The 72,089-nt window shown below is 43.5% G+C and overlaps 2 long non-coding RNA genes across 2 annotated transcripts; both read right to left on the bottom strand.

Annotated features, from left to right (window-relative positions):
• Positions 1–16,676: 16,676 nt before the first annotated feature.
• On the bottom strand, positions 16,677–17,955 carry LOC117417528 (uncharacterized). The gene is made up of 2 exons (XR_004546742.2): positions 17,619–17,955; positions 16,677–17,491 (listed from the first exon to the last, which is right to left on the bottom strand). It is a non-coding gene; the product is annotated as an uncharacterized LOC117417528 (long non-coding RNA).
• Positions 17,956–21,643: 3,688 nt separating this feature from the next.
• Positions 21,644–29,736, bottom strand: LOC117417529 (uncharacterized). The gene is made up of 3 exons (XR_004546743.2): positions 29,664–29,736; positions 24,889–25,442; positions 21,644–24,209 (listed from the first exon to the last, which is right to left on the bottom strand). It is a non-coding gene; the product is annotated as an uncharacterized LOC117417529 (long non-coding RNA).
• Between the last annotated feature and the right edge of the window lie 42,353 nt (positions 29,737–72,089).

Genomic DNA, 72,089 nt, shown 5'->3' on the forward strand with positions numbered 1-72,089 from the left:
ATCTATATGTACTCATGATCATTTATGAACAAAGGGAAACTCAAGTTTCATTATTGAATACATTCAGTTAGATCCACACAAGCCCATAGTTAATGTCATCAATATCCACTTCTCCATAACTGTTAAACAAGTGAAACGCTGAGCAGTCACTCAGTACACAGTGACATGTTACAGGAGCCCAGAGTTGCTGGGCTTTGCCAATGAAACAGAAACACATTCCCACATGCTCGGGCAATCACAAACAATTAGGCTCCACTTGGCTGCATTACTGTGCTGGTACCAGTGAGATCTGTCTGTGAAACAGGCCCTCTGTCTATCTGCTGGAATGAAATGCGGCTGACCTATAAGAAACTGCTGGGGGTCTGGAGTCCTGAAGGATGTGAATTACAGAGCTGGCAGCAAAAGGACATCTGTCACTGTAGCCCAGACAGCACTCAAACTGGGGAGCCAAAGATATTCAACACTGCAGCCCAGACCAGCACTCAGACTGGGGTGCCAAAGATATCCCATCACTGCAGCCCAGAGCAGCATTCAGACTGGGGAGCCAAAGATATCCCATCACTGCAGTCCAGAGCAGCACTCAGACTGGGGAGCCAAAGATATTCAACACTGCAGCCCAGAGCAGCACTCAGACTGGGGAGCCAAAGATATCCTGTCACTGCAGCCCAGAGCAGCACTCAGACTGGGGAGCCAAAGATATCCCATCACTGCAGCCCAGAGCAGCACTCAGACTGGGGAGCCAAAGATATCCAGTCACTGCAGCCCAGAGCAGGACTCAGACTAAGGAGCCAAAGATATTCAACACTGCAGCCCAGAGCAGCACTCAGACTGGGGAGCCAAAGATATCCTGTCACTGCAGCCCAGACAGCACTCAGACTGGGGAGCCAAAGATATTCAACACTGCAGCCCAGAGCAGCACTCAGACTGGGGAGCCAAAGATATCCCGTCACTGCAGCCCAGAGCAGCACTCAGACTGGGGAGCCAAAGATATCCCGTCACTGCAGCCCAGAGCAGCACTCAGACTGGGGAGCCAAAGATATCCCGTCACTGCAGCCCAGAGCAGGACTCAGACTAAGGAGCCAAAGATATTCAACACTGCAGCCCAGACAGCACTCAGACTGGGGAGCCAAAGATATCCAACACTCCCAGAAATCAATGACATGCTGTGGCAAAATGGGTTGCAGTGCGCAGGTGTAGAGGTGATGCAAAGCGTAAACAGATGACAAACAACAAAGTTCACGGTGCAAACAATTCTTTATTTGTTTTTATAATCCAGGTCGTTTGGCGACCGTACTAATCCCTGGCAATACACAGCAATGTGTATTGCACAGTTTAAAACATGGGACTCAATCCCGAAATAATAAACATGGTATAAACACACACAGAACACAAACACGATCACAAGTCCATAGTGAGTGCTAACATACAAGTGGTGAAATACAATTTATTACTGAACAGTAGTGCAGTGCTGTCCGGGTTAGTGCTGGCCTCTGTTTCTCTGTTTTACTTATTCTGTCTATCCTATGTGTTCTGTAGGATTCTGTAGTGTTAGTTTTTCTTAGACTTATATTTCCATTGTTTTCTAAAAAGATTCTTCAAGGATGATTGAAGTGGTGTGAAGATCCAAAATGGAAAATTACCTATATGATAACAGTATCCTGGGAGACAGTCAGCATGGTTTTAGAAAGGAAGATCATGTCTAACTAACCTGCTTGATTTTTTTGAGGAGCAACATCGATAATGGATAATTGCAAAGCATATGACATGGTTTATTTAGATTTCCAGAAAGCTTTTGACAAAGTCCTGCATAAAAGATTAATCCTCAAACTGAACGCAGGAGGGATTCAAGGAAATGGTTAACATGTAGAAAACAAAGTACTGATTAGAGGAGAAACCTCAAAATGGAGCGAGGTAACCAGTGGAGGACCACATGGATCAGTATTAGGTCCTCTACTATTCCTAATTGACATTGACACCCTTTAATGTCAACCACATTATCAGCTTCTTACGAACACCAGTTAATCATCCTCAACAACTATACCAACTTTCAGCACTCTGCAATAAGGCGTTTTCGAAAGACGAATTTTTACATTTAGGCAAAATGTTTTTTTTCAATCCAATATGGCGGCCAAACCATGTGACCTATGACATAAGTTCTTTAGCATTTTCCATCTTCCCATAAGCATCTACCAACCTACCGAAACTGGTGAATTTGAGCAACTATTGGCGAAAATAATAATAATAATAATCATATTAATATACACTGCAATAACAATAGGAAGCCTAATGATGAATGCCTATTTTTAAGATTCACATTTCAACTTTTAAAAATTATTTTTTATTAATAACTCGATTGAGAACCACTGGGTTAGAGAATGGGTTAGAGAATATTACCCCTCATCAATACGGGCTCTGTAACTTCCATATGCCCCAAGCAAACATAAAAACATAAGAACATAAGAAAGTTTACAAACGAGAGGAGGCCATTCAGCCCATCTTGCTCGTCAGCTTCCCCACATTGTCTAGATGAAGACATTTCTGAGTCAACATAAACTCCTAGGTCTTTTTGATAGATCCCTTCTTCAATTTCAGTATCTCCCATATGATATTTATAATGCACATTTTTATTGCCTGCGTGCAATACTTTACACTTTTCTCTATTAAATGTCATTTGCCATGTGTCTGCCCAGTTCTGAATGCTGTCTAGACCATTTTGAATGACCTTTGCTGCTGCAACAGTGTTTGCCACTCCTCCTATTTTTGTGTCGTCTGCAAATTTAACAAGTTTGCTTACTATACCAGAATAACATGGTGGCGAATCGAAAAAACATCAGAGAAATAAAATGTAAGTTTTTAATCAGTAAAACAGCAACGTATAACTGGTTTAAACAGAACACATCCCCCCCCCCCCCCCCCACTCAGGTAAGTACAAACATTTTTGTACTTACCTTAGTGGGTGGGGGGGGGTGTATATATATATATATATATATATATATATATTGTAAACCTATATTAAATACAATATATTAAACCTATGTACATTGTTTTCAATCACAGTTAAACACAGGATTAACAGTCTTTTTTAATTTTTTTATATTTACTTTTTTAAACAATATTGCTTCAGTTTGTTATTGGAAAGGATGGGCTTGCTCCATCACAGAGCCAATGAGTGTGTTGCTGGTAAACAAACACTTTTTAAAAATCATCTAAAGTAGTTGGACTAAGTATAAAACAAAAGGGGGATGGGTACAGAGACCAGTGTTAATTCACAAGCATGACACCCCTACTACGCATTCGATTTTAAAATAGACCACATGTTTGTATTGTATTTTTAATAGTGGGGGGACCTTGCTTTGTGGTGTGAAGCAAAGCTATAGTGCAGGGGTACTCAACTTAGGAAGCAGAGCGGACCACGTGAGACACTGCAATGGAAGCAGAGCGGACCACGTGAGACACTGCAATGGAAGCAGAGCGGACCACGTGAGACACTGCAATGGAAGCAGAGCGGACCACGTGAGACGCTGCAATGGAAGCAGGGCTGACCACGTGAGACACTGGAATGGAAGCAGAGGGGACCACGTGAGACGCTGCAATGGAAGCAGAGCGGACCACGTGAGATGCTGCAATGGAAGCAGAGCGGACCACGTGAGACGCTGCAATGGAAGCAGAGCGGACCACGTGAGACGCTGCAATGGAAGCAGAGCGGACCACGTGAGACGCTGCAATGGAAGCAGAGGGGACCACGTGAGACGCTGCAATGGAAGCAGAGCGGACCACGTGAGACGCTGCAATGGAAGCAGAGCGGACCACTTGAGACGCTGCAATGAAAGCCGAGGACTGCAATTTACACACACACACACTGACACACACACACACACAAACTGACACACACACACACACAAACTGACACACACAATCACACTCTCGTATAGATACATTTTCACACAGACCATTTCCATGGATACAAATTCAATACCTTATCATTTTCATTGTGACAATGCTGTATGGGTCATGTGTTGACAAGAAAATGTAACCGTGTGAATGACTCAAGTTCATCAGTTGTTTGTTTTTGCTTTTTGGTCACCATTCTTAAACAATTTCAGTGTTGAAAAATGCAGTCAAAATCGAAACCCACTGTCATTTTACTCGGGCTCACTGCCTCTACTTTCTTGCGATATCTTTTTTTTCCTTACAGAACAGAAGTTTTGGAAGAGACTTAAAACTGCTATTTCAAAGAGCACTTTGCCACCTTTAGATTACTAATTTAAGGGATAAGTATTCTTACCTTTTATTATCTTCATCAGTTTTCTATCTGTGCTTGTATTTTATTCATATTTGGAACAGTGTTTTATGTTGTGGTTTATGGTTTCATATTGAAAGTGTTATACAGCCTTCTGATACCTTTGGGTAAGTAGCACTCTAGAAGACTTTTAAATAAATAAGAACGATAGCTAAGACGGGGTTAGTGCAAATGTAACAAACACTTGTCAGAATTTCACACACACAGGTATTAACCAGCATCATAAGAAAGTTACACAATAAAAGTGGATTAATACTATTGTCACGTTTGTTCAGACGGACAATCAGAATAGAACATGTATTTATTAACTTTTACTTATTAGAACTTTTATTCATCAGAACATTTATTTATCTGAGCATTTTCTTTATTCAAGCTGTGGGTTTAGACTGACTATACACTTTGGAAACTTGACTAGCTATATATTAAAGTATCATAAAAATGTCTTACCTTCTGCTCAGACACGCGTAGCACTCTTTCTCGTGAAGAACAAAACTGGATACAAAGTTTGCTGGTAATAATCATTTCGTTAAGAACAAATTATTAATGCCCGGACTTATTTAAAAGTTTAAAATTCTCTTTCAAGGAGATGGTTTATTAAAAAGGTTAGTATTTTCCCCTTGTACAATCTCAGAACAAACACCTACCACAGTAGGTAGTTAAAATTGTATTTCCAGAAATGTGAGAATAAGAAGAAAATACTATTTATCACACGTACATTTAAAAGAAAATCACATGCAGACAAAAAAGGTAAATATTATAATAATTAACGGTGGTCCATCTTTCAACCCCTCTAAATCACTTACTGATCTCTGCTTGATTACCCCGTATGATCCAATGTGATCAAGCCGAAATGAACTCCCCTAGGAACCAAATCACTATTATTGAATCAGGATAAAGCAAGACCAGACAATTCAGTTGTGGTGAACAAAATACCCATTTCCCAATGTATGTACTGGCAAAATGCATTCCTAATTTAGATCCTAGTGCTGTACCATCGTTTTGTTTGTAATTCTTATCAACAAATGTAAAATAACTGTTTTCTAAAACTACGTTGATCATGTTCAGCACCTCTGCTGTTGGTATTGATTTCTAGTCTATTATCTAGTGCCTTTTGACAAGCTTCTAAAGTTTCTTTATGAGGGAGACTTGGGTACAAGGATTTTACATCCATGCAAAATAAAACTGTATTCTCTGGAAGGTTGAGCTTTAGTGATTCAAGTCTTTTTAATATTGTTTTTCCCCTGTTTTGTTTTCAAATTTAACATCACTTACAAAGCTGTCTGCTAGCATCTGAAACACCATGTTAACCTACACTTACTCCTAGAATGCCAAATCGGTGAAATGTATTATTTTAATCAGTCTTAGTTTTATTCATGTATGTCATATAAAACATCTGCACAACCGAAATATTGTAATTAAAAAAGCAAATGAACTGAAATTGTTTTAATAGAGACATATTGTATAAAGCGCAATTGTGAAAAGTATGATTACTAAAACATCAACTTTTAATCGATTATAATCCCCCCACCAGAGAAATCCCCCACCAACCTAAAAGTCCACTGTAAACATGACAGCGCAAATATGCAAAAACTACTACTAATAATAAACCAATAGCCATACCCTATACGCTAAAAAAAACCAACAACAACAAAGAAACACATAAGGACATTAACAGGTTTATATACAGAGAAATTATAACGGAAAATATGTTTATAAATAAGCATTTGAACAAAATGGAGTTTACATAGGCTACAATAAAAACAGTACTACATGTTATAAGAACATAAGAAGAAGAACATAAGAAAGTTTACAAACGAGAGGAGGCCATTCAGCCCATCTTGCTCGTTTGGTTGTTAGTAGCTTATTGATCCCAGAATCTCATCAAGCAGCTTCTTGAAGGATCCCAGGGTGTCAGCTTCAACAACATTACTGGGGAGTTGGTTCCAGACCCTCACAATTCTCTGTGTAAAAAAATGCCTCCTATTTTCTGTTCTGAATGCCCCTTTATCTAATCTCCATTTATGACCCCTGGTCCTTTTTTCTTTTTTCAAGTCAAAGAAGTCCCCCGGGTTATCCAGGAAGCTTTCGTTACTCAAACAATTACTCATTACGAGCTACCTTGAATCTGATGTTACTGGAATGACGGCGCTTCTGTGGAGAAGGGGGGCTCTCTCGGGCGCATGCAGGGGCAGAAAGATGACAAGCTGTTGTCTTGAGTGCTGGGGGATACATGTGAAGTATGCTAGCTACGATTGTCACAAGAGTGCATCCTTTTCACATACTTCTCTGCTCCTTTGCAAGTCCGGTTCTGAGTCCAGTTGTTGTTAAGAGATGTCTGTGGTCTCACCTAATGTTAAATTCCAGGTAATAGGTTATTACCTCTTCTGATGTGATTTACCATTTCAAATAGTAGCCCTTAGTTAAAAAACAAAACAAACAAACAAACAAACAAAAAAACGCTATGATACTTAAAATAAGTACTTTAAAGTTCATAGACTTTAAGAAAACATTTTTCAACTATGATTAAAATAATTCTGCATCCAACGTATTTTTATTTTTGCATTTGTAGCCTAGCAGATAGTTTTACTTGCTTGATGTTAAATTTGAAAATAAAACAAAGGGAAAAAACTTTTTTTTTTTATTCTTGTGCACAGAATATAAACAACAATATTTTATTTAGCAAACTGCTTTAGTTACACATTGGTTTTTTTTCACATTTGTGAAAACACTTGAATACCTTGCTGAACAAACCCAACAAAAGTAGGCTATGTATTCACCCAAAGCAACATTTTCTGTAAGTAGGGAGACCAGATATCCTGATAAAATCGGGATCGTCCCGATATTAGGGGCTTTGTCCCACGTCCCGATCGAGGTACACCTAATATTTCAGAGCACTATAAAAGCCTAAAAATAGTGGTACTTGCTTCCTTACTAAAAGTGTCCTGTCATTTGTTAAAAGGCATACAACATCTCCCAAAAGTTCCTGCCGACATTGTCTGTCTGGTGTGGACTTGCCCATACATTGAGACTGCACGTCTGCATCCACTGAATTGGTTGGAAATGTAAGGCAAAGCTTTGCCAAGTTATACAGATGTGGAAATCGATTAGAAACAGTCCCAAAACTTGGCTACCCAAAGGTATCTGGCATTCTTTAATGAAGGCAATATATGAAGCACGTTCGTTGTCATGTTATTTGTTCCATCCAGGAATTTATTTTATCAGTACCGAGTCAAAACAAAAAAAAGTGCCAATTCGGGTCTAAAATTCTAACTGCGTTTAAAAAGTAAACAGCAGGTTGTTTGAACCGAGGCAGCTGTGCTTGATTGTACCTGTAGTGCTGATTTAACTTGGGTACAACCAACACATACTTTTTGCCTGCACTGACTTTCCAGTTTGTTTTCTGAAAGCTGTTGTTTGTTTCAGTAGGAGTTAGAACATTTTGAGTGCTGAGTGCCGGCTCTCTGCTACAGGAAGTGCCGCGAGTGCCGGCTCTCTGCTACCGGAAGTGCCGTGAGTGCCGGCTCTCTGCTACAGGAAGTGCCGTGAGTGCCGGCTCTCTGCTACAGGAAGTGCCGTGAGTGCCAGCACTCTGCTACCGGAAGTACCTGGGTGGCCTGCGGTGTCCTGGGACACTGCCGTGAGTGTCCTGCATAGGATTGTATTATACTTTGTGAGGGGCCTGCATAGGATTGTATTATACTTTGTGAGTGGCCTGCAGTGTCCTGTACTACGTTGAACTCACGGTATTAATTATTATTGTTGTTGTTATGATTAATATTAATAATTATGTATGGAATTCTTTGGGGTGGTATGCCTATATTGTTGGACTTTAACGTGATAATTATAATTTGCTTCTGGCTTGTAGTACTGTGCTGCCTGGGACATTCCCCTGAGTGTCCTGCATAGGATGCTGTTTAATTATAATTCAAGAACAATCCCTAATGCCTTTTAAAATACTGAAATATAAAACCATTAAAAACATACACACATGCTTTATAAATGTGTTAAAATAATAACAAACTAACAGTAAATCAAATGTGAATAAACCCTGTTACATTAGCAACATATACATGTGTTGCGTGCATTGTATTAGAAATCCAATCAGTGCAACCTGAAATTACCATTAAGATACTTATGTCATTTATGTCATGTCTAACTTTGAAAGCTAAATAATACAGTTTAACTATGTTGTGTAAGTATGCCTTTTCCTGAAATTTGTCTAGTTAATTATTTTCTTTATTTCTCTGTCTACAGAAAATTTAATAATTCCATGTAATTGTGGTTTACTAAAAAGTTCATCAAAAATGCAGAGATTGCACTGGCATTGCCAGAAGTGTCAATCTACACTTCCGCGCACAAGCAACTTCAGGAGCCACTTAGTGAAGCATGGTAAGTCATTGTATTCCTTTGAATATAATAATACATTGAAAATATAGCTGCCAATAAGTGTGATTTTGTGTTTGAACTTTTTTCTTCTAATTTTACAGGGTACAACATTATATACAAAACAACACCTAAAGGTAAATTATTTTTGTTGTTGTTTTTCATATGGGCTAATTTAGTTTTTTGAAAAGTATTATTATTATTATTATTATTATTATTATTATTATTATTATTATTATTATTATTATTATTATTATTATTATTATTTATTTCTTAGCAGACACCCTTATTCAGGGCGACTTACAATCATAAGCAAATACATTTCAAGTGTTACAGTACAAGTAATACAATAAGAGCAAGATAAATACAATAACTTTGGTTCAAGCAAGTACAAGTGTGACAAAATACAATTCAATACTACAGCAGATAACAGTGACAGTGTGTCACAAGGCTGGCTGAGTGGTGACACGTCAGACCCGGAAGAAACAGACAGACAGAGACAGCGAGGTTGGTGAAGCTGAGCACTTGGTTGTGCTCAGCATTTAATAAACAAAACAAGAGAACACAAAAAACAGGACACGGCACTGTCACAAAGACGGCCAGAGTGGGTTGCGTCAGACCAGAAAGGAATTCAAACACAGACAGACGGTGGTTGTGATGAGCTGAGTGCAATGGCTGCACTCAGCGTTTATTAACAAATAAAAGGGTTGAAACAGCACAAAAACAGGACACGGCACTTGACGCCAAAATAAACAGACATACAAAACGACTAAACACTAAACAGACGGTGCAGGACAGACGAACAAACACGGTGAGTACAAACAAAACACTTATTATATTTACTATCACTTATTTTAACTCCTTTCTCTCTCCCGTTCTCCACTCTCTGAACACCTAACCCCGAGTGACTAAAAATGTGCCTATTTATACTGTTGTGCTGGGATTCAATTACTAATTAATTATTCACTTGAATCCCAGCACGTGAATTAATTCCGTGCAACCCCGTGCCACACATTACACATTTTATCTGCACGTGAAGTGATGTGCCATCCTCGTGCCTAAATATAAATCTACACTTTTACACACACGTGAAACACAGACCCGTTTATATCCCGTGTACCAATCTATACACCAACATTTAACACACGCACGCAACATACAACACATAACACACAAAATACACACAGGGGCGGGCACTTTGCCACATATACCCCCCCCTGTGCAAAGCACACATGGCCTCAACGGCCACCTCCCCCCTTAAATACCCAGCAGTCCAGGCCAAAGTCTCGGGCTGGGAAGGGAGGCTTCAGTGGGCCCATGGCTGGAAATGCTGTCAGCTCCCCTGCCGGTAGTGGCACGGCTGACAGCATGCTGGTCCCGTCCTGCAGCGAAAAAGCTGCGGGGGCAGGTGGTCCCCCGACCTCCCCCTTCTTCGTAGCCGGCAGCTCCCTCCTGTGGGGCTCCGGCCACAAGAACTCCTGCAGCAAAACTGCTGCTGGGGAAAGTGGTCTCCAGACCTCGTCCCCCTTCTTCGTGGCCGGCAGCTCCCCTTTCTGGGGCTCCGGCCACCGTACTCCCTGTGGAGGTACGGGCAGCAGAGGCAGCTCCTGCTCCTCTGCTCCGGGCGGTGGCGGAAGCAGAGGCAGCTCCAGCTCCTCTGCTCCTGGTGGTGGTGGAGGCAGAGGCAGCTCCAGCTCCTCTGCTCCTGGCGGTGGTGGAGGCAGAGGTAGCTCCAGCTCCTCTGCTCCTGGCGGTGGTGGAGGCAGAGGCAGCTCCAGCTCCTCTGCTCCTGGCGGTGGTGGAGGCAGAGGCAGCTCCAGCTCCTCTGCTCCTGGCGGTGGTGGAGGCAGAGGCAGCTCCTGCTCCTCTGCTCCTAGCGGAGGAAGCGGTGGAGGTGGCGGAGGCAGAGGCAGCTCCTGCTCCTCTGCTCCTTCCGGTGGAGGTGGCGGAGACAGAGGCAGCTCCTGCTGCTCTGTTCCTGCCGGTGGAGGTGGCGGAGGCAGAGGCAGCTCCTCTGCTCCTGGCGGCGCTGGCTCCCTCCGCTGTGGCGGCTGGGCTGGTGCGCCCCGTGCTGCCTTCAGCAGCATGAATAGAGGCTGCTGGGGGACACCAGCCTCCTGCCCCTCTCCCCCCCAAAAATTTTCAGGGGGTTGAGCCTGTAACTCCTCCCCTTCCGGCTCTTGGGGCTGAACCAGCAGGCATTTTCCCTCTGCTGGTGGCTTGGGTCCCAGGGCTGTGGAAGCCCCGACTTGCCTCCCTTTGGGCTGTGGACGCACCGACTCCTCCCTTTTGGGCTGTGGACGCACCGACTCCTCCCTTTTGGGCTGTGGACGCACCGACTCCTCCCTTTTGGGCTGTGGACGCACCGACTCCTCCCTCTTGGGCTGTGGACGCACCGACTCCTCCCTCTTGAGCGTAGGACGTTCGGGCTCCCCCCACTCGGGCGTAGGACGTTCGGGCTCCCCCCACTCGGGCGTAGGACGTTCGGGCTCCTCCCACTCAGGCGTAGGACGTTCGGGCTCCTCCCACTCAGGCGTAGGACGTTCGGGCTCCTCCCACTCAGGCGTAGGACGTTCGGGCTCCTCCCACTCAGGCGTAGGACGTTCGGGCTCCTCCCACTCAGGCGTAGGACGTTCGGGCTCCTCCCACTCAGGCTGTGGAGGCAAAACCAGCAGGCATTCACCCTCTGCTGGTGGAGATGGGGACAGCAGGTACTCACCCTCTGCTGGTGGAGATGGGGACAGCAGGCATTCACCCTCTGCTGGTGGGCCTGCTACCTGGGCTGTTGTTCCTTTTATCGTTGCCTCCAGGTATCTGAGGAGAAACTCCACACCTTCCTCCAAGGTGTTTGGGGTGTGTTCCTCCTGATATGCCTCCCATCTCTCACTGTCCATCATCCACAGGGCCCGGACGACTATGGGTAGAGCCTGGGCCTCCAGCCCAGCATTCTCCAGGAACCAGCCCCGCAGTTTGATGGTGTCTTCTGCCATTGACTTTTTTTTTTTTTTTTTTTTTTTTTTTTTTTATCCAAACCCCTCCTGGTCTGACGCTTGGAGGCGCGGCTATCCCACGATGACACCACGTGTCACAAAGACGGCCAGAGTGGGTTGCGTCAGACCAGAAAGGAATTCAAACACAGACAGACGGTGGTTGTGATGAGCTGAGTGCAATGGCTGCACTCAGCGTTTATTAACAAATAAAAGGGTTGAAACAGCACAAAAACAGGACACGGCACTTGACGCCAAAATAAACAGACATACAAAACGACTAAACACTAAACAGACGGTGCAGGACAGACGAACAAACACGGTGAGTACAAACAAAACACTTATTATATTTACTATCACTTATTTTAACTCCTTTCTCTCTCCCGTTCTCCACTCTCTGAACACCTAACCCCGAGTGACTAAAAATGTGCCTATTTATACTGTTGTGCTGGGATTCAATTACTAATTAATTATTCACTTGAATCCCAGCACGTGAATTAATTCCGTGCAACCCCGTGCCACACATTACACATTTTATCTGCACGTGAAGTGATGTGCCATCCTCGTGCCTAAATATAAATCTACACTTTTACACACACGTGAAACACAGACCCGTTTATATCCCGTGTACCAATCTATACACCAACATTTAACACACGCACGCAACATACAACACATAACACACAAAATACACACAGGGGCGGGCACTTTGCCACAGGCACTTACGCCAAAATAAATATATAAACAAAACGTACTAACACACAAAACAAGCGGACGAACGTTTAAACAAGTACCGTGCTGGCACTTCCAGCACGCTGTAGCAATTGTTATTCTTTAGATTTTAATTCTTTCTCCTTTCTCCTTTCTCTCTCCCATTCTCCACTCACGAACACCCAACCCCGAGTGAGTGAAAACATGCTGCTTTCATGCAGTTGTACCAAGACTCGATTGCTAGTCAATCATTCAATTGGAATCTTGATACAACTGCACGTGAATTAATTAAGTGTACTCCCGTGACCACACATTACATTTTAACCAGCACGTGAAGTGATCTGTGTCATCCTCGTGCCTAAATACAAATCTACATTTTTAAATCATTTGTGTTACACAGACCCATTTATATCCCGTGTACCAATGACTATACACCAACATTTACACATGCAACATACAACATATAACACAAACTACGCACAAGGGCGTGGCCACATTGCCACATATACCCCCCCTTGTGCGCAGCACACATGGCCTCAACGGCCACCTCCCCCCTTAAAAACCCAGCAGTCCAGGACAAAGTCTCGGGCTGGGAAGGGAGGCTTCAGTGGGCCCATGGCTGGCAATGCTGTCAGCACCCCTGCCGGTAGTGGCACGGTTGACAGCATGCTGGTCCACTCCTGCAGCGAAATTGCTGCGGGGGATGCTGGTCTCCTGACCTCTCCCCCTGTCTTTGTAGCCGGTAGCTCCCCTTTCTGGAGCTCCGGCCACCGTACTCCCTGTGATGGAGGTGCGGGAAGCAGAGACAGCTCCTGTTGTTCTGCTCCTGGCAGTGGCGGAGGCAGAGGCAGCTCCTGCTGCTCTCCTCCTGGCGGTGGTGGAGGCAGAGGCAGCTCCTGCTCCTCTGCTTCTGGTGGTGTCGGAACCAGCAGGTATTCACCCTCTGCTGGTGGAGGTGGGAGGGGCCAGCAGTCCTCCCACAGCGGTGAAGGCGGAACCAGCAGGTATTCACCCTCTGCTGGTGGAGGTGGGAAGGGCAAGCAGTCCTCCCACAACAATGAAGGTGGAACCAGCAGGTATTCACCCTCTGCTGGTGTAGGTGGCGGAGGCAGAGGCAGCTCCTGCTGCTCTGCTCCTGGAAGTGGCGGAGGCAGAGGCAGAGGCAGCTCCTGCGCCTCTGCTCCTGGAGGTGGTGGAGGCAGAGGCAGCTCCTGCTCCTCTGCTCCGGGCGGTGGCGGAGGTAGAGGCAGCTCCTGCTCCTCTGCTCCTGGAGGTGGGAGCAGCATGTAGTCTCCTGACGATGGAGGTGGGAGCAGCGTGTAGTCTCATGACGTTGCAGGGGACTGGTGCGGCTCTGCCTCTCTTGCAGGGGACTGGTGTGGCTCTGCCTCTCTTGCAGGGGACTGGTGCAGCTCTGCCTCACTTGCAGGGGACTGTGGTGGAGGCAGTGGCGATGGGGCTGATGCTGGCCACTCAGAGGGAGGCTGTGGCGGTGCTGGCTCCCTCTGCTGTGGCGGCTGGGCTGGTGTGTGCCGTGCTCCCTTCACCAGCATAAATAGAGGCTGCTGGGGGACACCAGCATCCTGCCCTTCTCCCCCCCAGAAAAATTCAGGGGGTTGAGCCTGTAACTCCTCCCCTTCTGGCTCTCGGGATGGCAGCGATGGCTCCTCCCCCTCTAGCTCTTGGGACGGCAGCAGCAGGTGAACCAACAGGCATGCTTCCTCTGCTGGTGGACACGGGGACAGCAGGCATTCTTCTTCTGCTGGTGGAGGTGGAACCAGCAGGCATTCTCCCTCTGCTGGCAGCTTGGGTCCTAGGGCTGTGGAAGCCCCAACTTCCCTCTCTTTGGGCTGTGGACGCACCGACTCCTCCCTTTTTGGCTGTGGACGCACTGACTCCTCCCTTTTGGGCTGTGGACGCACCGACTCCTTCCTTTTGGGCTGTGGACGCACCGACTCCCCCCTCTTGGGCTGTGGACGTTCGGGCTCCTCCCATCGCTCCCTGTCTATCAGCCACAGGATCCGGGTGGCTATGGGCATAGACTGGGCCTCCAGCCCAGCATTGTCCAGGATCCAGTCCCGTAGTTTCCTGGCGTCTTCTGCCATTGTCATTTTTTTCTTCCAAAGAAACTGCGGTACTCTTTCCGACCTGAGTCTGGGGGGCGCTGTTATCCCACTCTGACACCATATGTCACAAGGCTGACTGAGTGGTGACACCTCAAACCCGGAAGAAACAGACAGACAGAGACAGCGAGGTTGGTGAAGCTGAGCACTTGGTTGTGCTCAGCATTTAATAAACAAAACAAGAGAACACAAAAAACAGGACACGGCACTTACGCCAAAATAAATATATAAACAAAACGTACTAACACACAAAACAAGCGGACGAACGTTTAAACAAGTACCGTGCTGGCACTTCCAGCACGCTGTAGCAATTGTTATTCTTTAGATTTTAATTCTTTCTCCTTTCTCCTTTCTCTCTCTCCTGTTCTCCACTCACGAACACCCAACCCCTAGTGAGTGAAAACATGCTGCTTTTATGCAGTTGTACCAAGATTCGATTGCTAGTCAATCATTCAATTGGAATCTCGGTACAAATGCACGTGAATTAATTAAGTGTACTCCCGTGACCACACATTACATTTTAACCAGCACGTGAAGTGATCTGTGCCATCCTCGTGCCTAAATACAAATCTATATTTTTAAATCACTTGTGTTACACAGACCCATTTATATCCCGTGTACCAATGACTATACACCAACATTTACACATGCAACATGCAACATATAACACAAACTACACACAAGGGCGTGGCCACATTGCCACACAGTGATAGTTACATCAAGATATGATTAACTACAAAATACTACAGATTAAACACTTGGCAGATTACAGTACTCTGAAGTACAAGATTAAATGCAGTAAAATAGGGGGCAGATAAGAGCAAATAAAGCGCAATTAAGGAAGGGTGGTAGTGTCCCAGGGGAAAAACAGAGGAGTTCTACAGGTGCTGTCTGAAGAGGTGAGTCTTAAGGAGGCGCCGGAATGTGGTCAGGGACTGGGCGGTCCTGACATCTGTAGGTAGGTCATTCCACCACTGCGGAGCGAGGGTGGAGAAGGAGCGGGCTCTGGAGGCAGGGGAGCGTAGGAGGTAGAGCCAGTCTTCTAGTGCAGGAGCAGAGAGGTCGAGTGGGAGTGTAGGGAGAGATGAGGGTCTGGAGGTAGCTGGGTGCAGTCTGGTCAAGGCATCTGTAGGCTAGTACAAGAGTCTTGAACTGGATGCGAGCGGTGATCGAGAGCCAGCCAGGAGGGAGTTGCAGTAGTCTAGGCGGGAGAGTACCAAGGCCTGGACCAGGAGCTGGGTGGCGTAGTTGGTGAGGAAGGGTCGGATTCTTTGGATGTTGCTCAAGAAGAATCGGCAAGTGTGTGCCAGAGTGGAGATGTGCTGGGAATAAGAGAGGCAGGGGTCCAGGATGACTCTGAGGTTCTTAGCGGAGGAAGAGGGAGAGAGTGTGGTAGATTCCAGAGGAACAGAGATAGAGAGAGATCAGAGGAGGGGGAGGAGGAGGGAAAGAAAAGGAGGTCAGATTTAGAGAGGTTGAGTTTGAGGTGATGCGAGTGCATCCAGGAGGAAATAGCAGACAGACAGGTAGAGATACAGGAGGAGATGGTGGAGTCAGAGGTGGGGAAGGAGAGGAAAATCTGAGCATCATCAGCATAGAAATGGTATGAGAAACCATAGGATGCGATGAGGGGGCCCAGGGAGCGGGTGTAGAGAGAGAACAGGAGAGGACCAAAGTGCTAATTTAAAAAAATGTGTTATAAAAAAACAAGCCCCTAAAATTAATTCCTACTTACAGTTTTTCTCGATTGCTTGAGCACATTTGTCCAAACAGAATTCACTTTTTCAAAACAATTAACACGCAGCCCCAAACTGAAACACGTTGGCCAAAATGACACATTTCATTTGCAAAATGCACTAAGACTCTCAAAACATTAAATACATGACACAAAATCAACTACCTCCATCAAAACATATAACTTGTAACCTAATGAAAAGTTATTTCAATCAGTCGTTACACAATGGCCCAATAAATACTAACTACAACTATCAATATACCCTAACATGGTTAACCCTCTTTTATATGTTTGTGCCATTTGTTGATACTATAATTATAGTATGTACCATAAAAGGAAAGTAAAGATATTATCACAGCATGGGCTGTATTCTTTTTTCCTAAAATGATTTTACCAAAGATGACCAATGCAGAAAGAATGTCACTCAAGAGCATGAATATCCAGAAACAAAAGGCTTTATTTTACCTTTTTCCATTTTGTCCTTTACAAATTCAATGATGCTGTATATACAGAGAATAAAAATAAAATACACCAAGCTAACAAATCACTGCAAAAGCAAAGCAATGTCAAAAAAGCAACACAAATACAGTATACACCACATTCAGTGCATTCGTTTTTGTCGATCAGGCCACATGTTTTCATCAACATCACACTGGATGTTTTCCCTCGCAATGCAGCGAGGAAAAAATCTCCTTGCATGGTGCATCCACGCTTGGCAGTCCTCTGCAGTGATTGCCAGACAACCGGCATTCATTGCATCTAGGAGGGACATCTGGTCATGTGAACGGTAATCATAAACTTTCCACCTCCAAGAATTCCTCAATTGGATTGAGAAAAGGAGAGTACGGAGGGAGAAATTGCATCATCATTCGTGGGTGGGCTGCAAACCATTTAGTAACCAGACGGGAGTGGTGGAAAGCAACATTGTCCCATATGATGACGAAGCAGGACATGTTGGGCCTCACCAGCCCTCTCTCTTCTGGTGGTACCACGCTCTGGTGCAATGCATCAACAAATGTGAGGAGACGTTCTGTATTGTATGGGCCAATTGTAGGGATATGGCAAAGAACACAATCGCTGGCGATAGCGGCACACATGGTGATGTTTGCACCCCTTTGCCCTGGCACATTTACGGTGGCCCTCTTACCAATGAGGTTCCTCCCTCGTCTCCTTACTTTTGAAATACGAAGTCGGCTTCATCCACATAAATGAATGTATGGGATGTTGCGTTTGCTTCAAGCTCCATTATTCTCTAAGATAAAAAAAAATAGAAACACAGTATTTATGTATACATAAAGTAAATGCATTGTAAAATATTCCAGCTGCATGCAATGCAATGTTTTACTGTAAGAAAAGGCATTACAGTGACAAACCCTTACCTGTACATACTGGAGTCTAGTCTCCTTCACGCTGTCACTGTTTCTTTGGAATGGAACCTTGTAAAGTTGTTTCATTCCCACTTTGTGTCTTTTAAGGACCCAATCAATAGTGGCCAAACTCACACTGTTGACATTTCTGAACATGTTGTGATCTTGAATGACTGCTGTCTGGATCTCTCGCAATCTTATGGAATTGTTGGCAACAACCATATCCACTACGGCAGCCTCCTGTGCCGCAGTGAAGACTTTATCTCTGCCACCAGTGTGTGGTTGTCTTTGAATTCTATAAATACAGTAAATATGTACAAATTGTGACATTTTGATGGTCACATAAAGGGCATTGACAGAACAACTGTTTTACACATATATTGTACTGTATGCAGTACAGTAATACTGAAATACAGTGTGGTATAGCATTGTAACTTACCTATTCTCATTCTTGAATATTTTTACTATTGATGCCACAGTTGATCTACTGAGATTGTGCTGGACCCACTGCCCAGCCTCTCTCATGGAAAGGCCATGATTGACAACATGGTCAATAATTGTGTCACGAATTTCATCTGAAACATTAGCTCTTTGTATTCCCCTTTGAGCTACTGCACCACCACGCATCTGAACCCCTCTTCCTCTATGGGCCCCTGTACCTTTCCCTTGTCCTTGCCCTTGCCATCGACCTCTTACTTGGTCCATTCTTGTAAACAGCAACTCAGAGGTGACCTGTTTTATGCATGAATAATGATTGAACAATTGTGCAAAGAAGTTTTGCACACGTGTAGAAGAGGTTCACATTCATGGGAGTAATTTGTATCAGCTGTCACCAAATGTTTTAATTTTGTTTGACATGATTTACTCAACTGAGTTTTGCGTCTTTTGTAGACAGTTGTGTTTACTGTTTTGCAAAAATGTGCTTAGCATTTGCATTGTGTGTGAAAGCAATGAGAAATGATTTACTGTTTTGCTAAAAAGAATACTGTTGTGCTCATTAGGTTATGATGGAGATCAAGTGGACCTCAGTTTCATTAAAAGTGTCTTAGCAATTGAGAAAAACTGTAATGTACAAGTACAGATATTTTAGACTACAGTATTATATTTCACGTTAATTATTGTTTCCACTGTGTTTCAGATCAAAGTTATTATTGTTTGATGCAAGGCTGTATTTCAATATGAAATTGTTCCAGCAAGTATATGTATAATTAGGAAAAGCATATTTTATTATGTGTTTTTTTTGTTGTTGTTTATTTTTATTAGCTACATCAAAGAAAGATGAACAAATCCCAATGAATGTCCTTGAATTGAAAAGTACATCTAGACCCCCATCATTGCAAACCACACAGTGCAGTGTGTGCAAATCCACATTCACTTGTCACACATCATTACGACACCATGCTGCACACCAACATGGCTCTGGCAAGGACCCCATTTTTTGTGTAGATGTGCTGAAAGGAATATACTTCACAGGAAAAGCACAAAGTGGTCCAAGGGCTCTAGTTCAAGTGCGAAAATCTTTTACAGCACAAAATCTAGATTGTGAACTTGAAGAATGCAGAGATCTCATGGCTCTTGCTAATAGGAGTGGCAATCCAGGAATGGAATGCTGCCATCTTCAAAGAACGGTGCATTCACTCCCATATTCACCTCCAAATCAATTATGCCAGCAGTCCCTTGACAGTCTTTTGAGCAAAGGATTAAAATCTAACTTTCGGAAGGATGAGTGTGCAAGCATGGCATCTCAGCCTCAATTGAAGGTGCTTGTGCAGTTTATCCACTGCTTTATGATGCCCATGGCTTTTTTTTATTTTTCAGTTTACACTGGTAAACAAGACTACTGGTGTCGTTTTGGCCGGACTAAGGTCACATTTGACACAAAACAGGGCACTGGTACTGCCAGTGCAAGGGAAGTAAGAAAATGTCATTCTGTGTGCACAGATACTTGTCAATGTGGTGGATATACCAAAAAAAACAGGAGGTGCTCTGTGAAACTGTATCCGAATCCTTGGCAGAACATTATTATTTATTTCTTAGCAGATGCCCTTATCCAGGGCGACTTACAATTGTTACAAGACATCACATTATTTTTTACATACAATTACCCATTTATACAGTTGGGTTTTTACTGGAGCAATCTAGGTAAAGTACTTTGCTCAAGGGTACAGCAGCAGTGTCCCCCACTGGGGACTGAACCCACGACCCTCCAGTCAAGAGTTCAGAGCCCTAACCACTACTCCACACTGCTGCCCATATCCTGTATTCCACCAGTGTCGATGGCAGTTCCATTGATGTAGAAACATGTCAATAAATTTACATTTCACTACCGTACATATTCATGAAAAGTGTATAAGTATGTAAAATATATTTGTATTTAGTGTCTGTATGTATTTCCTCCTGTTTTGATCAATGTCTTTATTTCCTCATGTTGTGATTGTGATATATTTTCTGGAATGCATGATTTGGGGAATGCCATAATTCAAGGAAGTAAAAAGTCCAACAGGATGTTTCTTTTAACTAATCCTACATACATGGCAAAATTAAAGCAAAAATTGAAAACAAGAATTTGTATTTTTGATGAAAATGTGGCAAGTCATTAATTTTACAGTGATATTTTTATGTGGTATGGATGCCTTTATTAATAACCTCCACACCATTATTTCCCCTCTTCAGACAACTGCTTTATTTGATCACATCAAGAAGGTGATGGGTTTCTGTACTAGCCTTCATAAAACATCATAAGTCCTGGATGTTCTTGGTCCAGAGGTAAGACCTCATCATACAAACACATTTATGGAGTTCCTGTTACAATAATAGAACAAACATTAACAGAAGTGAATCACTCAGTAGGGTCTGTTTTGTACAGTTGTATGAAGTGAGTATCATGCTGAGAACTTTCAGATTCAAACTTCAGTATACTACAGTTTCTCCCAGTTACACATATACGTGAAGCTTTATTTTAGCTCCAGGGTCTTGTGACAGAGGAGGATCTGCCAGGGCTATGTAGTCACGGTCAGTCTCTTAATGACCAGAAACAAACTACGATTCTTCTAATGACTGTTTTGCATTACAGGTTACTATCAAAATCCTTCAGAAGCATGAAGGTCTATGCAGATACAAAGCTAAGATAGCTCTTGTCAAAGCAGACTGCATAGAATGCAGTGCAGGACTGTAGTGTTACAGTAGCATGTTAAGTAAGGGCCATTGACTTAGTGTTTGTGTAAACATGATTTGAAAGGGTGTTGTGTCAGCTGTTTTAAAAGGTAGTGGGACTGTAATTGTCATACATTTGTATTTGAGAAATCAGACTTTTTTTTTTTTAAATAAATTGAAAATATCTGCTTGTTAAAACACCACATTTACTAGCAATGTACTACTATTGACTGCTAATGCCTTACTTTGTATTAAACAAAAAAAAAGTTGAATTATGGAGTTGAATTAATTGTGCCATGCTGCATTTTAAGATAACTTGTGTTATTCTCATGCACATTGCAACCGAGCTGTCTCATTTTGACCACAGTTGGGCCTTTGTGTTTTAATGTGTAGATGTCTTGGAATGCCCTGCAAACCCATCCCCGTGCCATTCATCTGGAGAAGCCCCTTCCTCCTTTTTATTTTGTAATTTTGTAATTTTCTATTTTTTTTTTATATACGATATTTGTTTTAGTAATGTTTACAGAATAAACTTACAACAACTTTGATTGAAGCATAATTTTGTTTTATTTGGTCTACCAAAACAATCCAACTAAATAGCATTAATTGTGTATGCATTTCATTGTATTATCAGACAAATATTTGGAGAGCCATCCCTAAAGATGCCTGTTGTTAAGTTGCAGCTTCCAGGATTATATACATGACCTCTTCATCTCTTCCAGGCTTTGTATTACATGTGCCCCTCATCTCCTGTTGTTGAGCAAACTCACATTTACACATATTTCTTAAGCTTGACTTTCCTTGCACACATAAACAGACAGACCATTAGAAAAAACAGCTCAGTCCAAGTACAAGGAGATTTGAATCCCTACTTCCTCTTTCAATTGCTCTGCAGAGAACAGGGATGTTTGTCACACTATCAACAGCCTGTTTAGCACACAGGACACTTAAGGCAGTGTCCTAGGACTCCGCAGTCCACTCACAAAGTACAATACAATCCTATGCAGGCCACTTACGCACTGTAATAGTATCCTATGCAGGACACTCACCACAGTGTCTCAGGCAGCACGTAGTACGAGCCAGAAGCAAATTATAATTATCACGTTAAAGTCTGACGATATAGGCCTACCACCCCAAAGAATTCCATACGTAATTATTAATATTAATCATAACAACAACAATAATAATTAATACCGTGAGTTTCATGCAGTACAGGACACTCACAAAGTACAATACAATCCTATGCAGGCCACTTACGCAGTGTAATAGTATCCTATGCAGGACACTCACCACAGTGTCTCAGGCAGCACGTAGTACGAGCCAGAAGCAAATTATAATTATCACGTTAAAGTCTGACGATATAGGCCTACCACCCCAAAGAATTCCATACGTAATTATTAATATTAATCATAACAACAACAATAATAATTAATACCGTGAGTTTCATGCAGTACAGGACACTCACAAAGTACAATACAATCCTATGCAGGCCACTTACGCAGTGTAATAGTATCCTATGCAGGACACTCACCACAGTGTCTCAGGCAGCACGTAGTACGAGCCAGAAGCAAATTATAATTATCACGTTAAAGTCTGACGATATAGGCCTACCACCCCAAAGAATTCCATGCGGAATTATTAATATTAATCATAACAACAACAATAATTAATACTGTGAGTTTCACGCAGTACAGGACACTGCAGGCCACTCACAAAGTACAATACAATCCTATGCAGGACACTCACGGCAGTGTCCCAGGACACCGCAGGCCACCCAGGCACTTCCTGTAGCAGAGTGTCGGCACTCACGGCACTTCCTGTAGCAGAGTGCCGGCACTCAGCAATCAAAATGTTCTGACGTCTTCTCGTTTGTTTTATGTTCTGTTCAGCAGCCTCTGTAGTAGCCTTTTGTTTATGTGGGATTCTGAAGTTCTAGCGATCAATCGTATTTTCTTTAAGTCACATTACAAGATGTGCAAAACAATTACATCCATCTGCATGTACAGGTTCTTTGGGAAATGTCTTGACATGATCCTCAGCCGAAATATACTTTGCTTGTTTTGCTTTGCTTATTTTACATCTAGCGCTCAAATTTTAAAAATGTGGCTAGATTTTAGCAACCTAAATCAAAACAATGCAGCACTGACTTTGTCCCACCTGCTACGTACAGTACAGCAGGTCACAGAAAAGCCAGTACAGACACGCTGATAGAGGCTGATTAAAACATCGTTGTCACCTGGACAGTAAACAAAAAAGTATTTGTTTGTTTTTAAAATTATATTTCTCTAAGTTTTTGTTTTTGCCTAAGTGCAATGCACACAGGAAGGCAAAGGAATCATAAAAAAAGCCTATGTACAGAATCTGGGAGCCCGATCTGTAAGGTTGACTTTCTGTCTATAGTTTATTTTAAGATGAGTCATTCAGGGGTGGAAACAGGTTGCTGTCTTCCTTTTATTTTCTATCTATTCCTAATTAAAGGTGACTTACATGAGATCAGTTTGAAGCTGGAGCGGACTGAAAACACGGATTGAAGCACGCCTATTAGAATTGCAGTTAACGGTGGCTATGATTGTGCCTCGTTACGGCTAGTTATTTTAAAGTACCAACTTGCTATGTGTTGATTACTTAATTAGTATTTTGATCAGTTCCACAAAGAGTGACGTGATTGACATTTGGAGGTTTCCCTTCCTGAATTGAAACTTCTCTTGTAGTTCACATGGTTTTTCCTGCAGTGAGCACACGTCACATCCTGATGTATCGTTTGGCTCTTCTATTTTTATGGAGCTGCCATATTTGTGGTAGAGATTACATTTTAAGGTGTTATAAATTGTCTGAATGTTAACAGGGAAAGGAAAAAAAAATTAACATGCTTTACTTATGGAATCATAGCAACACATTAGGCAATAGAACAACATTTTCTAGGAACAGTGATAGGTTAAGTAAAGTTGTGTGTGTGTTACACGTTCCCATGTGTTAGGAACTTTCTAAGTGAAGACACTTAATCAAGAGTAAAGTGGTGGTACTATTAATGGAGAATTGCAACATAAAAAGAATATGGCACTTTCAGCCATTGCCATAGGCTAGGGTACAACAATGTAGGCATTTAGTCATACAGAAAAATCATGATGTTGTGTTGCTCTGCTAAATATTGCTTATTTAATGGGCACGATATTGGTATATAGGATATTCTAAAAGAGACTGAATATTGCCACCCTCTTTCCAGCCAAGGTCATCCTTCCATTCATTCACTTCATCCATGCTGATTGGAAGTGATGTCAGCACAGGCAATATCTTACTCTTTTCCTCCTTGAATGTGGCCAATGACTCAAATGTTGTCACAACACGAATCAGGCATCTGTTAAACATTGTAAGCTGTGCGTCTGTCATCGGTTTATTCTTCAGGTTCTGGTTGCTGACTTCTGTTGTGAGTGTCTGTAAGATTCCCAGAGCCTGAAAGAACCAAATTAGATAATGTGAAATGGTCTGATAGAGCCTTACACTTAAAGACACCTTTGGGCAATTAAATAGATTGGTGAGCTGATTAGCAGAGCATTCAGCTTTGAGTTGCATTTGTAGCCATACATTTTCCATCAATATACTTGTGCTACACTATAATTCATCAATGGTTGTTGTCATGCTCAACACTTTGTATATATTCTGAAACATTTTATTTCACAGTCAGGGAATACGAAAAAAAAAGATCAGCAATTTTGATAGCCATCTTGGTAAATAACATCCTAAAACATTATTTGAGACTGATGAAAACAAGCATTTTTGACACAGTAACTAGCAAAAGTAATAGGTTTGTCTATTAGTTTAACTGACAAATGTATTTATGAATGAGTTGCCAAATCAATGGACAAATTAATAAAATACTTGATGAATTGACAAATTAATGGACGAATTGCTGGGTGATTTGACAAATTGACAAACAAACTAAATTGATAGCTCCATTGCTCCATATGGTACCCTGTACCTTTGAGCTGTTGGTGGTATTCAGTTATTTTAATTCAGGGATGTCTGTATAGTTCAAATATTATTTCAATACAGCAGTTATAGCCTTAGCACTTATTGTTAAATAGAAAGCCATGTGCTCCACAAACCAGAATAAAACAGTATAAAAACTTACAGTTGAAAGCGGTTTCATGAACCTGGCTAGAATTCCTGATTCCAAGGGGACGTCAATTCCTGCAAGTGTCTCAGTGTCATTCTTATGGTCCTCTAGCCACTGCAGGAATGCTTCCATCTTGTGCTGCAGTTTTGATAACAAATCTAGAGACTTCTCCAGTCTCTGCAATGTTTGAAGTGCACCAGAATTAGAAGAGAGGCGGTGTAGAATTGCTTTTGCAACTCTGAAAACAGCATCAATTGCACAGAACTCTTTTATCATTTTACTAAATTTGGCCAGATAACGTAAAACTTGCTCCAAGGTTCCTACGCCCTCTGTTCCACCTTCAATAACACCCTCTGTTGCTTCTTCTGCTGCTGTTTCTGCTGCTACTTCTTCTGCTGCTGCTGCAGCTGCTTCTTCTGCTATAGCTGCTGCAGCTTCTGTGGCAGCTGCTGCAGCTTCTGCAACTGCTGCTGCTGCTGCTGTAGCTGCAGCTTCTGCGGCTGCAGCTGCTGCTGTCACTATCACATCAATAATGATCCCTATAACAATTCCCATGTTGACAATTTTACCTGAAAGAAACAGATATTTACAAATTGACAATCTGTATACGCAAATATTTTTATGTGTAATAATTAGCTATAACTAAATAATTAGTAATAAACACTTAATAAACTACAGTCCTCGCAAAAAGGAATCACAGCATTTTTCTGTTGGGTAGTCTGAAAGCAGGTAGATCAGGGGTAGAATAAGCATCCGTCAGCACTGAAATATATACATCTCCTTTTTAACGTCGACCACACGCAAACATTTTTCATAGAAAGGAAAACGACTAGCTTTGTTTTCAGTCTGCTATGACCATGAAATAACAACTTCAAAAAATAATGAATTTAATCAACCACGTGGTGGAGACATCTGCCTTGACCCCCCCCCCCCCCCCACGTGGAGTGATGACTCTTCCATGGGGTAGCTGCAACAGAGAGATGGGCTGGTGGAGGGATGAGAGTGGGAGGGGGAAAGCCCAGGTACTAATACTCTATCTGGTAACTGGGCTAAGGTCATGATGTGAGGTTTACTTTCAGGACATAGATTAAGGTCAGGCTAGAGGGTTGATTTCCCTCTTTCCCCCCGAACTTTAGACTTTGTGTGCCGAGTGTGTATTTGAATTATTCTTTTTTTACATAGCCTATAACAACAGATTTATTGAATTTGTTCCTGTAAGGTTGTATCACCATAGTGGTTTTGCTTGTATTCTGAAACTTTAAAAAACTTTAGATGGCATAGTGTGAATAGCTGAGAGTTAATACTGCCAACAGGATGTTATGTTGTTGGGTGGCTCTGCTTCGTGTGTTGGAATAAGATGGAGGAATAAACAAAGTTCTGTTCCTGAGTTACTGTTCTCATTATATTCATTCCAGAACCTACTACATGCATGTCAAGTCTCAAGGTTTACCCGTGAAACTCACGTTTTTTTTCACAATTTTCAGAGTCTCACGGCCGTGCAATGGATTCTCACGTTTGTGCATAAGTTTGTTATTGTTTGCGAGGCTGTGAAACCATTTATACTTGATAAAAAGGTAAACCAATACAACTGTCCAAACATATTATTTCATTTGGGGGGGGGGGGGTCACCATGAAGAGGTGTACATTACCATTCTATATTCCTGTAGCTGCTACGCAAATTCCCCTTACTCCAAAGATAGAATTGCTGACGGTTTGTCTGCACGAGCCTTCTATGTTTCTGTACACAACACGTCATTACTCAGACAGAGTCCAAGGAGAGGCAGTCAGACTGTCACTGTCTAGTTCATGCAGAAATTGCCACAGAAATAAGAGAAATTGACATCAATGAGAATTTAATTATTAAAGTCAAAAAAGATATCATGTTTTTTATGATGCCAGAGTCAGTGGTTATAAAGACAATAAAAAGAAAGACACCATATGGTAAAAAAAATAACAGAACAATTGGAAATTGATGATATGTCTATCTCTCTTATTTCACCTTAATTTTAGTCAAAGTGAGGGGGAGCGCCACACACTGGTTTCGTATTTCTGTAAAATGATGCTTATTTGTTTTAATAATGTTGACCAATAATACTCACATTCACACACTAGCGGGTATTCACACTGGGTTTATTTCAAACGTCCTCAGTTCGGTTGGTTTGCTTTGAAACAATGTATCAATGTGCTAACTGTTCACACTTGCCTTGTGTATAAACGTACTCAGTTTGGAAATTAACTGGGGCTCGTTTTCGTGGTTCACTTCCGTGTTTTCCAAGGACTCAGTTCACATGTGTTCATATTGAAATAATCAAGTGAACTCATTTTTTATTAATAAAAGACCATCGGATGTTTACATTCCTGGCATTGCTTCTTCATACTATGTAAATATTCAAATACAATAGTAGTACAGTAGCCTACTGTATATAATGTTTTGCTTTTTTCATTTGTATAAAATCATAGTATTGAAAAAAAAGAACTACGGTATTGTAATCATGACAACATATATAAAGGAATGTGTTTTTCAGGGATATAGCTCCTTGTGTAAAGCATAGCATAGAGTGTGTACAGCGATAAATAAATACATTATGTTTTATTTCATTTATGCAAGACAACAGCGAACACGTAATTCATACCATGGGAACTATTTGGCAAACAATGAGACTGACATCCTACTGTATAGCATTGTTATCTTTCTTTAAGTTTACTAAACCAAAATGAAGAACATAATAATTTAGAAAAAAAAAATATCTGGTAGTTTTTTAATACAATATTTTGTATTTTATTTTATTTATTTATTTATTTTTTTGCAGCACTGGTAAACATATTTACGTACACACCGAGCATAACTTTGCCCAAACAGACGTTTGTTAAAAACTGGACTACGAGCCAAAAACGGAATGTTTAACTTAAATACTGTAATATGTTGTATAAAGTTGGTACTTGCACAATCCCTCGCACAAAATCGTATACTGTAATCCACATGCAGCTGTATTTTCTGCAAATGTGATTTTTTTTCCCAATGTCAGTGATGAATCATGAAAGCGATTGGAGGCAGTTCACATCATTCAACATGAACTTGAACAATTCTACAAAAATAAAAAAACAGCTTACCCAGGTATGTTGATATTACAGAGAATACATTGGGTTTTGTCAGTCTGATTTTTATTTTTATTTTTTTCTGATCAAATTTCTAACAATGCCGTTGTTTCCCCTGATGTCCATATCACTTATCTGGACATTTTTACCACCTGTTTGTGTATGCAGTAACTGTACACTACTGACAAGCCAAATCTACCGGGTTTGTTTCCTGTTTGTAAAAGAACCGAGACCGTCCAGTGTTCACATTCACGTTTTGTAAGCGAACCGAACTCAATTCTTTTGACAAACGGTCTGAGACCACCTCTTATAGTGGTCTCAGTTCAGTTCGGTTCGGTTCATTTGCCAATCGAACTTTGATGTTCACACTGTTCTCCAAACAAACCGAAACGTACTGAGTACGAAAAAAAACTGTAGTGTGAAGCTGTCAGCCATGTGAAAAATCTTGATCCGTCAAAAGTAACGCCCCCACCCCCCCCTCAAAAAAACCCCCCAAAAACCTAAATCTTGTGGTGTAAGTTAGGTTTTTTCATCAATCCCAAGGTTTTTCAGCAGGGGTCTCACTGGTAGAACACTTAGGGGTTGACATGTCTGCTACTAGGTGGTATAGAGCAGTACCTACAATGATCAAACCCACGAGCAGCAGCACCCCAAAGTGTAGCCCATTATAACCTATGCAGAACACATGGGGGCACGTTTTTGGATAACCCATTTACCCCCCTTAGACGGCCTGCTCACTAAATATCCAGCTATACCTAGATAGGTTATAAGCCCCTCTTTGTAAAAACACTAATGATTTTAGTGAGCAAGCCGTACCCCACGACCAGCAGCACCCCAAAATGTAGCCGATCATAACCTATACAGAACGCATGGGGGCATATCTTTTGATGCCCCATTTACCCCCCTTAGACAGCTTGCTCACTAAATATCGAGGTATCCCTAAATAGGTTATAACCCCCTCTTTGCAGAAACACAAACGATTTTAGTGAGCAAGCCGTACACCACAATCAGCAGCACCCCAAAATGCAGCCCATTATAACCAATAGAGAATGCATGGGGGCACGTTTTGATGCCCAATTTACCCCCCTTAGACGCCTTGCTCACTAAATATCGAGGTATCCCTAAATAGGTTATCATCTGCTCTTTGCAAAAACACTAACGATTTTAGTGAACAAGCCGTCTAAGGGGGGTAAATGGGTTATCCAAAAACGTGCCCCCATGTGTTCTGCATAGGTTATAATGGGCTACACTTTGGGGTGCTATATATTAATTGAGCAAGATGTGTAAGTGAGTTAAAACACATAGAAAAAGGACGCGCTGCTTTGTCAACTACATCGCAAATAAGGAACCGGGAATAAGTAACCAACTTCCAGGTGGTTAGAGCAGTTGGTACAGCAGATATGCTCACGGCTGAAATAACTTATGGTTCTTATTTGATCATGGTAGTTTATGTTGAAAACATTAATGTTATTGATTTCATGTTTTTCTTTCAAATCCCCTATTTATAAGGTGACGTGTTTTTTTTTTAAAAATCATTTTAAGATGTCACAAGTCTGCTAAAAAGAAACATTCCAAGTAGGGAGTCTCTTCCTGAGACTGCAGCATAAAGTCACTACATGACACACATGACCTATCTATAACACATTCATAAACATTTTAACTTGCAAGTTCAAAATATAAATGGTAGAACTTACCCAAATTCACTTGTGCAGACAAGGCGTATACTGGTATCAGACCTAGAGAAAGCTCTACGTTTCTTGTATTGAGCTGTTCGTTGCATTATATATACTCGAGTCAACAGAGGCCAATTAGGATGGTCTGCAGAAACGTGATGAGACTTGCACAATCCGCCCACTGACAGACACGTGCGCACACATACACACACAAACAGGCAAAATGCAACTTTCCTTCAAGGCAAAATAGGTGGCTATTCTACTATAAATGACCAATTTAGTTTACATTTCAGAATGATTTTGTAGTTGAAAGTATTCACACCCTTCATGTAAATCAATATTATTCACTAAATATTGTTAACTAAACTTTTTTTTTCTGAATGATATCGTTTTGACACAAATGCTAACTGCATAGCGTCTATCCGTGATAAAGATTGCCCATAAAGATGCATAATAGGGTGCGCAACAATCCTCCAACCAAACAGATGATGTTGACACCAGAGCAGGAAAAGCAGAAATGTGAAGATTTTTAACATGTAGGACAGCGCGATTTTGCAAAACATCCCCAGCCACAGCGCTCAGTATTTTTTAGACCTGCTCTGTTAAACCATGTGCAGATCAATAAAGACTAAACTGCAGTATACTGTTAACAGCATCGACTGCATGTACTCAATGTATGATTTATAAAATATAATTATTGTGTTTAGAAGACATATTGTAAGTAAATAAAAACAAAAGTTTACCTCACCTAAGCCACGAACTGTGAATAAGGTACTGGGATATTTATTTGCGATGCAGAAGGGGAGAGGGGAGGGGGGAGGGGGGAGGGGGGAGGGGGGGCGTCATTTATTTTTTTTTGCATTCTAAAAAGTACATAATTAATAAGTAAACCAATATAATTGACAAGAAAAATACGCAAGCAGCCTAATAAGAGAGTTCAGGAATATGATAGAAGAAAGGCAGAAGTGAAGTTTTGCAGGATCTACAAATGTAGTCTAAACAGGTTTGTTCAAGTGTAAAGTGTAGGGTGGTGGCAAGAGTATACTCCCAATTCACGTTTGCACAATTGACATTAATTAAAAGCTTGTAAAGCTGTCTAGTTTCACCCTTTTATGACATTAATTAAAAGCTTGTAAAGCTGTCTAGTTTCACCCTTTTTAAATGGCTCAATATTTGGCATTAATACACACACACACACACACACACACACACACACACACACACACACACACACACACACATATATATCTTACTTATGTATAAATGTTAGTATACCAACATCCGACACCTCCTCAAAACTCACCTGTTCAGACTACACTTATAGATCCTGCAAAACTTCTCTTCTGCTTTTTTTCTATCACAGGGAAGGAAATAAGACCCCCATTGCATAGCAGCTTGATTCATTCCAGATTTTACTAGCTGCAGGCACATGTATAAATTGTACAGATGAAACAGAAAACATGAGTCTGGACCCCATAAAAACTTGAAATGGCTCCACCTGCTATGCAACGGGTATCTTATTTCCATCCCTGTATCATATTCCTGTCCTATTTAGGCTGCTTTTATATTTTTCTTGTCTCTATTATATTTGTTTACTGATTTATGCTGTACTTTTTAGTGTTCACTGTTTGTGTGTGGCTGAATCTGTTATAGTGATGAGGTTCTTATGCTGAAAGTGTTTTTATAGTACTTTGTATTTTATTGTTTGACAAATCCTGTAAGACACCTTGGATAAAGACATCTGCTAAATGTCTAAGTAGTAATAGTTATAGAATTTCCAGTAAAATGTTTAAAGAAACTGTACATAGCTTCCAATCATCTTGATATAAAACAAATAATTTCATTCTTCTTCATACACCAGTTAATACATTTGTACTAAGGGCATTTCCAACATATCAGTTTTATGCTACTGTGAGGCAAATGTAAAATAATGTAAGTATAATCTTATTGAATATTCTCATTCAAATGTAAAATAATGTAAGTATTCTTATATACTTTTATGTGGTACAAACATAGATAAAATCAGTCTTGTATTTCCTTTTTTTAAACTACAGTCTTACATTTGTTTATGTCTGCATTGGATTGTATTTCTGTTTGTAATTTACCATCTGGAAGGTACATTTGTCATCTGTTGCATTTTACTAAATAATGTTACTGTTAAAAAAGTTTATCACCCTTTTTACCATTGCTATACTGTGCATTTACTGTATGTTTTATTGATTGATAATGTGGCATCAAACTCCTCTGTCCATCACATTGATATAGGCTTCACAAAAACAAAACAAAAACTGCACTGTTTCGGCACACTTTACTGTACTTGTACCAAAGTAAGCCCTCATACAAATACTTATGTTTTTCTACATTTTAGGTTTTCTACAACAGACATTTTAGGAGCATTACTATTTTAGTCAAGTTACATAGGGCATTATCATACTTCTGTATACTTTTGCAATGATTTAGGCTGTAGCCAGGCTAGATGCTTCGCAGAGAAAGAAAGAAAGAAAGAAAGAAAGAAAGAAAGAAAGAAAGAAAGAAAGAAACTGCACCACTTCACCACACTTTACTGTACTTGAACCACAGTAAGCCTTTATAACAATACCTACGTTTTTCTACATTTTATGTTTTACACAAGACATTTTAGGAACATTACTAAACAGTCGAGTTATACAATTACTTGCATAAATATTCACCCCCCTTGGACTTTTCCACATTTTGTAGTGTTACAACCTGGAATTACAATGGATTTAAATGGGATTTTTACCATTTGATTTACACAACATACTTAACACTTTGAAGGTGCAAAATATTTTTTATTGTGACACAAAAGTTAATTAAACCAAAAAAAAAGACATTTGTTGGTTGCATAAGTATTCACCCCCCTGAGTCAATACTTGGTAGAAGCACCTTTGGCAGCAATTACAGCTGTGAGTCTTTTTGGGTAATTCTCTCCCAGCTTTGCACATACGGATCCTGCATTTTTTGCCCATTCTTCTTGGCAAAATTGCTCAAGCTCTGTCAAGTTGGATGGGGACCGTTGGTGAACAGCAATTTTCAAGTCTTGCCAGAGATTCTCAGTCGGATTGAGGTCTGGGCTTTGACTGGGCCATTCTAAGACATTCAGGTTCTTGTTTTTAAACCACTCCAGTGTAGCTTTAGCTGTGTGTTTAGGGTCATTGTCCTGCTGGAAGGTGAACCTCCGCCCCAGTCCCAGGTCTCTTGCATACTGAAACAGCTTTTCCTCTAGAATTTCCCTGCATTTGGCTCCATCCATCTTGCCCTCAATCCTGACCAGTTTCCCAATCCCTGCCGATGAAAAGCATCCCCATAACATGATGCTGCCACCACCATGCTTCACCGTGGGGATGGTGTTCTCAGGGTGATGAGCAGTGTTGGCTTTGCACCACACATAGCGTTTTGCGCTAAGGCCAAAAAGTTCAATTTTGGTCTCATCAGACAAGAGAACCTTTTTCCACATGTTTGCTGTGTCTCCCACATGCCTTTTGGCAAAATCCAAAAGGGATTTGATATGGGCTTTCTTCTTGCCACTCTAGCATAAAGCCCAGCTTTGTGGAGCGTCCGGGTTATAGTTGTCCCATGGACGGTTTCTCCCATCTCAGCTGTGGATCTCTCCAGCTCCTTCAGAGTTACCATTGGCCTCTTGGTTGCTTCTCTGACTAATGCCCTCCTTACCTGGTCACTGAGTTTTGGTGGACGGCCTTCTCTAGGCAAAGTCGCGGTTGTGCCATATTCTTTCCATTTTTTAATAATGGATTTAACGGTGCTCCGGGGGATGTTCAAAGTTTGGGATATTTTTTTATAACCCAACCCTAATTGGTGCTTCTCCAGAACTTTATCCCAGACTTGTTTTGATAGCTCCTTGGTCTTCATGATGCTATTTGTTTAGATATGCTCTCTAACAAACTCTGGGGCCTTCCAGAAACAGGTGTATTTAATCTGAGATCATGTGACACTTTAATTGCACACAGGTGGACTCCATTCAACTAATTATGTGACTTCTGAAGGCAATTGGTTGCACCAGAGCTTATTTAGGGGTGTCACAGCAAAGGGGGTGAATACTTATGCAATCAAGACTTTTCAGTTTTTTATTTGTAAATAATTTTGAAAAATATGTAGATTTTTTTCCTCACTTCGACATTATGGACTATTTTGTGTAGATCAGTGACAACAAATTCTAATTAAATCCATTTTAATTCCAGGTTGTAACACTACAAAATGTGAAAAAGTCCAAGGGGGGTGAATACTTATGCAAGGCACTGTATGGCTCATTAACATCTGTACTATGCAATGATTTAGGCTAGCCAGCTATTTCTAAGGGAAAAAAAACAAAAACAAAACAGAAACAAATGTTCGCCAAACTTACTCTACTTAGCTTCTACTATAATAAACTTTCATAAGAAAATTTGTTTTCTAAATTTTATATTTTGTCTGACAGGATCGATCTGAAGTATTTACACACAGTAAATAAAACAAGTTGTATGAATAAATTGTGTCAGAAATATATTGATGGCATATTAGTAAGGGAGAGGGTGAGCAAGAACATAAATAAGACAGCATATATCCATGAATCATCTTACATTCCAAAATTAACTACAATGCAGCCTGTGCATCAATTAACATAAGAAAATAAGATTGTTTACAAACGAGAGAAGGCCATTCAGCCCATCTTGCTCGTTTGGTGTCAGTATTTTTACTTCCTGCCTCTGCCTGACGTCACCGCCCAGCCAGCCTGTCAGACGTGGTGTCCAGCGTGGGATCACCAGCGCCTCCTGGACTCAGGCAAAAGAGGATACTGCAGTTTTTTTAGTTTTTTTTCTTTTTTTATTACTTGCGTGTGGAGAAAAGGAGAGTGAAGAAGGAGAATGGGAGGAAAGAGGATGGAAAGGAGGAAGAGCTGCAGAGCTGCAACAACAGCAGAAGCAGCTGAATAAGAGGTGGTGGTCCCGGGTGCCAACTCAATTTGGCCCCCAGGACTGGGCAGCCAAACAGGAGCAGTGGAGGATGGAAGGGGCTCCCATGTGCGGCGCCTGTAGCGAGTTTGGGCACGTCCGGGAGGACTGCCCTTATGGGGACCCCCAGTATGAAGAGGCGTGGAACCAGGGTCTGGTGGGGGATGCTGCAGAGTGGTTCTGGGCAGTGGACCAGACCCAGCCACGTCCTGCGCCTGAGAGGGAGGAGCCCGAACGTCAGCGCTTGAGAGGGAGGAGCCCGAACGTCCTGCGCCTGAGAGGGAGGAGTCAGTGCGTCCACAGCCCAAGAGGGGGGAGTCGTTGCGTCCACAGCCCAAGAGGGGGAAGGACGAACGTCCACAGCCCAGGTATCCGCCAGCAGAGGGAGAATACCTGCTGGTTCCACCTCTGCCAGCAGAGGGAGAATACCTGCCGCTCCCACCTCCGCCAGCAGAGGGAGAGTACCTGCTGGTCCCACCTCTGCCAGCAGAGGGTGAGTTCCTGCTGGTTCCGCCTCCACCTCCGTGGGAGGCCGACTTGCCGCTCCCACCTCCACCAGCAGAGGAAGAGTACCTGCTGGTTCCACCTCCATCGCCGTGGGAGGACTGCGGGTCGCTCCCACCTCCACCAGCAGAGGTAGAGTACCTGCTAGTTCCGCCTCCATCACCGCCACCAGCAGAGGGAGCATGCCTGCTGGTTCCACCTCCATCGCTGCCACCAGCAGAGGGAGCATACCTGCTGGTTCCGCCTCCATCGCCGCCACCAACAGAGGGAGCATGCCTGCTGGTTTCCCCGCTGCAGCCAGAAGGGGAGGAGGCCCTGCCGCCTTCGCAGCCAGAAGGGGAGGAGGCCCTGCCGCCTTCGCAGCCAGAAGTGGAGGAGGCCCTGCTGCCTTCGCAGCCAGAAGGGGAGGAGGCCCTGCCGCCTTCGCCAGGAGCAGAGCGGCGGGAGCTGCCTCTGTCTCCGCCATCACCACCACCCGAGGGAGAGGAGCGGGAGCTGCCTCTCCCTTCAAGACAGGACGGACCGAGACACGATGCTGGCGGTCCGCAGCTGTCCTTGCATAGGCTGCTAAGAAGAGCAAAGGGGAAAACCGCCGGGGGTCACCGCGGCTGAGAAGAGGGCAAATCCCAGCACCACCACTGGTCCTGGCTCCCCTCCTGCAATCGCCTCCTGAGGGTCCGCTGCCACCGTCGCCTCCTGAGGGACTGCTGCCGCCCTGTCGTGCATCGCCTGGGGATGCCAGTTCGCCATCGCCTGGGGATGCCAGTTCGCCACCTCTCAGGGATGCCTGCCATGCACCGCCCAAGGATGCCTGCCATGCACCGCCCAAGGATACCTGCCTTGCATCTCCCAAGGATGCCTGCCTTGCATTGTCCAAGGATGCCTTCCTTGCACCGCTCAGGATGCCACGCCTGGATCGCCTGGGGCTGCCTGTGGCTCCGCATCGCCTGGGGCTGCCTGTTGCTCTGCATCGCCAGTTACAGGGTACGAGGGAGAAGTGGAGCTCCTGCTGCCGCCTCCATGGTCAGGGGCTCCCCTCCCAAGTTTGCCTCCCGAGGGTCCGTCGCTGCTGCCGTCGCCTCCCGAGGGGCCGCCGCTGCTGCCGTCGCCTGGGGTCGTTGCCAGCTCTGCTTCTCCTAGGGTTGCTGCCTGTACTGCTTCGCCTGGGGTCGCCAAGGGTCCTGCTTCACCTGGGGTCCTCGCCGGGGGCGCTGCTTCACCTGGGGTCGCTACCAGTCCTGCCATGCAGCAGGAAATACTGTGGCCAGAGCCCCACGGAGGGGAGCTGCTGGCCATGAAGAAGGTGGGAGGTCAGATCAGCTCCCCCCGCAGCAATTTTGCTGCCAGCAATTGGGTGGCCGGAGCCCCACGGAGGGGAACTGCCGGCCACGAAGAAGGGGGGAGGTCAGGAGACCAGCTCCCCCAGCCGCACTTTCGCGGCAGGAGATAGTGTGGCTGAAGCCCCATGAATGGGAGCTGCCGGCCACGAAGAAGGGGGGGGAGGTCAGGAGACCAGCTTCTCCAGCCGCACTTTCGCGGCAGGAGATAGTGTGGCTGAAGTCCCGGTGGAGGGAGCTGGTAGCCACAAAGAAGTTGGGTGTGGAGGACATTCTACCATGGCCACCCCCAGAAACACCTTGCCATCCCCTCTTACGGGACTTTGAGACTGATGGGGGAGGTGGCCGTTGTATTTGTTTACTTTTAGAACGGGGTTTCCCCCTCCGCCCCTGTGTAGTGTGTTATTTTGTATTTGTTTTGTATTATGATTTAGTTATTGTATTTATATGACGGCGAAGCGCCACGTGTTTTGTTATTGTTTTGTTTAGGGAAGGCGTAGCCGAATGTTTGTTTATATTTGTTTAGTAGCATGGATGGGTAGCCCCATCCACAGTAATTTCACTGGGCGTGAGCTGGGGGGGGGGGAAGGATAAGGCAGAAGAAGTAGCAAGGAGCAGTTAGTAGGACAGAATGTGGTCACCGACTGGGGCCGACGCTGCCGACATCCCAGGGGCGGAGGACCCGGCGACCGGAAACAGGATAGAAAAGAGGTCACTGACTGGGGCCGACGCTGTCGACATCCCAGGGGCGGAGGACCTGGCAACCGGAAACGGGATAGAAAAGAGGTCACCGACTGGGGCCGACGCTGCCGACATCCCAGGGGCGGAGGACCCGGCAACCTGAAAACACATATGAGGGTTATGACTTGAAAAGCCGCCCCTCGGGAGGAGATGAGAGAGGTACCCAGCATCTAAGGCTTCTGTAAGGGGCGCTCGTAAAACCCCTGATTGGCCGAGACATCACGCTGCCTGGGACCTGAAGATAAGGACAAAGCATTGAGGTTAGTATAGGACTCGGCACGAGTGATCACGTCCTGAAGAGAGGCAGAATAGAAGAGAGCCTCAAGTGAGAGGCGCGCAGGAGCTGCGACAGGACAGAGTTTGGCCGGGGGTCCGCTCTGACTCACGCGGTGAGAACCCCTGAAGGTAAGGGAGGCGGCTGCCTAGCCCTGAGGTCGGGGAAGTGAGCCTCACTTGCCCCCCAAAGGATGGGCCCCCGGCACCTCACGAAAACTCCCACACCGTGAGACAAACAAGACAGCACATGCCAACGCATAACATACACAAAAGATCAGAATGACGAACAGGACTAACAGAGGGAGATTAGTAAATTTGTTAGTAGGATGCGAATATGTGTATACCTGCCGCTCAGTGGAGAGGAAAAAACCCCTTGAGGCAGATTAGGGGAAAACCTCTGGTGGCCCCGGCGAACAGGTAGCCCCCACTCCGGGCATGCTAGCGATTTCAAAATGGGCTGCAACTATATCGGAGGAGATGAATGAACGTAATAATCTACTGCGGAAGAGGACCAGCGGCCCATGGTCTTAAATCAGACTGTGGTTGATGCTGGCTCTTGCAGCGGAGGTAGCTGCACCTATACGAAATGAATGGGGAGAATACAGCTGAGGAGGGAGGCCTGCTCTAGAAAGGAGGGTGGAGAGGTGGGCTGATTAGGAGATCTTCGTCACTGCAGGGAAGCTTGAAGCTGAAGAAACTGTGTATTCTGAGCTTCTGAGGAAGCCAAAGAAGGCTGTGAGTGATGTTGGCCCTTGCAGCAGAGGGGGCTGTGTCTACGGAATGATTGGGGGGGGGGGGGGGGGAGGCCTGCTCTGGAGGCGAGGTAGGTTGGAATCCAGTGACGAGTGATCCTAGGAGCGAGAGAAATCAATGAGGGGGTGGAGTAGAGGAGGGAGGCTTGCTCTGGTGGGTGGAAGGTGGGTTGAGAACTAGCGATGAGCGATGATAGGAGCGAGAGGACTCAATGAACTGAGGATCCTGGGGGGGGGTAGAGTAGAGGAGGAGGAGGAGGGGGGTTCTTGCTGGGGAGATACCTTGCTGATGAAAGGGGCAGATAGGGGACTCTTCTTGACAGCTGAATGGACTAACCACGTTGAAATTGATCCCTCTTGGGAGGTACGACCGAATGGTGAAGAAAATTAGAAGCAGAAGAAACTACGAGTTCTGAACGTAATAATCTACTGCGGAAGAGGACCAGCGGCCCATGGTCTTGATCAGACTGTGGTTAATGCTGGCTCTTGCAGCAGAGGTAGCTGCACCTATACGAAATGAATGGGGAGAATACAGCTGAGGAGGGAGGCCTGCTCTAGAAAGGAGGGTGGAGAGGTTGGCTGATTAGGAGATCTTCATCGCAGCAGGGAAGCTTGAAGCTGAAGGAACTGTGAATTCTGAGCTTCTGAGGAAGCCGAAGAAGGCCGAGAAGCAGATGAGATACCTTGACGTTGAAAATAAGGGGCAGATAGGGGAATCTGCTTGACAGCTGAATTAACTGACCGCGCTGAAATGGATCCGTCTGGAGGTACACAACTGAATGATGGAGTAAATTAGAACTGTGAATTCTGAGCTCCTAAGGAGACCGAAGAGGGCTCAGATGCAGATGATCTCCATAGGCAGATCCTTGTATGGGGAAAAGTGGCGTTTCCGAAGAGTAGAATGAGCAAACTGAGAATGGCCATTGATGCGGACAGCGGGAAGGTGAGGCAGAAGGGAAGGCTCTTAAGAATCAGCTGTTAGACAGATGGTCTCCATGAGGAGATCTTCGTAAGGGGACAACCAAACTTTCCAAAGAGTAGAGATGAGTGAATGGAGAATGTCTGTTGATATGGGCAGGCGGGAAGGTGCAGCAGAGGGGGGGGGGGGGGGGGGGGGGGGACTTTGAAGATTCCGCAAAGAGTCAGACAAACTACCGGTATGGAAAGAATGGTGGGAAGAAAAAATCCCTAGCTGGACGATAAAAGCCATGATCTGGTTTGATTTGAAGGAATAGGATGAATCCGATTCTGGCACAGAACGTTTAAAACACTGACCAAGCTGTACAATATGAAGCTTTCGAAGGAGGGAGAGAGTTGCAGATATGAAATGCTGAGCAGATTGAAGGAGGTTACTGAGAGTATGATTCAGTCAAATGACAGCTGGTGAAGCTGGGGAAGCAGGCACGCAGCAGACAGGACCAGACGACGGAACTTGAATACTAAAAGTGGCTGGAACTGACAGTTGAGGTAGCAGCTGGAACTGAACGAACGTGTGTAAATCGACTGCTGGGGAAGCTCAGCACGCTTTGTGCTCCATTTACTGGAATGGAGGGCAGAGATGAGATGTTGACTATCCTATGTGTCAGTTAATACGGGATCGATCTGCTACTATCATGTCTGCTTGAAATGGAAAAGGTGAACTCACACTGAGAGACTGGGTTTCACAACTCCAGTTATTCTCCTAGAGTGGAACTCCTTAACTCATAAACAAGACAGATTTCCAGTCTCACCGTGTCTCTCACCATGTATTAATGCTGTAATATTTGAGAGGATGTGTGGACATATGAATAGATTGCTGAGAAAGACAAGCACCTCGTATTTTTGATTAGATGGGGATTAGCATTAGCCTTGACTGCGGAATGCTTCCACGATCTGAGTATTGGAAGAAAGCGGAAGCGTTGGAAGATCTGGAGTAGTGCAGGTACAGATTTAGACTGAACTAAAGCAACTTGCATGCTATAATAGTGAGTAGATCTGAAGAGGGAGCAGAGATCTGCTACAGTGAGGAGCAATTAACAGTAGAGGACGGGATCAGCTGAACGGTGCAGAGATCTGAGGAAGTAAACAAAGAAGTGCTGTCAATAATGAGTGGTGGTCTGCTGTAGAGAGAGAGAGAGAGATCTGCTGAAGCAGGGCTCTGTAATAGTGAATGGTGGATTGCCATCGGTAGTGTGATGATCTGCTGTAGAGCACAGAGATCTGCTGAATGCGGTGGATGTTGGACTGTGAGTTAAAGTGATTTAGATGAAGCCAGAGATGGAGAATACATAGAGCTGAGGCCGCTGTAGAACCTAAGAGGATGAAGAATCCGTTGCTCCGAGACTGTTGAAAAATCTAGTGATTTTGTCGGGAGTAGTCCGCCTCAAAGGGGCAGGCGGGGGGGGGGGGGGGTGGGGTGGGGTGGGTAAGAGTTGAAATTGAAGAATGTCATTTGATATAGATACAGAGGATGAGGCAGGAGGGGAACTCCCGAGAATCCAGAGTGAGAACTGCGGGAATAGATAGAAAAGCTGTAGTGTCCGAGCTTCGCAGTGAAACCAAACTGGTTTAATGTATAGAGAGAGAGCTTGTGGTATTATACTGCCATCCAGAGGTTATGATTGGAATTACATCATTGACTTGAGTGAATCAGGGTAGAATCTATGAAGTTATTACGATTAAAATCCTTGTCTATGTGAAACAACATTTGCTTATTCCTTTAGATTTGAATAAATATTCTAGACATGTTTAGGACAGATAGTCATGAATATAAATAAGTTAACGCAATATTTAGATGTCATGGTTCGGCGCACTGAATTCGTCTCCGCCAGTTGTGAAAACGCAGCAACAGGAAGCCGGAAGATTGCAGTGCTGAGGCGCAGAGCCTGATGAAGCTGCCTGGTCACCATGACAACTTACCCCTCCCCGCAGTCACTCAATAAGGGCGTTGCCGTGGTAACAGTAGTCTGTGAGGCGCCGGTGGAAAAGTTACAGTACAATAGTGTAGTTGGAGAATGTTGTGACCAGTCGAGTCACGAGCCGCCACTAGTTAAAAATTGAGTTTAGAATGGGCTGGATACGTCTTTGAAAGGTTGAACGTAGCTGATGGAGGTCCAGGGCAGGATCTTCTGATGGAACGGAATTGTGCTGGCTCAGTGGGAGCGGGGGGAGGGGCGTCTGATTGCAAGCGAGGAGTAAAGAAGGATTAAGCCGACAAAACTTCGTGGTAGAATTAAATAGAGCTAAGGTAAGGCAATCGCAGACAACGGGAATGACGATGTCATGTCGAAGGAGCTTGGAAGTTTAACGGAGGACCAGACTTTCTGATAGTTGCAGACAAGTTGAGTAATGAAGCTGCGCTTTGGACGGCTGTGATGCCGAGGTGGAGAACGGATGGAACAGGAAAGAGTAACGTTGGAGTTCTTGGAGCCGAAAAGAGAAGCTGAATGAAAAGAAAGGTAAGAAAATGATTGATAATATCTTGGCAGCGATGTGCAGAGAAACGACCTGCGTGAGCGAGGCAACAAAGTTTAGATATTAGCGGTGAAGCACGAAACGACGGCGTCTGAGCGTTTGCTACAAAAAACGAAATACTAGACAGAAAAGGTGCAGGTGATCAGGTCTTAAATAGTAAATAGAACTAATTAACGGGAGATTAGAAAATTGAAAGATTAGCGCCCCCCCCAGCTCCACGCCCCCCGAACCTCGCAAGCTAACATTTAAAAACAACTCGTGCAGAAGGTGTCCATCTCCCGAATTAATTAGGTGATTTAATTTGTTGCTAATCGGGAGATGGTCACCTGTATAAAAGCCTACAGCTCGCTGCACTCTGTGTGGGTGTTAGAGAGGAGAGAGCAGAAGCAGCGAGAGAAAACTAAATACAGGATCAGTGAAGGCTACAGCCCAGCCTGACCTGTATTGTTTAATGTTTGTGTTCGAGATTTGTTTTGTTTGAACTTTTATTTTCGCTCTGTGAGCACTGTGTGTTTTTGTTTAAACCTTTTATTTTATTTTTGTATTATTTAAATAAAATGTCGCAGACGCGTCTTTCTTTTGTTTAAAACTGCAGACTTGGTGTCAGTAGTTTTAGTTCCTGCCTCTGCCTGACGTCACCACCCAGCCAGCCTATCACACCTGCGAATTTATTAAAATTACCGTGGCTCCGGTTGGCTGGTGCGATTGGTATAACCTCTTTAAAAAAACAAACAAACTGTTTTCTTTATTTTTGTAGAATTGTTCAAGTTCATGTTGAATGATGTGAACTGCCTCCAATCGCTTTCATGATTCATCACTGACATTGGGAAAAAAAACACACATTTGCAGAAAATACAGCTGCATGTGGATTACTTTGTATACGATGTTGTGCGAGGGAGTGTGCAAGTACCAACTTTATTATACAATATAGTACAGTATGTAAGTTAAACATTCAGTTTTTGGCTTGTTGTCCAGTTTTTAACAAACGTAAGTTTGGGCAAAGTTATGCTTGGTGCGTACGTAAATATGTTTACCAGTGCTGCAAAAATGAAAACATTATTTATTTATTTATCGCTGTACACACTCTATGCTAATGTTTTACACAAGGAGCTATATCACTAAAAAATACATTCCTTTATATATGTTGTCATGATAACGATACCGTAGTTCTTTTTTTCAATATACGAGGATTTTATACAAATGAAAAAAAGCAAAACATTAAACCATATATACAGAAGGCTACTGGACTGCTATTGTATTTGAATATTTACATAGCGTGAAGAAGCAATGCCAGAAAATGTAAACACACGATGGTCTTTTATTAATAAAAAACGAGTTCACTTGAATCTTTCAATATGAACACAAGTGAACTGAGTCCTGGGAAAACACGGACGTGAACCACAAAAACTAGCCCCAAACGAACTGAGCACGGTGATACATTGTTTCAAAGCAAACGAATCGAACTGAGGACGTTTGAAATGAACCCAGTGTGAATAACCCCAAGAGGCGACACTGACACAGAGGTGTGGGTTTAACCTGAGCAGGCTTTTATTTTTCACGGCAACACACAGTGTATTTGTAGCAATAAAAATAAACAAAAACCAAAATAACACCTGCCCACTTGGGCCCTCGCTCACTTCTTGATGCCTGTCTATCCTTGCAGAGGCTAGGCCCTGTGCAAATAAAATTACTGCAGTGCGCAGTAAATATATATATATATATATATATATATATATATATATATATATATATATATATATATATATATTGCAGTGTGTAGTAAAATTAATGCAGTACAAAAACCACCCTACTGGAGAACTAAACAAAAATAGTTCCAGTCTCAGATCTTCCTGGTTGGCACAGGTTCCTGCCACACCCTTTCAAAAGTGACCTCCACAAAGGTAAGTACTGGTTTTAAAGGTGCATTTATAATCCAAACCCAGGACTGGGCTGTAACTGTTACTTTGTTCCCTTCCAGGTGTTTTAGGTACGTTCTCCAGGTTTTACTTCCCTCCACACAAGAGGAAAGGTGTCCAGTCTGGCCCACACAAGGACAGCAGGTACATAGAGGTTGTAATGATAGTTAAACAGTCCTCTATTTCAAATAAATTAAGCGTCTGTTTCTTTTTCTTTCAAGGTTGGCAGGAGACCTCTGCTGGTGGAAGAGGGAATGGACACTAGCTGGACCAGCAGTATCCATGCTGGCGTTATACACCACGACTAAAAATAAAATTACACAGTCTGTGTCGTGTGTTCCCTTTATCAGTGCTTGAGCACACAGTTCAAAAGTAAGCAAATAAGTCTCGAGGTAACTAATATTGCTGTTTGTAATCCACGCACAGGCAAATCCACACAGTGCTCTTTCACGTTGCCTACTGGTGCTATAATTACAGTTGGTTTTAAAAAAATTTTGCACTGCAACTGCACAGCAAGTTGCAGTTATTTAAACCAGTCCATCGACAATTTGAAGCAAGATCATACAGGCTAGAGGAGTGAGCGTTGCTTCCACACAGGTAAGTTTAACACAGTGCTAAATATACAACAAATCGAATCATCGGCAAGGGGTCCACACGCTACATTACTCTTAAACTTCCACCACAATCTTGCACACAGCTCAGTTGATATGATACGTTGTACTCACTGATCGCTGGGTTTGCCGGGTAAAAACTCACTCTGCGGTTACTGCTCTGTACAATCCTGCTGCAATCTCCAAGCTTTATTTAAATGGTCCTCCGGGTAAGTCTGCCCCGTCCTCACCCAGCCTCTACACCCACACTTGTATACTGTGTGGGTTCCTTAACAGTGCCTACAAAGGTACCACAAAATGTTCCTGTCAGGGCAACTCAGGAAGCCAGCACCTTTTTAAATAAGAAAAATGCTTATTCTCTGCCAAACACGAACTACTTTAGAAGTGTAAGGGCTTTTGTATAGAATACTAACCTTAGGTATAGGGTTTCGGTGTTGGGAGAGGATTATTAATTGTTTTATTAACAACAATATGACAACTAGGGGTCTACTTAAATCGCGGTAAATTTACGTATTTTTCACGGGTATGTTGCGGAATAAAATTAGGATTTCGCTGACATTTCGCGGAACTGTTTAAACAGTAGACAGTATTTCAGAACACTATAAAGCCTAAAAATAGTGGTACTTGCTTCCTTTCTAAAACAGAGTGCTGTCATTTGTTAAAGGCAAGCATGCAGCATCCCCCTGCAGTTGACTTGCCCATACATTGAGACTGCACATTCTGCATCCACTGAATTGGTTGGAAGTTAAGGCAAAGCTTTGCCAAGTTATACAGATGTGGAAATCAATTAGAAACAGCCCAAAAACTCGGTTACACAAGGGCATCTGGCATACTTTAATAAAGGCAATGTATGCAGCAAGTTCGATGTCATATTATGTGTCCCATCCAATAATTTATTTTATTAGTACCGAGTCAAAACATAGAGAACGTGGCTATTCGGGTCTAAAATTTCAACTGCGAAAAAGTAAGCAGCAGGTTGAAGCGAGGTGGCTGTGCTGGATCGTTTTAGTACCGATTTAACTTGCAGACAGGAATACTTTTTGTCTGGGCTGACTTTCCAGTTTGGTTTCTGAAAGCTGTTTATTTTACATTCTGTTCAGCAGCCTCTGTGGTAGCCTTTTGTTTAATGTGTGATTCTGAAGCTAAATAGCGATCGATCGTATTATCTCCAAAGACTCATTAAGATATGCAAAACAATTACCTCAGTCTGCATATACAGTTTCTTTGGGAAATATATTGAAATGGTCATTAGCCGAAATATACTTTGCTTTTTTTGTCGTCCATTTCTACTATTTTAACTCCAATGCTGGAAACTAGATTTTAGCAACCTAAATCAAAACAATGCAGACTCTAAACTAAAGTTTCTTATGTTATTAGATAATATATATTACTTTTATGAATTTAAATATAATTGTATTTCTTTTTTCAGGTCAAAAAAGTCCCCTGGGTCAACATACCTTTTAGGATTTTGAATGTTTGAATCAGATCTCCGTGTAATCTTCTTTGTTCAAGACTGAATAGATTCAATTCTTTTAGCCTGTCTGCATATGACATGCCTTTTAAACCTGGGGTAATTCTGGTTGCTCTTCTTTGCACTCTTTCTAGAGCAGCAATATCCTTTTTGTAACGAGGTGACCAGAACTGAGCACAATATTCTAGGTGAGGTCTTACTAATGCATTGTAAAGTTTTAACATTACTTCCCTTGATTTACATTCAACACTTCTCACAATATATCCAAGCATCTTGTTGGCATCTGGGCACCTGTGCGGTGTTTGCAAATAAAATCTTCTGTCTCCCGTGTCAGTGAATACCCCCACCCTTCCACAAGCTCCTAGTCCCTTTAACGCTTCTGCCTCTGTTATGCTAATGTTATTTAAAACTGGATAGGAACAGGGCGACATGTGGGGCATGTTGTCCGTGTCCTCCTTTGTAAAAACACGTGAAAAGTAATCATTTAATATATTTGCTAATTTTTTTTTCTTCATCTATGATTTTGCCCTTTGTGTCTCTTAGACATTTAACCTCCTCTTTGAATGTTCTCTTGCTGTTAAAATATTGGAAAAACATTTTGGAATTGGTTTTAGCCCCCTTAGCAATATTGATTTCTATCTCTCTCTTGGCCTTTCTAACTTCCTTTTTGACTTGTGTTTGCAGTTCCAAGTACTCTTTCTGTGTGCTTTGTTTTTGGTCCCTTTTAAACGCTCTGTAAAGTGCCTTTTTTCGCTGAATATTTTTTTTAATTGATCTATTAAACCATTTTGGCCAATTTGTTTTAGATTAAGATTTGTCTACTTTTGGGATGTAATTGTTTTGTGCCTCTAGTACTACATTTTTAAAAAAACAGCCATCCTTTTTCTGTGGATGTTTTCTCTATTTTACTCCAATCTACTTCTGTTAGTCTCTATTTCATACCGTCATAGTTTTTTTTTCTAAAATTGTAAACCTTAGCTTTAGTCATTACTTCTGGGGTTTTAAAAAACACTTCAAATGAGACCATGTTGTGGTCTGAGTTTGCCAATGGCTCTCTGACCTCTGTTTTAGTTATTCTGTCTTTGTTATTTGAAAAGACTAAATCAAGGCATGCCTCCCCTCTAGTCGGTGCATTGACATATAAGCATATGATATATAAGCCTGCAGCTCGCTGCACTCGGGGTGGGTGTATGTAAGGAGCGAGAGTGGAGAGAGCGAGGAGAGAAAAACGAAACTAAAAAAGATACAGGAACAGTGAAGGCTGACCTGTATTATTTATTATTTTGTGTTCGAGATTTGTTTCTGTTTGAACCTTTTATTTTGCTCTGTGCGCACAGTTTTTTTTTGTTTAAACCTTTGATTTATTTTTGTATTTAAATAAAACGGCGCCACCTTTAACTACAGTATTTGATGTTTTTAGTTCCTGCTTCTGCCGTGACGTTAGCGACTCAGCCTTCCTGTCACAATGTCACTCTCTGCTTATTATCATCAAATTGAAATGTCCCGGCCCGAATATAATGCATGCCGTGACTTTGATGTTTTGTGTTTTTAAAATGTATTAATGATCAATGCAGTGATAAAATAACTGCAACTTTTATGCATGCTTTCATGTTTAAATTGTTTATATCGATAAGGCAGTTGCATTGATATATAAACAGTATTTTCATGATTTTGGTTTAATACAGTATATGGATTGGAACTAAATAAAATACGTATACAGTATATTAATGCCTAAAAGTGCATGTGTCAGTTTGTAGAATTTTGCACACCGTAAACTGACAGAAAAGCTGTTTGGGGTCTTCTTCTAATTACAGAAGCAGTATAATGCATGTAATTGTACTTTAAATAAATAACATCTGATAATGTCTGTGGTCGAGCAGCTGTTGAGTAGTGTGTTGGTGACGTCACAGACCAGGAAGTACCAGAAACAAAACAATGGATGGGCGGGTGAAGCTGAACGCTACTGCGCTCAGCGTATTTATTAAATAATAAAACAAAGCAAAAGATTTAAACAAACAACAAAACCAAAGGGCACGTTGGCCAAACAAATAAACAAACAAATAAGCGTGCTGGTTTTAGCACCAGCACGATACTTAGCAGTTGTTTTTAAATGTAGTTTCTCTCTCCTTGCTCTCTCCGCTCCCCGTACTCTCCTCTGTACACTCCACCCCGCAGCACGGACAGCTGCAGGTTCTTATTTTCTGGCCGAGGGGTTAACTAGCTGTTAATTATCTTATTATCCCTCGGCCACAGTCTGCACGAGTTTAGTAAGGATGCGTGACTGTCAGCTAGTTAAATAATCAGTAGCTGATTCTAACGCATTCTAACGAAGTTTTTAAAATATAAATACAAAACAATAAGAAATACACGGCGCTTTGACCTGCGCTGCAAACAAAAATACAAATAATAATACAAATATATATATAGGGGCGGGACACTCCGCCACACATGACCCCCCCCTCATGTGCGCAGCACACATGTCCTTTTCGGCCACCTCCCCCCTTAGTCCCCAAAGTCCCGGCTAGCTGTCCCGGCCCAGGAACAGGGGCAGCAACGGGCCAAAGGTGGCGGCCACGGTGGGATGTCCTCCTGCCACCCAAACAGCCGTAGCGTCCTGGTGGACTGCGCACAGGCTTGCTCCTCCGGCCAAGGACATTTTGGGGGTGGTCTCCAGACCTCCCCCCCCTTCTTCATGGTCGGCAGCTCCCCTCCGTGGGGCTCCGGCCACCCGTTCTTCTGCAGCGAAATTGCTGCGGGGGGAGCTGGTCTCCTGATCTCCCCCCCCCCCTTCATGGCCGGCACCTCCCCTCCGTGGGGCTCCGACCACAATTTCTCCTGCCGCGAAAGTGTGGCTGGGGGAGCTGGTCTCCTGACCTCCTCCCTGCATGGCAGGACTGGTAGTGACCCCAGGCAAAGCACGACACTCGGGAGGCGACGGCAGCAGCTGCGGATCCTGGAGAGGCAACGGCAGCAGCAGCTGACCCTCGGGAGGCAACGGCAGCAGCAGCGGACCCTCGGGAGGCGACGGCAGCAGCAGCGGACCCTCGGGAGGCGAAGGTAGCAGCAGCGGACCCTCCGGAGGCAAACTCAGGAGGGGAGCCCCTGGATACGGAGGTGGCAGTGGGAGCTACACTTTTCCCTTGTACCCTGTAACTGGTGGCTCTCCAGGCGATGCGGAGCCACAGGCAGCCCCAGGTGATGCGGAGCCACAGGCAGCCCCAGGCGATGCGGAGCCACAGGCAGCCCCAGGCGATGCATGGCAGGCATCCTTGGGCGGTGCGAGGCAGGCATCCTTGGGCGGTGGAGGTGAAAGTAGCAGGTATTCACCCTCTGCTGGTTGTGGTGGAGATGGAACCAGCAGGTATTCACCCTCTGCTGGTGGAGGTGGGAGGGGCAAGCAGTCCTCCCACGGCGCTTGAGACGGAACCAGCAGGTATTCACCCTCTGCTGGTGGAGGTGGGACTGGTAAGCTGTCCTCCCACAGTGCTTGAGACTGAACCAGCAGGCATTCACCCTCTGCTGGTTGAGGTGGGAGCGGCAAGCTGTTCTCCCACAGCGGTTGAGACGGAACCAGCAGGCATTCACCATCTGCTGGTGGAGCTGGGAGCGGTAAGCTGTCCTCTCACGGCAGCTGAGGCGGAACCAGCAGGCATTCACCCTCTGCTGGTGAAGCTGGGAGTAGCAAGCTGTTCTCCCACAGCAGTTGAGACGGAACCAGTAGGTATTCACCCTCTCCTGGTGGAGGTGGAGATGGAAGCAGCAGGCATTCACCCTCTGCTGGTGGAGGTGGGAGCGGTAAGCTGTCATCCCACAGCGGTTGCGACGGAACCAGCAGGCATTCACTGCTGGTGGAGCTGGGAGCAGCAAGCTGTTCTCCCACAGCGGTTGAGACGGAACCAGCAGGTATTCACCCTCTGCTGTTGGAGGTGGAGATGGAACCAGCAGGTATTCACCCTCTGCTGGTGGAGGTGGGAGCGGTAAGCTGTCATCCCACGGCAGTTGCGACGGAACCAGCAGGCATTCACCCTCTGCTGGTGGAAGCGATGGAGTTGGCGGAGGCAGATACAGCTCCTGCTGCTCTGCTCCTGGCGGTGGAGGTGGCAGAGGCAGCTCCCGCTGCTCTGCTCCTGGCGGTGAAGGTGGCTCCCCCCCCGGGCGCTGGATGCACGGGCTCCCCCCCTCTGGCCGCTGGATGCACGGGCTCCCCCCCTCTGGGCGCTGGATGCAGGGTCTCCCCCCCTTCTGGGCGCTGGATGCAGTGCTCCCCACCTCAGGGCGCTGGATGCATGGGCTCGCCCCCTCTGAGCGCTAGTTCCTCCTCTTCATAATAGCAGAAGGGACAGTTAGCAAATCGATGTTTTTGGTCACAGAGGGGGCACACCTCCGATTTCTGGCCATTAGGTGACAGTCCTCCTCCCTGTCTTTCAGCTCTCTGTCTTCCTTCCATCCCATTTTTTTTCTCAATCACAAAACTATTCAAAACAAACAAAAAAAAAACGTCCTTTACTTTCCTGGTCCAGCTCTTGGAGGCGTTGTTTGTCCCACGCAGGACACCATATGTGGTCGAGCTGCTGTTGAGTGGCGTGTTGGTGACGTCACAGACCAGGAAGTACCAGAAACAAAACAATGGATGGGCGGGTGAAGCTGAACGCTACTGCGCTCAGTGTATTTATTAAATAATAAAACAAAACAAAAGATTTAAACAAACAACAAAACCAAAGGGCCCGTTGGCCAAACAAATAAACAAACAAATAAGCGTGCTGGTTTTAGCACGTAAGGTTTTAAGAACATAAGAAAGTTTACAAACGAGGAGGCCATTCAGCCCATCTTGCTCGTTTGGTTGTTAGTAGCTTATTGATCCCAGAATCTCATCAAGCAGCTTCTTGAAGGATCCCAGGGTGTCAGCTTCAACAACATTATTGGGGAGTTGGTTCCAAACTCTCACAATTCTCTGTGTAAAAAAGTGCCTCCTATTTTCTGTTCTGAATGCCCCTTTATCTAGTCTCTATTTGTGACCACTGGTCCTTGTTTCTTTTTTCAGGTCACAAAAAGTCCCCTGGGTCGACATTGTCTATACCTTTTAAGATTTTGAATGCTTGAATCAGATCACCGCGTAGTCTTCTTTGTTCAAGACTGAATAGATTCAATTCTTTTAGCCTGTCTGCATATGACATGCCTTTTAAACCCAGGATAATTCTGGTTGCTCTTCTTTGCACTCTTTCTAGAGCAGCAATATCCTTTTTGTAAGGTGACCAGAACTGAACACAATATACTAGGTGAGGTCTTACTAATGCATTGTAAAGTTTTAACATTACTTCCCTTGATTTAAATTCAACACTTCTCACAATATATCTAAGCATCTTGTTGGCCTTTTTTATAGCTTCCCCACATTGTCTTGATGAAGACACTTCTGAGTCAAAATAAACTCCTTGGTTTTTTTTCGTAGATTCCTTCTTCAATTTCAGTATCTACCATATGATATTTATTAAGCACATTTTATTGCCTGCGTGCAATACTTTATTAAAATCTAAAACAATAACAAAATAATGACTTGGATCGCATTATTGAGGAGTTTGGTGATAAACGAGTGATCAGGAGATAATTTATCGGTATGCACGACTATGAAGAGGTATGTGAAATACAGCGAACAAGGGGTGGGGCGGGGTTGGAGATGCAGTACTGAGTGTCCTGTTTTACTGTGAAAAAAAATACTTTTAAACAGCGCGTCTGAAATAAACTGCGCGTGTGAAAATAAATTGGACCTGACGCCCCTGAGATGCACTGAATAAATGGACCGCAAAGGGTTAAACCAAAAATAAAGTTTGCTAAATAAAAAAGCAATCACTCACACATTCACACAGTATCCAATACTATAACAGCAACAAAATTAAATCATTAATGTAATTGTGCAAAATTATAACAGTAACCACACAAATAAACAATGAGAAAGGAAACATAAAACGACTTTAATATATTATTCTAAATTGAGTGCATTCACTAATATAGTATATTCAAAATGGAGACACCTTTGTTGTTTCAGTTCAAGTACTTTTAAGATGGCACGCTTGCTGCGTTGTGGGAGCAACCCAGTAGTATTTGAGTAGAAAAACAAAAAAAACAACAATATCCAAAACCAATTGTATAAAGCAAAATTCCAAAAATCCACTTTGTTTAATGCAAATGAACAGTTCAAATTAAACAGTCCCTTAACTAATATATAAATTACACAGTCCCAAATCTTCACCACGTGGGCATTTTATTTAATTTAATTATTGTATACAACTATTTTAAATGGATGCAGTGAAATAAAAAAATAAAGTCCTTTTTACTCAGTCTTTGAACCGGGAAAACAGGATTTTTAGATGAAAATTCAGTAGAGCCATCTCTGGTCTGTGTGGATCTGATTCCAGCGTAGCTTCAGCAGCACAGGGCGAGTCTGGTCTGTGTGGATGCGATTCCAGCGTAGCTTCAGCAGCACAGCGCGAGTCTGGTCTGTGTGGATCTGATTCCAGCGTAGCTTCAGCAGCACAGCGCGAGTCTGGTCTGTGTGGATCTGATTCCAGCGTAGCTTCAGCCGCACAGCGTTAGTCTGGGCTGTGTGGATCCGATTCCCGCGTAGCTTCAGCCGCACAGCGTTAGTCTGGTCTGTGTGGATGCGATTCCCGTATAGCTTCAGCAGCAGAGCGCGAGTCTGGTCTGTGTGGATGCGATTCCCGCGTAGCTTCAGCAGCACAGCGCGAGTCTGGTCTGTCTGCATCCGATTCCCGCGTAGCTTCAGCCGCACAGCGCGAGTCTGGTCTGTGTGAATCCGATTCCCACGTAGCTTCAGCCGCACAGCGCGAGTCTGGTCTGTGTGGATCCGATTCCCGTATAGCTTCAGCAGCAGAGCGCAAGTCTGGTCTGTATGGATGCGATTCCCGCGTAGCTTCAGCCGCACAGCGCGAGTCTGGTCTGTCTGCATCCGATTCCCGCGTAGCTTCAGCAGCACAGCGCGAGTCTGGTCTGTGTGGATCTGATTCCTGCATAGCTTCAGCAGCACAGCGCGAGTCTGGTCTGTGTGGATGCGATTCCCGTATAGCTTCAGCAGCACAGCGTGAGTCTGGTCTGTCTGGATCTGATTCCCGCGTAGCTTCAGCAGCACAGCACGAGTCTGGTCTGTGTGGATCCGATTCCCGCGTAGCTTCAGCAGCACAGCGTTAGTCTGGTCTATATGGATCCGATTCCCGCGTAGCTTCAGCAGCACAGCGTTAGTCTGGTCTGTGTGGATCCGATTCCTGCGTAGCTTCAGCAGCACAGCACGAGTCTGGTCTGTGTGGATCCGATTCCCGCGTAGCTTCAGCAGCACAACGTGATTCTGGTCTGTGTGGATCTGATTCCCGCGTAGCTTCAGCAGCACAGCACGAGTCTGGTCTGTGTGGATCCGATTCCCGCGTAGCTTCAGCAGCACAACGTGATTCTGGTCTGTGTGGATCTGATTCCCGCGTAGCTTCAGCAACACAGCGCGAGTCTGGTCTGTGTGGATCCGATTCCAGCGTAGCTTCAGCAGCACAGCGCGAGTCTGGTCTGTCTGGATCTGATTCCCGCGTAGCTTCAGCAGCACAGCACGAGTCTGGTCTGTGTGGATCCGATTCCCGCGTAGCTTCAGCAGCACAACGTGATTCTGGTCTGTGTGGATCTGATTCCCGCGTAGCTTCAGCAGCACAGCACGAGTCTGGTCTGTGTTGATCCGATTCCCGCGTAGCTTCAGCAGCACAACGTGATTCTGGTCTGTGTGGATCTGATTCCCGCGTAGCTTCAGCAGCACAGCGCGAGTCTGGTCTGTGTGGATCCGATTCCAGCGTAGCTTCAGCAGCACAGCGCGAGTCTGGTCTGTCTGGATCTGATTCCCGCGTAGCTTCAGCAGCACAGCACGAGTCTGGTCTGTGTGGATCCGATTCCCGCGTAGCTTCAGCAGCACAACGTGATTCTGGTCTGTGTGGATCTGATTCCCGCGTAGCTTCAGCAGCACAGCGCGAGTCTGGTCTGTGTGGATGCGATTCCCGTGTAGCTTCAGCAGCACAGCGCGAGTCTGGTCTGTGTGGATCCGATTCCCGCGTAGCTTCAGCAGCACAACGCGAGTCTGGTCTGTGTGGATGCGATTCCCGCGTAGCTTCAGCAGCACAGCGCGAGTCTGTTCTGTGTGGATCTGATTCCCGCGTAGCTTCAACAGCACAGCACGAGTCTGGTCTGTGTGGATCTGATTCCCGCGTAGCTTCAACAGCACAGCACGAGTCTGGTCTGTGTGGATCCGATTCCCGCGTAGCTTCAGCAGTACAGCGCGAGTCTGGTCTGCGTGGATCCGATTCCCGCATAGCTTCAGCAGCACAGCGCAAGTCTGGTCTGTGTGGATCCGATTCCCGCGTAGCTTCAGCAGCACAACGTGATTCTGGTCTGTGTGGATCTGATTCCCGCGTAGCTTCAGCAGCACAGCACGAGTCTGGTCTGTGTGGATCCGATTCCAGCGTAGCTTCAGCAGCACAGCGCGAGTCTGGTCTGTCTGGATCTGATTCCCGCGTAGCTTCAGCAGCACAGCACGAGTCTGGTCTGTGTGGATCCGATTCCCGCGTAGCTTCAGCAGCACAACGTGATTCTGGTCTGTGTGGATCTGATTCCCGCGTAGCTTCAGCAGCACAGCGCGAGTCTGGTCTGTGTGGATGCGATTCCCGTGTAGCTTCAGCAGCACAGCGCGAGTCTGGTCTGTGTGGATCCGATTCCCGCGTAGCTTCAGCAGCACAACGCGAGTCTGGTCTGTGTGGATGCGATTCCCGCGTAGCTTCAGCAGCACAGCGCGAGTCTGTTCTGTGTGGATCTGATTCCCGCGTAGCTTCAACAGCACAGCACGAGTCTGGTCTGTGTGGATCTGATTCCCGCGTAGCTTCAACAGCACAGCACGAGTCTGGTCTGTGTGGATCCGATTCCCGCGTAGCTTCAGCAGCACAGCGCGAGTCTGTTCTGTGTGGATCTGATTCCCGCGTAGCTTCAACAGCACAGCACGAGTCTGGTCTGTGTGGATCCGATTCCCGCGTAGCTTCAGCAGCACAACGTGATTCTGGTCTGTGTGGATCTGATTCCCGCGTAGCTTCAGCAGCACAACGCGAGTCTGGTCTGTGTGGATGCGATTCCCGCGTAGCTTCAGCAGCACAGCGCGAGTCTGTTCTGTGTGGATCTGATTCCCGCGTAGCTTCAACAGCACAGCACGAGTCTGGTCTGTGTGGATCTGATTCCCGCGTAGCTTCAACAGCACAGCACGAGTCTGGTCTGTGTGGATCCGATTCCCGCGTAGCTTCAGCAGCACAGCGCGAGTCTGTTCTGTGTGGATCTGATTCCCGCGTAGCTTCAACAGCACAGCACGAGTCTGGTCTTGGTATCCAAGTAGCAGAGGGTACAAACTGAATTAACCGCTGTTTTAGATTTAAAGATTTAAAGTTTCCCACCGAGCCAAACCGCAGTCTTTAGCTCTTCGTCTTTTTATTTATTTCTTTAATTATGTTGAGTCATTGAGTTGATCTTGAATCTGGAATGCTAACAGAATGTACTCTACACAGCTTCACAGGTCGCCAACTCCCATTGTCGAACTTTCCTTCCTTTTTTACTTTGCTTTTATTTTCAGCATGCATTTCAGCATAGTAGCACAAGGGGAATTGTAGTTCTTTCAAAACAAGGCTGTATTAAAGTCTATGAACATTTTGTAGTTCAGCAACAGCAATATAAAACTAAATGCAGTTATAATTAAAACGTTTTCAAAATAATAACACAATAATTTACAAGTCCCCCAAATTGGGAGAAGACTACACAAGTAACAATGAAAACAAAAATAAGAGTTTAGACCAAGTGCAGGATACAATAAAAAAGAATGACTGCACTGGAATTATCAAATCCAATTTTAATTATAAAGTGCCTTCATGGCAAGCCATCCCAAAGTGCTTTTAACAAGAATAAGGACATTCGGTAGCACATTTAGTAGTAAAAAGGATTCACTGATATTTAAGTTTGTAACGCTGTAGGATATGATGGACTCCACAGAGAAAGGGAGTCTCCCTCCCGGCCTTACACCCACATTCTGTAGCATGGGAATTGCTACATTCTGTCGAACAGAAATATTCAATATTGGTTCAAGAGTGGTTGCTGACGTAGGGCCGACATAGACCCTTTGGACAGAATTACGTACAGTGGCATCCAAAAGTATTCACCCCCCTTGGACTTTTCCAAATTTTAATGTGTTTTATTGTGCAACCAATTGTGTTCAGAAGTCACATAATTAGTTGAATGGAGTCCACTTGTGTACAATTAAGGTGTTTCACATGATTTCAGTTTAAATACACCTGTCTCTGGGAGGTCCCACAGTTGGTTAGTACATTTCCCAACAAAAACTACATCATGAAGACGAAGGATCATTCAAAACAAATCCGGAATAAGGTTCTTCAAAAGCACAAATCAGGGGTAGGATATAAGAACATTTCCAAGGCACTGAATATCCCCGGAGCACAGTAAAGTCCATTATTAAGAAATGGAGAGAATATGGCACAACTGTGAATCTGTCTAGAACAGGCCGTCCTCAAAAACTGAGTGTCCGGGCGAGAAGGGCACTAGTCAGGGAGGCCATCAAGAGGTCTATGGCAACTCTAAAGGAGTTACAGTCTTCCACAGCTGAGCTGGGAGACACTGTGCATACAGCAACAATAGCCCGGGTGCTTCACAAAGCTGGCCTTTATGGGAGAGTGGCAAAAAGAAAGCCATTGTTGAAAAAAACTCACATCAAATCTCGGGTGGTTTGCCAGAAGGCATGTGGGAGACTGAGACCAAGTGGAAGAAGATTCTATGGTCTGATGAGACCAAATAGAGCTTTTGGGCCTCAACGCTAAGCGCTATGTTTGGTGCAAGCCTAACACTGCACATTATCCTGAGAACACCATCCCTACTGTGAAGCATGGTGGTGGCAGCATCATGCTATGGGGATGCTTCTCTGCGTCAGGGCCTGGAAAGCTTGTGAAGATAGAAGGCAAAATGGATGCAGCAAAATACAGAGAAATCCTGGAGGAAAACCTGCTGAAGTCTGCAAAAGACCTGGGACTTGGGAGAAGATTCATCTTCCAGCGGGACAATGACCCCAAACACACAGTCAAAGCCACACTGGAGTGGCTTAAAAACAAAAAGGTTAATGTCCTGGAGTGGCCCAGTCAAAGCCCGGACCTCAATCCAATTGAGAATATGTGGAAAGAGTTGAAAATTGCTGTTCACCAAAGGTCCCCATCCAACTTGACGGAGATTGAGCAATTTTGCAAAGAAGAATGAGCAAAAATTGCAGTGTCCAGATGTGCAAAGCTGATAGAGACTTATCCAAATAGACTCATGGCTGTAATTGCTGCCAAAGGTGCCTCTTCCAAATATTGACTCAAAGGGGTGAATACTTATGCAATCAATTATTTTCTGTTTTGTATTTGTAATTAATTTAGAACAATTTGTAGACTTTATTTTTCACTTTGACATTTTGAACTTTTTTTGTTTTGATCAGTGGCAAAAACTCCTAATTCACTGGTTGCCTACGAGGGCTTGAGAAGATGCGAAATTGGGAGTGAGATATTAAGAATGAGACAAGATGAGAGGATTTCTCCGGTTGCTTAGGAGGCTTGAGAGGGGCGAGACATTTGAGAGTTTAAGAGTGAGACAAGTTTGAGAGGGATGGCGAGATTGAGGGCTGGAGTTTGGGAATGGTGGTTTGTAACATTGAGGTTAGATACTGATAGCGGGAAGAGATAGGGGGACGAAGAGTTTTCCCTTCTCGTCGGGTCAGGCAGCATCCTCTGGCTGCTGGGCAACGTAGAGAGGGAGACACGAGAACAGCAAAGGATTAGATATAAACACTTTCCGCTGGGTCAGGCAGTTTGGAGTGTGCTAGATTCGCCGCGATAGCAAATCAGCTTAAATTATGTAGAGCTTGTGGTGTTATGCTGCCATCTAGAGGTTGCGATTGGAATTGAAACTATTGGCTTCAGTGAAGCAGTGTAGCATATATTTGGTTAATGCGATTAAAATCCTTGTCTATGTATAAAACATTTGCTTTAGAACAGTTAGTGATGATATAAGTAAGTTAATGAAGGGGAGCCTGCAGTATTTAGATGTCACAATTCGGCGAGTTGAAGCTCTCATGTTGCAAAAGCGCAGCAGCAGGAACCAGAAGATTGCAGTCGTGAGGCACAGGCTCGCATTGCCGGTTAAAGCTGCCTGGTCGCCGTGGCAACTTACCACTCCCAGAAGTCACTCGATGAGGCGTTGCCGTGGTAACCATGGTCTGTGAGGCGCCGGTGGGAAAGAGTTGCAGTACAGCAGTGATGATGGAACAGTCTTTCTGATGAAAACGCAGACCAAGTTGAGAATGTCACTGTGCTTTGAACGGCGCAGACTGAGCAGGTAGGAAAAAAGCTGATACTATCTTGTGAGCGCTGAGCAGAGAAACGGCCTGCAGTGAAAGGCGCACAACAAAAAACAAACACAGACAAGGAAGCGGAAATAGTGCTGGGTTAAAGTAGAAAAAGAGAGAGATAGACAGGAGGGGCAGCCAATAACATATGTGGAGCAGCGCTGGCCATGCCGTAATAATTGACGAGGCGAGCGCTGCATTGTGTGATTGGCTGGAAATACTAAATGAGGCTGAACTGGGATCAGCTTCTACCCGGAAGAGATCGCGGATGCTACCGGGCAGGACGCCACGGAGGGAAGGTAAGACAGGCAAAAGAAAAGGATATAGGATAAGAAAAAAGCAGCGCAAAGCGGGACAGAGCCCTCTATGTCATCTCCCGAATTACGCCTAAAGGCTAACATTTAAATCCATTTTGATTCCATGTTGTAACACAATAAAATGTGGAAAAGTCCATGGGGGGTGAATACTTTTGAGAGCCACTGTAGGCTTGGGCAGAATTACGGGTAGACCTGGGAATGCTTGGGCAGAATTTATCTGGGTAGACCTGGGAATGTAGTAAGAAAGCAGAAGTTAAGCAAACAAATTGCGTTACAAAAACTGTATTTAACAACTTGCCAAAGGCATATTATACAGCATCAATATTGCTGTTAAAGTTTAATTTTATTATCACAGCAAGTATCAGCGTGATCTCTCACTGGGAGAGACAGCTGCTGAACTTTAATGAGACTGAACCTGTAAAAAGAAAAAAAGCTCAAAGCACATACCTGCACAAGACGGTTCATGTCCAGGGAGTATGGAGGATAATTTGTGCCAAAATTAATTAAATTTAAAACAAGATAAATATAGAAATAAATCATAAATTAATTAAAATATATATATATATATATATATATATATATATATATATATATATATATATATATATATATTGACTTCATTTGTACTTATTGTTTTTGGTTGGTGTAGACAATGAGAGAATGAGAGACAATGAGAGAATCAATGATCTTCTAAATGTGCCTGCTTCTGGATTGTGCAGGAGGCTTGCAGTGAGTCACGAAAACTAGAACAATCGTCTGGAGTGTGACATCGCCTGTATACCTGGGCTCTTCCATGTTTTAACGTGTTTTTATGTGTGTGTCAAATGAAAGACCAGGGTCAAAAATCACACCCAAGTTGCACGATGATGCTTTTGCGCTAACGGTGTGTCCAGCAACGTTGATGTCAGAAAATGTCAATTCATCACTGAGTTATTTAGGCCTCAGGATTAAAACCTCTGTTTTGTCTGAATTTAGCATAAATTATTAGGGGGCCTAATAGAACATGCAGGTTGTTTCTCGGTCTCTATTTCTAGACCTTCAACAGGCTCTTCCATAGCAGATGGAGAATCCTCTTCCTGAGTAACAATAGTGTCATCACTGGGACTATCAGTGGGGTAAAAATCACTACCAGAGTCAGATGGAATCGTGGAGTGTGATTCAGGGTCAATGTCAGTTACCATCAGCACCCTAGCCACCTCTCTGCAGAACCTTTTGTGTGACAGCTTTAGGTAACAAACATCTAATGGATTTACTAGAGGAACGGAGTATCTGAGAAAAATGGGTAATGTTTTTTATTAAGTGTTGGTAAATATATAACAAAATTATATCTATCTATATCTATCTATCTATCTATCTATCTATCTATCTATCTATCTATCTATCTATCTATCTATCTATCTATATATATATATATATATATATATATATATATATATATTGTAAAAGGTTGTTTGGTGTGGAAGCCTAACTGGCAGTATAAGAGGCGACACTGACACAGAGGTGTGGGTTTAACCTGGGCAGGCTTTTATTTTTCATGGCAACACACAGTGTATTTGTAGCAATAAAAATAAACAAAAAACAAAATAACACCTGCCCACTTGGGCCCTCGCTCACTTCTTGATCCCTGTCTATCCTTGCAGAGGCTAAGTCCTGTGCAAATAAAAATGACTGCAGTGCGCAGTAAAAAAATAAATAAATACTGCAGTGTGTAGTAAAATTACTGCAGTACAAAAACCACCCTACTGCAGAACTAAACAAAAATAGTTCCAGTCTAAGATCTTCCTGGTTGGCACAGGGTCCTGCCACACCCTTTCAAAAGTGACCTCCACAAAGGTAAGTACTGGTTTTAAAGGTGCATTTATAATCCAAACCCAGGACTGGGATGTAACTGTTACTTTGTTCCCTTCCATTTGTTTCAGGTACGTTCTCCAGGTTTTACTTCCCTCCACACAAGAGGAAAGGTGTCCAGTCTGGCCCACACAAGGACAGCAGGTACATAGGGGTTGTAATGATAGTTACACAGTCCTGTATTTCAATAAATGAAGCGCCTGTTTCTTTTTCTTTCAAGGTTAGCAGGAGACCTCTGCTGGTGGAAGAGGGAATGGACACTAGCTGGACCAGCAGTATCCATGTTGGCGTTATACACCACGACTAAAAATAAAATTACACAGTCTGTGTCGTATGTTTCCTTTATCAGTGCTTGAGCACACAGTTCAAAAGTAAGCAAATAGGTCTCTAGGTAACTAATACTGCTGTTTGTAATCCACGCACAGGGAAATCCCACACAGTGTTCTTTCACGTTGCCTACTGGTGCTGTAATTATAGTTGGTCTTTAAAATGCCTTGCAGTTATTTAAACCAGTCCGTCGGCATTTTGAAGCAAGTTCATACAGACTAGAGGAGTGAGCGTTGCTTCCACACAGGTAAGTTTAACACAGTGCTAAATATACAACAAATCGAATCTCCGGCAAGGGGTCCACACACTACATTGCTCTTAAACTTCCACCACAATCTTGCACACAGCTCAGTTGATATGATACGTTCTACTCACTGATCGCTGGGTTTGCTCATACTCCACTCGCTGTTTTTAAAAACTCACTCCGCGGTTTCTGCACTGCAAAATCTTGCTGCAATCTCCAAGCTTTATTTAAGAACATAAGAAAGTTTACAAAGGAGAGGAGGCCATTCAGCCCATCTTGCTCGTTTGGTTGTTAGCAGCTTATTGATCCCAGAATCTCATCAGCTTCTTGAAGGATCCCAGGGTGTCAGCTTCAACAACATTACTGGGTCGTTGGTTCCATAGCATCACAATTCTATGTATAAGAAAGTGCCTCCTGTTTTCTGTTCTGAATGCCCCTTTATCTAATCTCCATTTGTGACCCCTGGTCCTTGTTTCTTTTTTCAGGTCAAAAAAGTCCCCTGGGTCGACATTGTCTATACCTGTTAGGATTTTGAATGCTTGAATCAGATCACCGCATAGTCTTCTTTGTTCAAGACTGAATAGATTCAATTCTTTTAGTCTGTCTGCATACGACATGCCTTTTAAACCCGGAATAATTCTGGTTGTTCTTCTTTGCACTCTTTCTAGAGCAGCAATATCCTTTTTGTAACTTGGTGACCAGAATTGAACACAAAATTCTAGGTGAGGGCTAGTAATGCATTGTAATGCAAGTGTTAAAACTGCATTAATGTTAAAATTAATGCAAGTTTTCACATTATTTCCCTTGATTTAAATTCAACACTTCTCACAATATATCCGAGCATCTTGTTGGCCTTTTTTATAGCTTCCCCACATTGTCTAGATGAAGACATTTCTTTTCTTTTTATTTATTTTTTTATAAATTTAGTCGTTGCCAATTATTTTTATTATTTTCTCTCAATTTGGAATGGCCAATTATTTTATTATGCTCAGCTCACCGCTACCACCCCTGCACTGACTCGGGAGGCGTGTGCCGACTCCGAAGCGTGTGCCGTCAGCCGACCGCTTTTTTCACACTGCGGACTCACCATGCAGCCACCCAAGAGTGACAGCGTTGGAGGACAACGCAGCTCTCGGGCAGCTTATAGACAAGCCCGCAGGCGCCCGACCAGACTACAGGGGTCGCTGGTGCGTGGTGAGCCGAGGACACCCTGGCCGACCTAACCCTCCCTCCCCCCGGGTGACGCTCGGCCAATTGAGCGCCGCCCCCTGGAAGCTCCCGTCTTCGGCAAAGGAATAGCCTGGACTCTAACTCGTGACGTCCAGACTATAGGGCAGATCCTGCACTCCACGCAAGTGCATTTACTGGATTAGGAATAGCAGAGAACTTAATACTGATCCCTGCGGTACACCACTGGTTACCTCGCTCCATTTTGAGGTTGCTCCTCTAATCAGTACTTTCTGTTTTCTACTTGTTAACCTCTCACTAATCCATGTGCATGCATTTCCTTGTATCCCTACTGCGTTCAGTTTGAGGTAATTAATAAAAATATATATGATAATGTATTTGTTTATGCTTATATTTTCTGCACAATTTTGCATAACGGCAATATGAGAAAAATAGCTTGCTATATTTTTATTAGTATTATTCTTTTGATGTTTTTTTTTTTTTACATCAAAGTAGTTGTGCAAGGTCAACAATTTGTTTACTTTTAAGCTTTTTTTATCCCAAAAAATTAATTTGTTCCTGTGACAGAGATCGAGTGGTGCTTGGTGTTAGATCTCCCTCTCGACCGGGGGCTCCCGAGTGGCGCATCCAGTAAAGGCGCTCCTCGCAGGATGTGCTCTATAGCCTGGAGATCGCTGGTTCGAATCCAGGCTATGTCACAGCTGACCGTGACCGAGAGTTCCTAGGGGGCGGCGCACAATTGGCTGAGCGCTGCCCGGGTAGGGAGGGCTTAGGTCGGCAGGGGAATCCACGGCTCACCGCGCATCAGCGACCCCTGTGGCCGATAGGGCGCCTGTGGCTCTGCAGCGGAGCCGCCAGATCTGTGTTGTCCTCCGGCACTATAGGTCTGGTAGCATTGCTGTGGATCTGCAGTGCGAAAAATGACGGCTTGGAAGGAGCACGTTTCGGAGGACGCGTGTTTCAGCCTCCGTTTCCTGAGTCGGTGGGGGGGTTGCGAGCGGTGAGCCGGGGATACAGATAATAATTGGGCATGCTAAATTGGGGTGAAAACCGGGGTAAAAATAATTGGCGACGACTAAATTTAAAAAAAAAAAAAAAAAAAAAAAGATCTCCCTCTCGACCTGTGGGGGCACTGTGTAATGGGAACAGAGTACCCTTAACTAAATGGCACAACAATTTATTCTGTAGGGTAGGTGGAAGTTGGTCATTTAGGAAAGGGGCGCAGCTACGTTATCCAAACTCAATGACCCAGACGGTAAACGGTGTGGCATCCGAGGATTGGTGGAGCGGATGCGCTCGTTATACCTAGGGGTCATGAGCGAGGATATAAATTATTATTTATTTCTTAGCAGACGCCCTTATCCAGGGCGACTTACAATCGTAAGCAAATACATTTCAAGTGTAATTAATAAATAGGGGACTTAGCATACGTGATCTGTTCCTTGGTAAATGGTTAGTGCTGAAAACCTACAAGGAGTCTGTGTGCTGTTTCGTGAACCGTGAGTTGGTTTGTTAGTGTTTTGTTAACTGTCGTCTGTTTTTAATAGCGTACCAGTTGCACGATCCGGAGCTGTAGCGAAAGCCAGCATAAACCCGGACATCACTTTCACCCCTGCATTTCACGGAGAACTGTATTACACCACTTGCACGTATTCACTATCACTAAGAACTGTGTTTGTGTTTTGTGTTTAGTGTTGGTGTGTAAAACGGGACTTTTTGGTTACGGGTCAAACCCGGGGAATTACAAATACAGAGTGATACACGCCGCTGTATCACTCCAGCATTATTATTTACAAGTGTTTGCCATAAGGCTCTGGACATTGTTAATTCAATCAATAAACACCCTTGCACCTGGAAATCATTGTCTGTCTGTTTTATACTCGCTCTGCACTGCACGCACCTGTATTCACTCACCACTTTGCCACAGTTCCTTATTGGGAAACCTAGAGGCAGGGAAATTTCACAACACACGCATTTTTTCACTTGTATATGTTGTGTAATTTCTGGCTTCTATGTTGCTCAATAAAGAACAAGAGACCGAATTCTGTTCAACACTCTGCAAAACAAAATAGTTTGCCAGGGTGTGTTATTTCCTCAAGATATCATACCTTTAAGCTCGCTCTGCATATATTTGCGACACAGCAAATGTGTTGCTGTGAGGATTCATACTGCTCAAACTGATAACAGTATATTAAATGTTAATGAGACTCAATTTATAACACTGGCTGTGTTTACATGCTGGTAAATAAGTCATGACAGTAAGAACATAAGAACATTCCCAAATCTTCACCACGTGGGCATTTTATTTGATTACATTTTTGTATAGAACTAATTGAAATGACTGCAGTGAAAGAAAAAACAAACTAGTCCTTTTTACTCACAGTCTTTGAACAGGGAAAACAGGATTTTTAGGTGAAAATTCAGTAGAGACAATCTCTGGTCTGTGTGGATCCGATTCCCACCTAGCTTCAGCAGCACAGTGCGAGTCTGGTCTGTGTGGATCCGATTCATGAGAACATAAGAACATAAGAAAGTTTACAAACGAGAGGAGGCCATTCAGCCCATCTTGCTCGTTTGGTTGTTAGTAGCTTATTGGTCCCAGAATCTCATCAAGCAGCTTCTTGAAAGATCTCAGGGTGTCAGCTTCAACAACATTACTGGGGAGTTGGTTCCAGACCCTCACAATTCTCTGTGTAAAAAAGTGCCTCCTATTTTCTTTTCTGAATGCCCCTTTATCTAGTCTCCATTTGTGACCCCTGGTCCTTGTTTCTTTTTTTAGGTCAAAAAAGTCCCCTGGATCGACATTGTCTATACCTGTTAGGATTTTGAATGCTTGAATCAGATCACCGCGTAGTCTTCTTTGTTCAAGACTGGGATAATTCTGGTTGCTCTTCTTTGCAGTCTTTCTAGAGCAGCAATATCCTTTTTGTAACGAGGTGACCAGAACTGAACACAATATTCTAGTTGAGGTCTTACTAATGCATTGTAAAGTTTTAACATTACTTCCCTTGATTTAAATTCAGCACTTCTCACAATATATACAAGCATCTTGTTGGCCTTTTTATACCTTCCCCACATTATCTAGATGAAGACATTTCTGAGTCAACATAAACTCCTAGGTCTTTTTCATAGATTCCTTCTTCAATTTCAGTATCTCCCATATGATATTTATAATGCACATTTTTACACTTTTCTCTATTAAATGTCATTTGCCATGTGTCTGCCCAGTTCTGAATGCTGTCTAGATCATTTTGAATGACCTTTGCTGCTGCAACAGTGTTTGCCACTCCTCCTATTTTTGTTTCGTCTGCAAATTTAACAGGTTTGCTTACTATACCAGAATCTAAATCATTAATGTAGATTAGGAATAGCAGAGGACCTAATACTGATCCCTGTGGTACACCACTGGTTACCTCGCTCCATTTTGAGGTTGCTCCTCTAATCAGTACTTTCTGTTTTCTACATGTTAACCACTCCCTAATCCATGTGCATGCATTTCCTTGAATCCCTACTGCGTTCAGTTTGAGAATTAATCTTTTATGCGGGACTTTGTCAAAAGCTTTCTGGAAATCTAAATAAACCATGTCGTATGCTTTGCAATTATCCATTGTCGATGTGGCATCCTCAAAAAAATCAAGCAGGTTAGTTAGACTCTATCTCCCTTTCCTAAAACCATGAGATATTGTTCCCATAGAGGTAATTTTCCATTTTGGATCTTATTATAGTTTCCTTAAGTTTACATATAATAGAAGTCAGGCTCATTGGTCTGTAGTTACCTGGTTCGGTTTTGTCTCCCTTTTTGTGGATCGGTATTACGTTTGCAATTTTCCAGTCTGTCGGTACAACCCCTGTGTCCAAAGACTGTTGCATGATCTTGGTTAGCGGTTTGTAAATAACTTATTTCATTTCTTTGAGTACTATTGTGAGGATCTCATCCGGCCCAGGGGATTTGTTTATTTTAAGAGCTCCTAGTCCCTTTAACACTTCTGCCTCTGTTATGCTAAAGTTATTTAAAACTGGATAGGAACAGGTTGACATGTGGGGCATGTTGTCCGTATCCTCCTTTGTAAAAACTTGTGAAAAGTAATCATTTAATAAATGTGCTATTTTTTTCTTTGTCTATGATTACGTGAATGGGAACACCTGAAGCTAGAACGAGCCAACGTAAAAGCAACTGGTATTACCATCCCAGTATCGGAAGATTATTCTGAAATCTTTGCTTGATTATCTTGGACACCTTGGATTTGACCAAACATATGGATTAGTAAAGGACAGATTCTATTGGCCTAGAATGAGATTGGATGTGGAGAGCCACTGCAGGAATTGTGGGAGATGCATCCCTCGCAAGACTTTGCCCACACGAGCTGCACCACTGTTGCATTTAAACAGTGAGAAGCCCCTCGACTTAGTATGAACCAGCCAACAAAGGTGTGTGTAATGTCTTAGTTATTACCGACCATTTCACTCGGTATACCCAAGCGTATCCGACCAAAGATCAAAAAGCCCTCACAGTAGCAAAGGTGCTTTGGGAGAAGTACTATGTACACTACGGATTCCCCAAAAGGATGCACTCAGATCAAGGGTGTGACTTTGAGTGCAAGCTTATCCATGAAATGTTTAATCTGGTGCAAAGAAAAATGTGCCTTATGAACTGCAATCTAAAATGAACAAGGCTAAAAAAGCATAAGGAAACTTCAGAAACTACACTTGAGACTGACAAGATTGATATTTCAACCAATGAGACTTCTCAGAAAACAGAGGTAGTCTATAGCCATGACTTTGAATTTGACTGTGATGATGATGATGATGATGGTACTGGTTATGAACATTATTAACACTTGAAATGTATTTGCTTACGATTGTAAGTCACCCTGGATAAGGGCGTCTGCTAAGAAATAAATAATAATAATAATAATTATTACCCAAATATGCCTTCTGCCAATTCCGAGTTCACAATTCAACCACCTGATCTGACTGTTGAGCCTCCTTTCACAAGTACTTCATTGGATCCCACAGTTGAACCTTTTGAACCCACACAGTTATCACATAGTTTCTTAAAAATATTTCCCAACATAAAACCAATGTCACCTTTCAATAATTGATTATGAGTTTCAGTGTTTTAAAATAAAATATCAAACAGAACGAAATTTCAATGTAACATTTGTAATTCAGTAATATGAGAGAATTGGTCAGGGATCTGAATACTTTTGCAAGGCACTGTATATATACCTTTTGCCACATTTCAGGCTTCAAACATAAAGATATGAAACTGTAATTTTTTGTGAAGAATCAACAACAAGTGGGACACAATCATGAAGTGGAACGAAATTTATTGGATATTTCAAACTTTTTTAACAAATAAAAAACTGAAAAATTGGGCGTGCAAAATTATTCAGCCCCCTTAAGTTAATACTTTGTAGCGCCACCTTTTGCTGCGATTACAGCTGTAAGTCGCTTGGGGTATGTCTCTATCAGTTTTGCACATCGAGAGACTGAAATTTTTGCCCATTCCTCCTTGCAAAACAGCTCGAGCTCAGTGAGGTTGGATGGAGAGCATTTGTGAACAGCAGTTTTCAGTTCTTTCCACAGATTCTCGATTGGATTCAGGTCTGGACTTTGACTTGGCCATTCTAACACCTGGATATGTTTATTTGTGAACCATTCCATTGTAGATTTTGCTTTATGTTTTGGATCATTGTCTTGTTGGAAGACAAATCTCCGTCCCAGTCTCAGGTCTTTTGCAGACTCCATCAGGTTTTCTTCCAGAATGGTCCTGTATTTGGCTCCATCCATCTTCCCATCAATTTTAACCATCTTCTCTGTCCCTGCTGAAGAAAAGCAGGCCCAAACCATGATGCTGCCACCACCATGTTTGACAGTGGGGATGGTGTGTTCAGGGTGATGAGCTGTGTTGCTTTTACGCCAAACATAACGTTTTGCATTGTTGCCAAAAAGTTCGATTTTGGTTTCATCTGACCAGAGCACCTTCTTCCACATGTTTGGTGTGTCTCCCAGGTGGCTTGTGGCAAACTGTAAACGACACTTTTTATGGATATCTTTAAGAAATGGCTTTCTTCTTGCCACTCTTCCATAAAGGCCAGATTTGTGCAGTATACGACTGATTGTTGTCCTATGGACAGAGTCAACCACCTCAGCTGTAGATCTCTGCAGTTCATCCAGAGTGATCATGGGCCTCTTGGCTGCATCTCTGATCAGTCTTCTCCTTGTATGAGCTGAAAGTTTAGAGGGACGGCCAGGTCTTGGTAGATATGCAGTGGTCTGATACTCCTTCCATTTCAATATTATCGCTTGCACAGTGCTCCTTGGGATGTTTAAAGCTTGGGAAATCTTTTTGTATCCAAATCCGGCTTTAAACTTCTCCACAACAGTATCTCGGACCTGCCTGGTGTGTTCCTTGTTCTTCATGATGCTCTCTGCGCTTTAAACGGACCTCTGAGACTATCACAGTGCAGGTGCATTTATACGGAGACTTGATTACACACAGGTGGATTCTATTTATCATCATTAGTCATTTAGGTCAACATTGGATCATTCAGAGATCCTCACTGAACTTTTGGAGAGAGTTTGCTGCACTGAAAGTAAAGGGGCTGAATAATTTTGCACGCCCAATTTTTCAGTTTTTTATTTGTTAAAAAAGTTTGAAATATCCAATAAATTTCGTTCCACTTCATGATTGTGTCCCACTTGTTGTTGATTCTTCACAAAAAATTACAGTTTCATATCTTTATGTTTGAAGCCTGAAATGTGGCAAAAGGTCGCAAAGTTCAAGGGGGCCGAATACTTTCGCAAGGCACTGTATATTGTGGCAAAAGTGTGTTTGCTGGTATGCAACAGGAAGTAAGGGTTGCTAGTAATGCTACATATAATTAAAATGGCAAACCAGCGAGGTTGCCACAAATTGCTTTTACAACCGATCGGTAGTAGCGAGTTTGGTAAAATGGCCGACAGAGCCAAATAGACACATTGAACTTCACTACCCAGGAATATGTGCGATGTGAATGCTGGGAACGAAAAACAAATATAGGCTGACAATATAGGCTATACATATATAAATGATTTCCATTACATGAGAGTAGATGTTAAAACTTCATGCTGATTTGAACTCGGCCCTCGCCAAGATAAGCACCAACTAAGACGTAGCTTTACAGTAAACTAATGTGTTCCATCTGCATCTCCATCCATTTGCATTCTATCTGATGATGTAGATATCCTTCTGCCTGGTGTTGATGGCTGAAGTGTAATGCTGGCTCCAGGGATCAGCTTATCTTGCCTCCCTAGCGCATCAGCACACACAACGGCTGCGATGCTGGCTCCGGGGATCAACCACAGTGTGGTCTCCCCAGCGCATCAGCATAACAATCATCTGGATTAAGCTCAGTAGGGTACATCTCTGGGGTCTTCAACTGGGCACCTTCCATCATCTGTGTTTCGTCGACTAGCCCTCGACACCTCAAGAGGGTTCAACAGTAATTCTGGCATCCCAGCATCACCCCCCTCTGTCCCCCAATCAACTATATATTGTGATGATTGCTCAAGTATTGATGCAAAGAAAATATATCAGGAAGATAGGGATACTGGTGTCTCGTCTTTGCATTCGTACAAAACTGAGACGATTGTCCATATAAACAATGCAGTAAAAAGAGAGAACTCAATTTCCCAGAATCCCAGAGGAAATAAAAAGTCAGGTGACTTGGCAGCAGGAAGGATGGGGAATATAAGGAACCCGCTGTTCCTGTCAGGACACTGCACTCTGATTGGTTATCATTAGGGGTCTACCAAAATCTCGATTTCGCGGTAATCGTGATATTGAGGTGTCACCGCGAAATTCACCTCTTAGGGGCCAATGCATACAAACAAGTACGGAGAGGAAAAAAAACTTGTTTAAATGAACTACTGCACAACGCAAGCGACTCAAACTATGTGTCTTCCTTCTATAGATAGCCCTTTTTTATTCCTTTGCTGTCCTGTGTGCATTGCACTTAAGCAAAAAACAAACAAACAAAAAATGTCCACAAATAACATTTACACAAAAAATTATCCAAAGCAGTTAACGTTCTTGTTTACTGTTTAAATGAAAAAGTATTAATCAGCCTATCAGTGCGTCTTTACTGCTTTTATGTGATCTGTACTGTGCAGTAGGGGGTGGGACAAAGTTGGTGCTGCATTGTTTTGATTTAGGTTGCTAAAATCTAGTTTTCAGCATTGGAGTTAAAATAGTAGAAATGGACGACAAAAAAAAGCAAAGTATATTTCAGCTGATGACAGTTTCAAGATATTTCCCAAAGAAACTGCACATGCAGACTGAGGTAATTGTTTTGCATATCTTAATGTGTCTTTGGAGAAAATACGATTGATCACTATTTAGCTTCAGAATCACACATTAAACAAAAGGCTACTACAGAGGATGCTGAACAGAACGTAAAATAAACAGCTTTCAGAAACCAAACTGGAAAGTCAACCCAAACAAAAAGTATTCCTGTCTGCAAGTTAAAACAGTACTAAAACGATCCAGCACAGCCACTTCAACCTGCTGCTTACTTTTTCGCATTTGGAATTTTAGACCCGAATAGCCACGTTCTCTATGTTTTGACTTGGTACTAATAAAATAAATTATTGGATGGGACACATAATATGACAACGAACATGCTGCATACATTGCCTTTATTAAAGTATGCCAGATGCCCTTGTGTAACCGAGTTTTGGGGTTGTTTCTAATCGATTTCCACATCTGTATAACTTGGCAAAGCTTTGCCTTAACTTCCAACCAATTCAGTGGATGCAGAACGTGCAGTCTCAATGTATGGGCAAATCAGCTGCAGGGGGATGCTGCATGCTTGCCTTTAACAAATGACAGCACTCTGTCTTATTAAGGAAGCAAGTACCACTATTTTTAGGCTTTATAGTGTTCTGAAATACTGTCAACTTAGGTTTATTTAATGTTTAAACAGGTCAGCGAGATGTCCGCAAAATCCTAATTGTATTCCGCAACAGACCCTTGAAAAATACGTAAATTTACCACGATTTAAGTAGACCCCTAGTTATTATATTATTGTTAATAAAACAATTAATAATCCTCTCCCAACACTGAAACCCTAAACCTAAGGTTAGTATTCTATACAAAAGCCATTACACATCTAAAGTAGTTCGTGTTTGGCAGAGAATAAGCATTTTTGTTACTTAAAAAAAAGTGAGCAGAGGTGCTGGCTTCCTGAGTTGCCCTGACAGGAACATTTCGTGGTACCTTTGTAAGCACTGCTAAGGAACCCACACAGTATACAAGTGTGGGTGTAGAGGCTGGGTGAGGAAGGGGCAGACTCACCCGGAGGAACATTTAAATAAAGCTTGGAGATTGCAGCAGGATATTGCAGAGCAGTAACCGCGGAGTAAGTTTTTACCCAGCAAACCCAGCGATCAGTGAGTAGAACGTATCATATCAACTGAGCTGTGTGCAAGATTGTGGTGGAAGTTTAAGAGCAATGTAGTGTGTGGACCCCTTGCCGGAGATTCGATTTGTTGTATATTTAGTACTGTGTTAAACTTACCTGTGTGGAAGCAACACTCTCTCCTCTAGTCTGTATGAACTTGCTTTAAAACGCCAACGCACTGGTTTAAATAACTGCAAGGCATTTTTAAGACCAACTGTAATTACAGCACCAGTAAGCAACGTGAAAGAGCACTGTATGGATTTGCCTGTGCGTGGATTACAAACAGCAGTATTAGTTACCTAGAGACCTATTTGCTTACTTTTGAACTGTGTGCTCAAGCACTGATAAAGGAAACACACGACACAGACTGTGTAATTTTATTTTTAGTCGTGGTGTATAACGCCAGCATGGATACTGCTGGTCCAGCTAGTGTCCATTCCCTCTTCCACCAGCAGAGGTCTCCTGCTAACCTTGAAAGAAAAAGAAACAGACGCTTCATTTATTGAGAGGAACGGTTGTTCCTCGTACAAATTAGAAAAATTTGTTTGAAATTACCGATACTATACAGCTCAAAGAGTTTAGCTGTTTTTAC

Source organism: Acipenser ruthenus, chromosome 20 (assembly GCF_902713425.1).
Source record: "Acipenser ruthenus chromosome 20, fAciRut3.2 maternal haplotype, whole genome shotgun sequence".
NCBI classification, from domain to species: Eukaryota; Metazoa; Chordata; class Actinopteri; order Acipenseriformes; family Acipenseridae; genus Acipenser; species Acipenser ruthenus.